A 72,089-nucleotide genomic window follows, 5' to 3' on the forward strand; every position below is an offset into this window, starting at 1 on the left:
CATGAATTGGGGACCGAATTCAACCAAACAAAAAAATTGACCTTTGAGGCCAAATCTCCTAGGCAGCTGCCTAGGGCTCCGAAGCGATTTCGTAATTCCCTCATATTTCTCTCAAACAAGCTCTAATTTTTTTGAACCTTTTCCCATCTCAATAATACTATATAGGGCGATTATTGACCATGAATAGGGGTCCTAATTTAACCAAACAAAAAAATTGACATTTCAGGCCAAATCTCCTAGGCAGCAGCTGCCTAGGGCTTCGAAGCGATCTCGTAATTCACTCATATTTCTCTCTAACAAGCTCTAATTTATTTGATCCTTTTCCCATCTCAATAATATTATATAGGGCTATTATTGACCATGAATTGGGGTCCGAATTCAACCAAACAAAAAAATTGACCTTTCAGGCCAAATCTCCTAGGCAGCTGCCTAGGGCTCCGAAGCGTTCTCGTAATTCACTCGTATTTCTCTCTAACTAGCTCTAATTTTTTCGAACCATTTCCAATCTCAATAATATTATATAGGGCTATTATTGACCATGAATTGGGGTCCTAATTCAACCAAACAAAAATATTGACCTTTCAGGCCAAATCTCCTTGGCCAGCTCCGAAGCGATTTCGTAATTCCCTCATATTTCCCTCTAACAAGCTCTAATTTTTTTGAACCTTTTCCCATATCTATAATATTATATAGGGCCATTATTGTCCATGTATTGGGGTCCTAATTCAACCAAACAAAAAAATTGACCTTTCAGTCCAAATCCCCTAGGCAGCTGCCTAGGGCTCCGAAGCGATCTCGTAATTCACTCGTATTTCTCTCTAACTAGCTCTAATTTTTTTGAACCTTTTCCAATCTCAATAATATTATATAGGGCTATTATAGACCATGAATTGGGGTCCTAATTCAACCAAACAAAAAAATTGACCTTTCAGGCCAAATCTCTTAGGCAGCTGCCTAGGGCTACGAAGCGATCTCGTAATTCACTCATCTTTCCCTCTAACAAGCACTAATTTTTTTGAACCTTTTCCCATATCAATAATATTATATAGGGCTATTATTGTCCATGAATTGGGGACCGAATTGAACCAAACAAAAAAATTGACCTTTGAGGCCAAATCTCCTAGGCTGCTGCCTAGGGCTCTGAATCGATTTCGTAATTCCCTCATATTTCCCTCTAACAAGCTCTAATTTTTTTGAACCTTTTCCCATATCTACAATATTATATAGGGTGATTATTGTCCATGAATTGGGGTCCTAATTCAACCAAACAAAAAAATTGACCTTTCAGGCCAAATCTCCTAGGCAGCTGCCTAGGGCTCCGTAGCGATTTCGTAATTCACTCAAATTTCTCTCTAACAAGCTCTAATTTTTTTGATCCTTTTCCGATCTCAATAATATTATATAGGGCGATTATTGACAATGAATAGGGGTCCTAATTCAACCAAACAAAAAAATTGCCCTTTCAGGCCAAATTCCTAGGCAGTTTCCTAGGGCTCCGTAGCGATCTCGTAATTCACTCATCTTTCCCTCTAACAAGCACTAATTTTTTTGAACCTTTTCCCATATAAATAATATTATATAGGGCTATTATTGTCCATGAATTGGGGCCCGAATTCAACCAAACAAAAAAATTGACCTTTAAGGCCAAATCTCCTAGGCAGCTGCCTAGGGCTCTGAATCGATTTCGTAATTCACTCATATTTCTCTCAAACAAGCTCTAATTTTTTTGAACCTTTTCCCATATCAATAATATAATATAAGGGTATTATTGACCATGAATTGGGGTCCTAATTCAACCAAAAAAAAAATTGACCTTTCAGGCCAAATCTCCTAGGCAGCTGCCAAGGGCTCCGAACCGTTCTAGTAATTCCCTCGTATTTCTCTCTAACTAGCTCTAATTTTTTTGAACCATTTCCAATATCAATAATATTATATAGGGCTATTATTGACCATGAATTGGGGTCCTAATTCAACAAAACAAAAAAATTGACCTTTCAGGCCAAATCTCCTAGGCAGCTGCCTAGGGCTCCGAAGCGATTTCGTAATTCCATCATATTTCCCTCTAACAAGCTCTAATTTTTTTGAACCTTTTCCCATATCTATAATATTATATAGGGCTATTATTGTCCATGAATTGGGGTCCTAATTCAACCAAACAAAAAAATTGACCTTTCAGGCCAAATCTCTTAGGCAGCTGCCTAGGGCTACGAAGCGATCTCGTAATTCACTCATCTTTCCCTCTAACTAGCACTAATTTTTTTGAACCTTTTCCCATATCAATAATATTATATAGGGCTATTATTGTCCATGAATTGGGGACCGAATTCAACCAAACAAAAAAATTGACCTTTGAGGCCAAATCTCCTAGGCAGCTGCCTAGGGCTCTGAATCGATTTCGTAATTCCCTCATATTTCCCTCTAACAAGCTCTAATTTTTTTGAACCTTTTCCCATATCTACAATTTTATATAGGGCGATTATTGTCCGTGAATTGGGGTCCTAATTCAACCAAACAAAAAAATTGACCTTTCAGGCCAAATCTCCTAGGCAGCTGCCTAGGGCTCCGTAGCGATTTCGTAATTCACTCAAATTTCTCTTTAACAAGCTCTAATTTTTTTGAACCTTTTCCCATCTCAATAATATTATATAGGGCGATTATTGACCATGAATAGGGGTCCTAATTCAACCAAACAAAAAAATTGACCCTTCAGGCCAAATCTCCTAGGCAGTTTCCTAGGGCTCCGTAGCGATCTCGTAATTCACTCATATTTCTCTCTAACAAGCTCTAATTTTTTTGAACCTTTTCCCATCTCAATAATATTATATAGGGCTATTATTGACCATTAATTGGTGTCCAAATTCAACCAAACAAAAAAATTGACCTTTCAGGCCAAATCTCCTAGGCAGTTTCCTAGGGCTCCGAAGCGTTCTTGTAATTCACTCGTATTTCTCTCTAACTAGCTCTAATTTTTTTGAACCATTTCCAATCTCAATAATATTATATATGGCTATTATAGACCATGAATTGGGGTCCTAATTCAACCAAACAAAAAAATTGACCTTTCAGGCCAAATCTCCTAGGCAGCTGCCTAGGGCTCCGAAGCGTTCTTGTAATTCACTCGTATTTCTCTCTAACTAGCTCTAATTTTTTTGAACCATTTCCAATCTCAATAATATTATATATGGCTATTATAGACCATGAATTGGGGTCCTAATTCAACCAAACAAAAAAATTGACCTTTCAGGCCAAATCTCCTAGGCAGTTGCCTAGGGCTCCGAAGCGATTTCGTAATTCCCTCATATTTCTCTCTAACAAGGTCTAATTTTTTTGAACCATTTCCAATATCAATAATATTATATAGGGCTATTATTGACCATGAATTGGGGTCCTAATTCAACCAAACAAAAAAATTGACCTTTCAGGCCAAATCTCCTAGGCAGCTGCCTAGGGCTCCGAAGCGATTTCGTAATTCCCTCATATTTCTCTCTAACAAGGTCTAATTTTTTTGAACCATTTCCAATATCAATATTATTATATAGGGCTATTATTGACCATGAATTGGGGTCCTAATTCAACCAAACAAAAAAATTGACCTTTCAGGCCAAATCTCCTAGGCAGCTGCCTAGGGCAACGAAGCGATCTCGTAATTCACTCATCTTTCCCTCTAACAAGCACTAATTTTTTTGAACCTTTTCCCATATAAATAATATTATATAGGGCTATTATTGTCCATGAATTGGGGCCCGAATTCAACCAAACAAAAAAATTGACCTTTAAGGCCAAATCTCCTAGGCAGCTGCCTAGGGCTCTGAATCGATTTCGTAATTCACTCATATTTCTCTCTAACAAGCTCTAATTTTTTTGAACCATTTCCAATCTCAATAATATTATATAGGGCTATTATTGACCATGAATTGGGGTCCTAATTCAACCAAACAAAAAAATTGACCTTTCAGGCCAAATCTCCTAGGCAGCTGCCTAGGGCTCCGAAGCGATTTCGTAATTCCCTCATATTTCTCTCAAACAATCTCTAATTTTTTTGAACCTTTTCCCATATCAATAATATTATATAGGGGTATTATTGACCATGAATTGGGGTCCTAATTCAACCAAAAAAAAAAATTTACCTTTCAGGCCAAATGTCCTAGGCAGCTGCCAAGGGCTCCAAAGCGTTCTAGTAATTCCCTCGTATTTCTCTCTAACTAGCTCTAATTTTTTTGAACCATTTCCAATATCAATAATATTTTATAGGGCTATTATTGACCATGAATTGGGGTCCTAATTCAACCAAACAAAAAAATTGACCTTTCAGGCCAAATCTCCTAGGCAGCTGCCTAGGGCTCCGAAGCGATTTCGTAATTCCCTCATATATCCCTCTAACAAGCTCTAATTTTTTTGAACCTTTTCCCATATCTATAATATTATATAGGGCTATTATTGTCCATGAATTGGGGTCCTAATTCAACCAAACAAAAAAATTGACCTTTCAGTCCAAATCCCCTAGGCAGCTGCCTAGGGCTCCGAAGCGATCTCGTAATTCACTCGTATTTCTCCCTAACTAGCTCTAATTTTTTTGAACCTTTTCCAATCAAAATAATATTATATAGGGCTATTATTGACCATGAATTGGGGTCCTAATTCAACCAAACAAAAAAAATTGACCTTTCAGGCCAAATCTCCTAGGAAGCTGCCTAGGGCTCCGAAGCGATCACGTAAGTCACTCGTGTTTCTCTCTAACTAGCTCTAATTTTTTTGAACCATTTCCAATCTCAATAATATTATATAGGGCTATTATTGACCATGAATTGGGGTCCAAATTCAACCAAACAAAAAAATTGACCTTTCAGGCCAAATCTCCTAGGCCGCTGCCTAGGGCAACGAAGCGATCTCGTAATTCACTCATCTTTCCCTCTAACAAGCTCTAATTTTTTTGAACCTTTTCCCATGTCAATAATATAATATAAGGGTATTATTGACCATGAATTGGGGTCCTAATTCAACCAAAAAAAAAAATTGACCTTTCAGGCCAAATCTCCTAGGCAGCTGCCAAGGGCTCCGAAGCGTTCTAGTAATTCCCTCGTATTTCTCTCTAACTAGCTCTAATTTTTTTGAACCATTTCCAATATCAATAATATTATATAGGGCTATTATTGACCATGAATTGGGGTCCTAATTCAACCAAACAAAAAAATTGACCTTTCAGGCCAAATCTCCTAGGCAGCTGCCTAGGGCTCCGAAGCGATTTCGTAATTCCTTCATATTTCCCTCTAACCAGCTCTAATTTTTTTGAACCTTTTCCCATATCAATAATATTATATAGGGCTATTATTGTCCATGAATTGGGGACCGAATTCAACCAAACAAAAAAATTGACCTTTGAGGCCAAATCTCCTAGGCAGCTGCCTAGGGCTCTGAATCGATTTCGTAATTCCCTCATATTTCCCTATAACAAGCTCTAATTTTTTTGAACCTTTTCCCATATCTACAATATTATATAGGGCGATTATTGTCCGTGAATTGGGGTCCTAATTCAACCAAACAAAAAAATTGACCTTTCAGGCCAAATCTCCTAGGCAGCTGCCTAGGGCTCCGTAGCGATTTCGTAATTCACTCAAATTTCTCTTTAACAAGCTCTAATTTTTTTGAACCTATTCCCATCTCAATAATATTATATAGGGCGATTATTGACCATGAATAGGGGTCCTAATTCAACCAAACAAAAAAATTGACCCTTCAGGCCAAATCTCCTAGGCAGTTTCCTAGGGCTCCGTAGCGATCTCGTAATTCACTCATATTTCTCTCTAACAAGCTCTAATTTTTTTGAACCTTTTCCCATCTCAATAATATTATATAGGGCTATTATTGACCATGAATTGGTGTCCTAATTCAACCAAACAAAAAAATTGACCTTTCAGGCCAAATCTCCTAGGCAGTTTCCTAGGGCTCCGAAGCGTTCTTGTAATTCACTCGTATTTCTCTCTAACTAGCTCTAATTTTTTTGAACCATTTCCAATCTCAATAATATTATATATGGCTATTATAGACCATGAATTGGGGTCCTAATTCAACCAAACAAAAAAATTGGCCTTTCAGGCCAAATCTCCTAGGCAGCTGCCTAGGGCTCCGAAGCGTTCTTGTAATTCACTCGTATTTCTCTCTAACTAGCTCTAATTTTTTTGAACCATTTCCAATCTCAATAATATTATATATGGCTATTATAGACCATGAATTGGGGTCCTAATTCAACCAAACAAAAAAATTGACCTTTCAGGCCAAATCTCCTAGGCAGTTGCCTAGGGCTCCGAAGCGATTTCGTAATTCCCTCATATTTCTCTCTAACAAGGTCTAATTTTTTTGAACCATTTCCAATATCAATAATATTATATAGGGCTATTATTGACCATGAATTGGGGTCCTAATTCAACCAAACAAAAAAATTGATCTTTCAGGCCAAATCTCCTAGGCAGCTGCCTAGGGCTCCGAAGCGATTTCGTAATTCCCTCATATTTCTCTCTAACAAGGTCTAATTTTTTTGAACCATTTCCAATATCAATATTATAATATAGGGCTATTATTGACCATGAATTGGGGTCCTAATTCAACCAAACAAAAAAATTGACCTTTCAGGCCAAATCTCCTAGGCAGCTGCCAAGGGCTCCGAAGCGTTCTAGTAATTCCCTCGTATTTCTCTCTAACTAGCTCTAATTTTTTTGAACCATTTCCAATATCAATAATATTATATAGGGCTATTATTGACCATGAATTGGGGTCCTAATTCAACCAAACAAAAAAATTGACCTTTCAGGCCAAATCTCCTAGGCAGCAGCCTAGGGCTCCGAAGCGATTTCGTAATTCCCTCATATTTCCCTCTAACAAGCTCTAATTTTTTTGAACCTTTTCCCATATCTATAATATTATATAGGGCTATTATTGTCCATGAATTGGGGTCCTAATTCAAACAAACAAAAAAAATTGACCTTTCAGGCCAAATCACCTAGGCAGCTGCCTAGGGCTCCGAAGCGATCACGTAATTCACTCGTATTTCTCTCTAACTAGCTCTAAATTTTTTGAACCATTTCCAATCTCAATAATATTATATAGGGCTATTATTGACCATGAATTGGGGTCCACATTCAACCAAACAAAAAAATTGACCTTTCAGGCCAAATCTCCTAGGCAGCTGCCTAGGGCAACGAAGCGATCTCGTAATTCACTCATCTTTCCCTCTAACAAGCACTAATTTTTTTGAACCTTTTCCCATATAAATAATATTATATAGGGCTATTATTGTCCATGAATTGGGGACCGAATTCAACCAAACAAAAAAATTGACCTTTGAGGCCAAATCTCCTAGGCAGCTGCCTAGGGCTCTGAATCGATTTCGTAATTCCCTCATATTTCCCTATAACAAGCTCTAATTTTTTTGAACCTTTTCCCATATCTACAATATTATATAGGGCGATTATTGTCCGTGAATTGGGGTCCTAATTCAACCAAACAAAAAAATTGACCTTTCAGGCCAAATCTCCTAGGCAGCTGCCTAGGGCTCCGTAACGATTTCGTAATTCACTCAAATTTCTCTTTAACAAGCTCTAATTTTTTTGAACCTTTTCCCATCTCAATAATATTATATAGGGCGATTATTGACCATGAATAGGGGTCCTAATTCAACCAAACAAAAAAATTGACCCTTCAGGCCAAATCTCCTAGGCAGTTTCCTAGGGCTCCGTAGCGATCTCGTAATTCACTCATATTTCTCTCTAACAAGCTCTAATTTTTTTGAACCTTTTCCCATCTCAATAATATTATATAGGGCTATTATTGACCATGAATTGGTGTCCTAATTCAACCAAACAAAAAAATTGACCTTTCAGGCCAAATCTCCTAGGCAGTTTCCTAGGGCTCCGAAGCGTTCTTGTAATTCACTCGTATTTCTCTCTAACTAGCTCTAATTTTTTTGAACCATTTCCAATCTCAATAATATTATATATGGCTATTATAGACCATGAATTGGGGTCCTAATTCAACCAAACAAAAAAATTGGCCTTTCAGGCCAAATCTCCTAGGCAGCTGCCTAGGGCTCCGAAGCGTTCTTGTAATTCACTCGTATTTCTCTCTAACTAGCTCTAATTTTTTTGAACCATTTCCAATCTCAATAATATTATATATGGCTATTATAGACCATGAATTTGGGTCCTAATTCAACCAAACAAAAAAATTGACCTTTCAGGCCAAATCTCCTAGGCAGTTGCCTAGGGCTCCGAAGCGATTTCGTAATTCCCTCATATTTCTCTCTAACAAGGTCTAATTTTTTTGAACCATTTCCAATATCAATAATATTATATAGGGCTATTATTGACCATGAATTGGGGTCCTAATTCAACCAAAAAAAAAAATTGATCTTTCAGGCCAAATCTCCTAGGCAGCTGCCTAGGGCTCCGAAGCGATTTCGTAATTCCCTCATATTTCTCTCTAACAAGGTCTAATTTTTTTGAACCATTTCCAATATCAATATTATAATATAGGGCTATTATTGACCATGAATTGGGGTCCTAATTCAACCAAACAAAAAAATTGACCTTTCAGGCCAAATCTCCTAGGCAGCTGCCAAGGGCTCCGAAGCGTTCTAGTAATTCCCTCGTATTTCTCTCTAACTAGCTCTAATTTTTTTGAACCATTTCCAATATCAATAATATTATATAGGGCTATTATTGACCATGAATTGGGGTCCTAATTCAACCAAACAAAAAAATTGACCTTTCAGGCCAAATCTCCTAGGCAGCAGCCTAGGGCTCCGAAGCGATTTCGTAATTCCCTCATATTTCCCTCTAACAAGCTCTAATTTTTTTGAACCTTTTCCCATATCTATAATATTATATAGGGCTATTATTGTCCATGAATTGGGGTCCTAATTCAAACAAACAAAAAAAATTGACCTTTCAGGCCAAATCACCTAGGCAGCTGCCTAGGGCTCCGAAGCGATCACGTAATTCACTCGTATTTCTCTCTAACTAGCTCTAAATTTTTTGAACCATTTCCAATCTCAATAATATTATATAGGGCTATTATTGACCATGAATTGGGGTCCACATTCAACCAAACAAAAAAATTGACCTTTCAGGCCAAATCTCCTAGGCAGCTGCCTAGGGCAACGAAGCGATCTCGTAATTCACTCATCTTTCCCTCTAACAAGCACTAATTTTTTTGAACCTTTTCCCATATAAATAATATTATATAGGGCTATTATTGTCCATGAATTGGGGCCCGAATTCAACCAAACAAAAAAATTGACCTTTAAGGCCAAATCTCCTAGGCAGCTGCCTAGGGCTATGAATCGATTTCGTAATTCACTCATATTTCTCTCTAACAAGCTCTAATTTTTTTGAACCATTTCCAATCTCAATAATATTATATAGGGCTATTATTGACCATGAATTGGGGTCCTAATTCAACCAAACAAAAAAATTGACCTTTCAGGCCAAATCTCCTAGGCAGCTGCCTAGGGCTCCGAAGCGATTTCGTAATTCCCTCATATTTCTCTCAAACAATCTCTAATTTTTTTGAACCTTTTCCCATATCAATAATATTATATAGGGGTATTATTGACCATGAATTGGGGTCCTAATTCAACCAAAAAAAAAAATTTACCTTTCAGGCCAAATCTCCTAGGCAGCTGCCAAGGGCTCCGAAGCGTTCTAGTAATTCCCTCGTATTTCTCTCTAACTAGCTCTAATTTTTTTGAACCATTTCCAATATCAATAATATTTTATAGGGCTATTATTGACCATGAATTGGGGTCCTAATTCAACCAAACAAAAAAATTGACCTTTCAGGCCAAATCTCCTAGGCAGCTACCTAGGGCTCCGAAGCGATTTCGTAATTCCCTCATATTTCCCTCTAACAAGCTCTAATTTTTTTGAACCTTTTCCCATATCTATAATATTATATAGGGCTATTATTGTCCATGAATTGGGGTCCTAATTCAACCAAACAAAAAAATTGACCTTTCAGGCCAAATCTCTTAGGCAGCTGCCTTGGGCTACGTAGCGATTTCGTAATTCACTCAAATTTCTCTTTAACAAGCTCTAATTTTTTTGAACCTTTTCCCATCTCAATAATATTATATAGGGCGATTATTGACCATGAATAGGGGTCCTAATTCAACCAAACAAAAAAATTGACCTTTCAGGCCAAATCTCCTAGGCAGTTTCCTAGGGCTCCGTAGCGATCTCGTAATTCACTCATATTTCTCTCTAACAAGCTCTAATTTTTTTTTAACCTTTTCCCATCTCAATAATATTATATAGGGCTATTATTGACCATTAATTGGTGTCCAAATTCAACCAAACAAAAAAATTGACCTTTCAGGCCAAATCTCCTAGGCAGTTTCCTAGGGCTCCGAAGCGTTCTTGTAATTCACTCGTATTTCTCTCTAACTAGCTCTAATTTTTTTGAACCATTTCCAATCTCAATAATATTATATATGGCTATTATAGACCATGAATTGGGGTCCTAATTCAACCAAACAAAAAAATTGACCTTTCAGGCCAAATCTCCTAGGCAGCTGCCTAGGGCTCCGAAGCGTTCTTGTAATTCACTCGTATTTCTCTCTAACTAGCTCTAATTTTTTTGAACCATTTCCAATCTCAATAATATTATATATGGCTATTATAGACCATGAATTGGGGTCCTAATTCAACCAAACAAAAAAATTGACCTTTCAGGCCAAATCTCCTAGGCAGTTGCCTAGGGCTCCGAAGCGATTTCGTAATTCCCTCATATTTCTCTCTAACAAGGTCTAATTTTTTTGAACCATTTCCAATATCAATAATATTATATAGGGCTATTATTGACCATGAATTGGGGTCCTAATTCAACCAAACAAAAAAATTGACCTTTCAGGCCAAATCTCCTAGGCAGCTGCCTAGGGCTCCGAAGCGATTTCGTAATTCCCTCATATTTCTCTCTAACAAGGTCTAATTTTTTTGAACCATTTCCAATATCAATATTATTATATAGGGCTATTATTGACCATGAATTGGGGTCCTAATTCAACCAAACAAAAAAATTGACCTTTCAGGCCAAATCTCCTAGGCAGCTGCCTAGGGCAACGAAGCGATCTCGTAATTCACTCATCTTTCCCTCTAACAAGCACTAATTTTTTTGAACCTTTTCCCATATAAATAATATTATATAGGGCTATTATTGTCCATGAATTGGGGCCCGAATTCAACCAAACAAAAAAATTGACCTTTAAGGCCAAATCTCCTAGGCAGCTGCCTAGGGCTCTGAATCGATTTCGAAATTCACTCATATTTCTCTCTAACAAGCTCTAATTTTTTTGAACCATTTCCAATCTCAATAATATTATATAGGGCTATTATTGACCATGAATTGGGGTCCTAATTCAACCAAACAAAAAAATTGACCTTTCAGGCCAAATCTCCTAGGCAGCTGCCTAGGGCTCCGAAGCGATTTCGTAATTCCCTCATATTTCTCTCAAACAATCTCTAATTTTTTTGAACCTTTTCCCATATCAATAATATTATATAGGGGTATTATTGACCATGAATTGGGGTCCTAATTCAACCAAAAAAAAAAATTTACCTTTCAGGCCAAATCTCCTAGGCAGCTGCCAAGGGCTCCAAAGCGTTCTAGTAATTCCCTCGTATTTCTCTCTAACTAGCTCTAATTTTTTTGAACCATTTCCAATATCAATAATATTTTATAGGGCTATTATTGACCATGAATTGGGGTCCTAATTCAACCAAACAAAAAAATTGACCTTTCAGGCCAAATCTCCTAGGCAGCTGCCTAGGGCTCCGAAGCGATTTCGTAATTCCCTCATATATCCCTCTAACAAGCTCTAATTTTTTTGAACCTTTTCCCATATCTATAATATTATATAGGGCTATTATTGTCCATGAATTGGGGTCCTAATTCAACCAAACAAAAAAATTGACCTTTCAGTCCAAATCCCCTAGGCAGCTGCCTAGGGCTCCGAAGCGATCTCGTAATTCACTCGTATTTCTCCCTAACTAGCTCTAATTTTTTTGAACCTTTTCCAATCAAAATAATATTATATAGGGCTATTATTGACCATGAATTGGGGTCCTAATTCAACCAAACAAAAAAATTGACCTTTCAGGCCAAATCTCTTAGGCAGCTGCCTAGGGCTACGAAGCGATCTCGTAATTCACTCATCTTTCCCTCTAACAAGCACTAATTTTTTTGAACCTTTTCCCATATCAATAATATTATATAGGGCTATTATTGTCCATGAATTGGGGACCGAATTGAACCAAACAAAAAAATTGACCTTTGAGGCCAAATCTCCTAGGCAGCTGCCTAGGGCTCTGAATCGATTTCGTAATTCCCTCATATTTCCCTCTAACAAGCTCTAATTTTTTTGAACCTTTTCCCATATCTACAATATTATATAGGGTGATTATTGTCCATGAATTGGGGTCCTAATTCAACCAAATAAAAAAATTGACCTTTCAGGCCAAATCTCCTAGGCAGCTGCCTAGGGCTCCGTAGCGATTTCGTAATTCACTCAAATTTCTCTCTAACAAGCTCTAATTTTTTTGATCCTTTTCCCATCTCAATAATATTATATAGGGCGATTATTGACAATGAATAGGGGTCCTAATTCAACCAATCAAAAAAATTGCCCTTTCAGGCCAAATTCCTAGGCAGTTTCCTAGGGCTCCGTAGCGATCTCGTAATTCACTTATATTTCTCTCTAACAAGCTCTAATTTTTTTGAACCTTTTCCCATCTCTATAATATTATATAGGGCTATTATTGTCCATGAATTGGGGTCCTAATTCAACCAAACAAAAAAAATTGACCTTTCAGGCCAAATCTCCTAGGAAGCTGCCTAGGGCTCCGAAGCGATCACGTAAGTCACTCGTATTTCTCTCTAACTAGCTCTAATTTTTTTGAACCATTTCCAATCTCAATAATATTATATAGGGCTATTATTGACCATGAATTGGGGTCCAAATTCAACCAAACAAAAAAATTGACCTTTCAGGCCAAATCTCCTAGGCCGCTGCCTAGGGCAACGAAGCGATCTCGTAATTCACTCATCTTTCCCTCTAACAAGCTCTAATTTTTTTGAACCTTTTCCCATATCAATAATATAATATAAGGGTATTATTGACCATGAATTGGGGTCCTAATTCAACCAAAAAAAAAAATTGACCTTTCAGGCCAAATCTCCTAGGCAGCTGCCAAGGGCTCCGAAGCGTTCTAGTAATTCCCTCGTATTTCTCTCTAACTAGCTCTAATTTTTTTGAACCATTTCCAATATCAATAATATTATATAGGGCTATTATTGACCATGAATTGGGGTCCTAATTCAACCAAACAAAAAAATTGACCTTTCAGGCCAAATCTCCTAGGCAGCTGCCTAGGGCTCCGAAGCGATTTCGTAATTCCTTCATATTTCCCTCTAACCAGCTCTAATTTTTTTGAACCTTTTCCCATATCTATAATATTATATAGGGCTATTATTGTCCATGAATTGGGGTCCTAATTAAACCAAACAAAAAAATTGACCTTTCAGGCCAAATCTCTTAGGCAGCTGCCTAGGGCTACGAAGCGATCTCGTAATTCACTCATCTTTCCCTCTAACAAGCAGTAATTTTTTTGAACCTTTTCCCATATCAATAATATTATATAGGGCTATTATTGTCCATGAATTGGGGACCGAATTCAACCAAACAAAAAAATTGACCTTTGAGGCCAAATCTCCTAGGCAGCTGCCTAGGGCTCTGAATCGATTTCGTAATTCCCTCATATTTCCCTATAACAAGCTCTAATTTTTTTGAACCTTTTCCCATATCTACAATATTATATAGGGCGATTATTGTCCGTGAATTGGGGTCCTAATTCAACCAAACAAAAAAATTGACCTTTCAGGCCAAATCTCCTAGGCAGCTGCCTAGGGCTCCGTAGCGATTTCGTAATTCACTCAAATTTCTCTTTAACAAGCTCTAATTTTTTTGAACCTATTCCCATCTCAATAATATTATATAGGGCGATTATTGACCATGAATAGGGGTCCTAATTCAACCAAACAAAAAAATTGACCCTTCAGGCCAAATCTCCTAGGCAGTTTCCTAGGGCTCCGTAGCGATCTCGTAATTCACTCATATTTCTCTCTAACAAGCTCTAATTTTTTTGAACCTTTTCCCATCTCAATAATATTATATAGGGCTATTATTGACCATGAATTGGTGTCCTAATTCAACCAAACAAAAAAATTGACCTTTCAGGCCAAATCTCCTAGGCAGTTTCCTAGGGCTCCGAAGCGTTCTTGTAATTCACTCGTATTTCTCTCTAACTAGCTCTAATTTTTTTGAACCATTTCCAATCTCAATAATATTATATATGGCTATTATAGACCATGAATTGGGGTCCTAATTCAACCAAACAAAAAAATTGGCCTTTCAGGCCAAATCTCCTAGGCAGCTGCCTAGGGCTCCGAAGCGTTCTTGTAATTCACTCGTATTTCTCTCTAACTAGCTCTAATTTTTTTGAACCATTTCCAATCTCAATAATATTATATATGGCTATTATAGACCATGAATTGGGGTCCTAATTCAACCAAACAAAAAAATTGACCTTTCAGGCCAAATCTCCTAGGCAGTTGCCTAGGGCTCCGAAGCGATTTCGTAATTCCCTCATATTTCTCTCTAACAAGGTCTAATTTTTTTGAACCATTTCCAATATCAATAATATTATATAGGGCTATTATTGACCATGAATTGGGGTCCTAATTCAACCAAACAAAAAAATTGATCTTTCAGGCCAAATCTCCTAGGCAGCTGCCTAGGGCTCCGAAGCGATTTCGTAATTCCCTCATATTTCTCTCTAACAAGGTCTAATTTTTTTGAACCATTTCCAATATCAATATTATAATATAGGGCTATTATTGACCATGAATTGGGGTCCTAATTCAACCAAACAAAAAAATTGACCTTTCAGGCCAAATCTCCTAGGCAGCTGCCAAGGGCTCCGAAGCGTTCTAGTAATTCCCTCGTATTTCTCTCTAACTAGCTCTAATTTTTTTGAACCATTTCCAATATCAATAATATTATATAGGGCTATTATTGACCATGAATTGGGGTCCTAATTCAACCAAACAAAAAAATTGACCTTTCAGGCCAAATCTCCTAGGCAGCAGCCTAGGGCTCCGAAGCGATTTCGTAATTCCCTCATATTTCCCTCTAACAAGCTCTAATTTTTTTGAACCTTTTCCCATATCTATAATATTATATAGGGCTATTATTGTCCATGAATTGGGGTCCTAATTCAAACAAACAAAAAAAATTGACCTTTCAGGCCAAATCACCTAGGCAGCTGCCTAGGGCTCCGAAGCGATCACGTAATTCACTCGTATTTCTCTCTAACTAGCTCTAAATTTTTTGAACCATTTCCAATCTCAATAATATTATATAGGGCTATTATTGACCATGAATTGGGGTCCACATTCAACCAAACAAAAAAATTGACCTTTCAGGCCAAATCTCCTAGGCAGCTGCCTAGGGCAACGAAGCGATCTCGTAATTCACTCATCTTTCCCTCTAACAAGCACTAATTTTTTTGAACCTTTTCCCATATAAATAATATTATATAGGGCTATTATTGTCCATGAATTGGGGACCGAATTCAACCAAACAAAAAAATTGACCTTTGAGGCCAAATCTCCTAGGCAGCTGCCTAGGGCTCTGAATCGATTTCGTAATTCCCTCATATTTCCCTATAACAAGCTCTAATTTTTTTGAACCTTTTCCCATATCTACAATATTATATAGGGCGATTATTGTCCGTGAATTGGGGTCCTAATTCAACCAAACAAAAAAATTGACCTTTCAGGCCAAATCTCCTAGGCAGCTGCCTAGGGCTCCGTAACGATTTCGTAATTCACTCAAATTTCTCTTTAACAAGCTCTAATTTTTTTGAACCTTTTCCCATCTCAATAATATTATATAGGGCGATTATTGACCATGAATAGGGGTCCTAATTCAACCAAACAAAAAAATTGACCCTTCAGGCCAAATCTCCTAGGCAGTTTCCTAGGGCTCCGTAGCGATCTCGTAATTCACTCATATTTCTCTCTAACAAGCTCTAATTTTTTTGAACCTTTTCCCATCTCAATAATATTATATAGGGCTATTATTGACCATGAATTGGTGTCCTAATTCAACCAAACAAAAAAATTGACCTTTCAGGCCAAATCTCCTAGGCAGTTTCCTAGGGCTCCGAAGCGTTCTTGTAATTCACTCGTATTTCTCTCTAACTAGCTCTAATTTTTTTGAACCATTTCCAATCTCAATAATATTATATATGGCTATTATAGACCATGAATTGGGGTCCTAATTCAACCAAACAAAAAAATTGGCCTTTCAGGCCAAATCTCCTAGGCAGCTGCCTAGGGCTCCGAAGCGTTCTTGTAATTCACTCGTATTTCTCTCTAACTAGCTCTAATTTTTTTGAACCATTTCCAATCTCAATAATATTATATATGGCTATTATAGACCATGAATTTGGGTCCTAATTCAACCAAACAAAAAAATTGACCTTTCAGGCCAAATCTCCTAGGCAGTTGCCTAGGGCTCCGAAGCGATTTCGTAATTCCCTCATATTTCTCTCTAACAAGGTCTAATTTTTTTGAACCATTTCCAATATCAATAATATTATATAGGGCTATTATTGACCATGAATTGGGGTCCTAATTCAACCAAAAAAAAAAATTGATCTTTCAGGCCAAATCTCCTAGGCAGCTGCCTAGGGCTCCGAAGCGATTTCGTAATTCCCTCATATTTCTCTCTAACAAGGTCTAATTTTTTTGAACCATTTCCAATATCAATATTATAATATAGGGCTATTATTGACCATGAATTGGGGTCCTAATTCAACCAAACAAAAAAATTGACCTTTCAGGCCAAATCTCCTAGGCAGCTGCCAAGGGCTCCGAAGCGTTCTAGTAATTCCCTCGTATTTCTCTCTAACTAGCTCTAATTTTTTTGAACCATTTCCAATATCAATAATATTATATAGGGCTATTATTGACCATGAATTGGGGTCCTAATTCAACCAAACAAAAAAATTGACCTTTCAGGCCAAATCTCCTAGGCAGCAGCCTAGGGCTCCGAAGCGATTTCGTAATTCCCTCATATTTCCCTCTAACAAGCTCTAATTTTTTTGAACCTTTTCCCATATCTATAATATTATATAGGGCTATTATTGTCCATGAATTGGGGTCCTAATTCAAACAAACAAAAAAAATTGACCTTTCAGGCCAAATCACCTAGGCAGCTGCCTAGGGCTCCGAAGCGATCACGTAATTCACTCGTATTTCTCTCTAACTAGCTCTAAATTTTTTGAACCATTTCCAATCTCAATAATATTATATAGGGCTATTATTGACCATGAATTGGGGTCCACATTCAACCAAACAAAAAAATTGACCTTTCAGGCCAAATCTCCTAGGCAGCTGCCTAGGGCAACGAAGCGATCTCGTAATTCACTCATCTTTCCCTCTAACAAGCACTAATTTTTTTGAACCTTTTCCCATATAAATAATATTATATAGGGCTATTATTGTCCATGAATTGGGGCCCGAATTCAACCAAACAAAAAAATTGACCTTTAAGGCCAAATCTCCTAGGCAGCTGCCTAGGGCTATGAATCGATTTCGTAATTCACTCATATTTCTCTCTAACAAGCTCTAATTTTTTTGAACCATTTCCAATCTCAATAATATTATATAGGGCTATTATTGACCATGAATTGGGGTCCTAATTCAACCAAACAAAAAAATTGACCTTTCAGGCCAAATCTCCTAGGCAGCTGCCTAGGGCTCCGAAGCGATTTCGTAATTCCCTCATATTTCTCTCAAACAATCTCTAATTTTTTTGAACCTTTTCCCATATCAATAATATTATATAGGGGTATTATTGACCATGAATTGGGGTCCTAATTCAACCAAAAAAAAAAATTTACCTTTCAGGCCAAATCTCCTAGGCAGCTGCCAAGGGCTCCGAAGCGTTCTAGTAATTCCCTCGTATTTCTCTCTAACTAGCTCTAATTTTTTTGAACCATTTCCAATATCAATAATATTTTATAGGGCTATTATTGACCATGAATTGGGGTCCTAATTCAACCAAACAAAAAAATTGACCTTTCAGGCCAAATCTCCTAGGCAGCTACCTAGGGCTCCGAAGCGATTTCGTAATTCCCTCATATTTCCCTCTAACAAGCTCTAATTTTTTTGAACCTTTTCCCATATCTATAATATTATATAGGGCTATTATTGTCCATGAATTGGGGTCCTAATTCAACCAAACAAAAAAATTGACCTTTCAGGCCAAATCTCTTAGGCAGCTGCCTTGGGCTACGTAGCGATTTCGTAATTCACTCAAATTTCTCTTTAACAAGCTCTAATTTTTTTGAACCTTTTCCCATCTCAATAATATTATATAGGGCGATTATTGACCATGAATAGGGGTCCTAATTCAACCAAACAAAAAAATTGACCTTTCAGGCCAAATCTCCTAGGCAGTTTCCTAGGGCTCCGTAGCGATCTCGTAATTCACTCATATTTCTCTCTAACAAGCTCTAATTTTTTTTTAACCTTTTCCCATCTCAATAATATTATATAGGGCTATTATTGACCATGAATTGGGGTCCTAATTCAACCAAATAAAAAAATTGACCTTTCAGGCCAAATCTCCTAGGCAGCTGCCTAGGGCAACGAAGGGATCTCGTAATTCACTCATCTTTCCCTCTAACAAGCACTAATTTTTTTGAACCTTTTCCCATATAAATAATATTATATAGGGCGATTATTGGCCATGAATTGGGGCCCGAATTCAACCAAACAAAAAAATTGACCTTTAAGGCCAAATCTCCTAGGCAGCTGCCTAGGGCTCTGAATCGATTTCGTAATTCACTCATATTTCTTTCTAACAAGCTCTAATTTTTTTGAACCATTTCCAATCTCAATAATAATATATAGGGCTATTATTGACCATGAATTGGGGTCCTAATTCAACCAAACAAAAAAATTGACCTTTCAGGCCAAATCTCCTAAGCAGCCGCCAAGGGCTCCGAAGCGATCACGTAATTCACTCGTATTTCTCTCTAACTAGCTCTAATTTTTTTGAACCATTTCCAATCTCAATAATATTATATAGGGCTATTATTGACCATGAATTGGGGTCCAAATTCAACCAAAGAAAAAAATTGACCTTTCAGGCCAAATCTCCTAGGCAGCTGCCTAGGGCAACGAAGCGATCTCGTAATTCACTCATCTTTCCCTCTAACAAGCACTAATTTTTTTGAACCTTTTCCCATATAAATAATATTATATAGGGCGATTATTGTCCATGAATTGGGGTCCGAATTCAACCAAACAAAAAAATTGACCTTTAAGGCCAAATCTCCTAGGCAGCTGCCTAGGGCTCTGAATCGATTTCGTAATTCACTCATATTTCTCTCTAACAAGCTCTAATTTTTTTGAACCATTTCCAATCTCAATAATATTATATAGGGCTATTATTGACCATGAATTGGGGTCCTAATTCAACCAAACAAAAAAATTGACCTTTCAGGCCAAATCTCCTAGGCAGCTGCCTAGGGCTCCGAAGCGATTTCGTAATTCCCTCATATTTCTCTCAAACAAGCTCTAATTTTTTTGAACCTTTTCCCATCTCAATAATATTATATAGGGCGATTATTGACCATGAATAGGGGTCCTAATTCAACCAAACAAAAAAATTGACATTTCAGGCCAAATCTCCTAGGCAGCAGCTGCCTAGGGCTACGAAGCGATCTCGTAATTCACTCATATTTCTCTCTAACAAGCTCTAATTTATTTGATCCTTTTCCCAACTCAATAATATTATATAGGGCTATTATTGACCATGAATTGGGGTCCGAATTCAACCAAACAAAAAAATTGACCTTTCAGGCCAAATCTCCTAGGCAGCTGCCTAGGGCTCCGAAGCGTTCTCGTAATTCACTCGTATTTCTCTCTAACTAGCTCTAATTTTTTTGAACCATTTCCAATCTCAATAATATTATATAGGGCTATTATTGACCATGAATTGGGGTCCTAATTCAACCAAACAAAAAAATTGACCTTTCAGGCCAAATCTCCTTGGCCAGCTCCGAAGCGATTTCGTAATTCCCTCATATTTCCCTCTAACAAGCTCTAATTTTTTTGAACCTTTTCCCATATCTATAATATTATATAGGGCCATTATTGTCCATGAATTGGGGTCCTAATTCAACCAAACAAAAAAATTGACCTTTCAGTCCAAATCCCCTACGCAGCTGCCTCGGGCTCCGAAGCGATCTCGTAATTCACTCGTATTTCTCCCTAACTAGCTCTAATTTTTTTGAACCTTTTCCAATCTCAATAATATTATATAGGGCTATTATTGACCATGAATTGGGGTCCTAATTCAACCAAACAAAAAAATTGACCTTTCAGGCCAAATCTCTTTGGCAGCTGCCTAGGGCTACGAAGCGATCTCGTAATTCACTCATCTTTCCCTCTAACAAGCACTAATTTTTTTGAACCTTTTCCCATATCAATAATATTATATAGGGCTATTATTGTCCATGAATTGGGGACCGAATTGAACCAAACAAAAAAATTGACCTTTGAGGCCAAATCTCCTAGGCAGCTGCCTAGGGCTCTGAATCGATTTCGTAATTCCCTCATATTTCCCTCTAACAAGCTCTAATTTTTTTGAACCTTTTCCCATATCTACAATATTATATAGGGTGATTATTGTCCATGAATTGCGGTCCTAATTCAACCAAACAAAAAAATTGACCTTTCAGGCCAAATCTCCTAGGCAGCTGCCTAGGGCTCCGTAGCGATTTCGTAATTCACTCAAATTTCTCTCTAACAAGCTCTAATTTTTTTGATCCTTTTCCCATCTCAATAATATTATATAGGGCGATTATTGACAATGAATAGGGGTCCTAATTCAACCAAACAAAAAAATTGACCTTTCAGGCCAAATTCCTAGGCAGTTTCTTAGGGCTCCGTAGCGATCTCGTAATTCACTTATATTTCTCTCTAACAAGCTCTAATTTTTTTGAACCTTTTCCCATCTCTATAATATTATATAGGGCTATTATTGTCCATGAATTGGGGTCCTAATTCAACCAAACAAAAAAAATTGACCTTTAAGGCCAAATCTCCTAGGCAGCTGCCTAGGGCTCCGAAGCGATCACGTAAGTCACTCGTATTTCTCTCTAACTAGCTCTAATTTTTTTGAACCATTTCCAATCTCAATAATATTATATAGGGCTATTATTGACCATGAATTGGGGTCCAAATTCAACCAAACCAAAAAATTGACCTTTCAGGCCAAATCTCCTAGGCAGCTGCCTAGGGCTCCGAAGCGATTTCGTAATTCCCTCATATTTCTCTCAAACAAGCTCTAATTTTTTTGAACCTTTTCCCATATCAATAATATTATATAGGGCTATTATTGTCCATGAATTGGGGTCCTAATTCAACCAAACAAAAAAAATTGACCTTTCAGGCCAAATCTCCTAGGCAGCTGCCTAGGGCTCCGAAGCGATCACGTAATTCACTCGTATTTCTCTCTAACTAGCTCTAATTTTTTTGAACCATTTCCAATCTCAATAATATTATATAGGGCTATTATTGACCATGAATTGGGGTCCAAATTCAACCAAAGAAAAAAATTGACCTTTCAGGCCAAATCTCCTAGGCAGCTGCCTAGGGCAACGAAGCGATCTCGTATTTCACTCATCTTTCCCTCTAACAAGCACTAATTTTTTTCAACCTTTTCACATATAAATAATATTATATAGGGCGATTATTGTCCATGAATTGGGGCCCGAATTCATACAAACAAAAAAATTGACCTTTAAGGCCAAATCTCCTAGGCAGCTGCCTAGGGCTCTGAATCGATTTCGTAATTCACTCATATTTCTCTCTAACAAGCTCTAATTTTTTTGAACCATTTCCAATCTCAATAATATTATATAGGGCTATTATTGACCATGAATTGGGGTCCTAATTCAACCAAACAAAAAAATTGACCTTTCAGGCCAAATCTCCTAGGCAGCTGCCTAGGGCTCTGAATCGATTTCGTAATTCACTCATATTTCTCTCTAACAAGCTCTAATTTTTTTGAACAATTTCCAATCTCCATAATATTATATAGGGCTATTATTGACCATGAATTGGGGTCCTAATTCAACCAAACAAAAAAATTGACCTTTCAGGCCAAATCTCCTAGGCAGCTGCCTAGGGCTCCGAAGCGATCACGTAATTCACTCGTATTTCTCTCTAACTAGCTCTAATTTTTTTGAACCATTTCCAATCTCAATAATATTATATAGGGCTATTATTGACCATGAATTGGGGTCCAAATTCAACCAAAGAAAAAAATTGACCTTTCAGGCCAAATCTCCTAGGCAGCTGCCTAGGGCAACGAAGCGATCTCGTAATTCACTCATCTTTCCCTCTAACAAGCACTAATTTTTTTGAACCTTTTCCCATATAAATAATATTATATAGGGCGATTATTGTCCATGAATTGGGGCCCGAATTCAACCAAACAAAAAAATTGACCTTTAAGGCCAAATCTCCTAGGCAGCTGCCTAGGGCTCTGAATCGATTTCGTAATTCACTCATATTTCTCTCTAACATGCTCTAATTTTTTTGAACAATTTCCAATCTCCATAATATTATATAGGGCTATTATTGACCATGAATTGGGGTCCTAATTCAACCAAACAAAAAAATTGACCTTTCAGGCCAAATCTCCTAGGCAGCTGCCTAGGGCTCCGAAGCGATCACGTAATTCACTCGTATTTCTCTCTAACTAGCTCTAATTTTTTTGAACCATTTCCAATCTCAATAATATTATATAGGGCTATTATTGACCATGAATTGGGGTCCAAATTCAACCAAAGAAAAAAATTGACCTTTCAGGCCAAATCTCCTAGGCAGCTGCCTAGGGCAACGAAGCGATCTCGTAATTCACTCATCTTTCCCTCTAACAAGCACTAATTTTTTTGAACCTTTTCCCATATAAATAATATTATATAGGGCGATTATTGTCCATGAATTGGGGCCCGAATTCAACCAAACAAAAAAATTGACCTTTAAGGCCAAATCTCCTAGGCAGCTGCCTAGGGCTCTGAATCGATTTCGTAATTCACTCATATTTCTCTCTAACAAGCTCTAATTTTTTTGAACCATTTCCAATCTCAATAATATTATATAGGGCTATTATTGACCATGAATTGGGGTCCTAATTCAACCAAACAAAAAAATTGACCTTTCAGGCCAAATCTCCTAGGCAGCTGCCTAGGGCTCCGAAGCGATCACGTAATTCACTCGTATTTCTCTCTAACTAGCTCTAATTTTTTTGAACCATTTCCAATCTCAATAATATTATATAGGGCTATTATTGACCATGAATTGGGGTCCAAATTCAACCAAACCAAAAAATTGACCTTTCAGGCCAAATCTCCTAGGCAGCTGCCTAGGGCTCCGAAGCGATTTCGTAATTCCCTCATATTTCTCTCAAACAAGCTCTAATTTTTTTGAACCTTTTCCCATATCAATAATATTATATAGGGCTATTATTGTCCATGAATTGGGGTCCTAATTCAACCAAACAAAAAAAATTGACCTTTCAGGCCAAATCTCCTAGGCAGCTGCCTAGGGCTCCGAAGCGATCACGTAATTCACTCGTATTTCTCTCTAACTAGCTCTAATTTTTTTGAACCATTTCCAATCTCAATAATATTATATAGGGCTATTATTGACCATGAATTGGGGTCCAAATTCAACCAAAGAAAAAAATTGACCTTTCAGGCCAAATCTCCTAGGCAGCTGCCTAGGGCAACGAAGCGATCTCGTAATTCACTCCTCTTTCCCTCTAACAAGCACTAATTTTTTTCAACCTTTTCACATATAAATAATATTATATAGGGCGATTATTGTCCATGAATTGGGGCCCGAATTCATACAAACAAAAAAATTGACCTTTAAGGCCAAATCTCCTAGGCAGCTGCCTAGGGCTCTGAATCGATTTCGTAATTCACTCATATTTCTCTCTAACAAGCTCTAATTTTTTTGAACCATTTCCAATCTCAATAATATTATATAGGGCTATTATTGACCATGAATTGGGGTCCTAATTCAACCAAACAAAAAAATTGACCTTTCAGGCCAAATCTCCTAGGCAGCTGCCTAGGGCTCTGAATCGATTTCGTAATTCACTCATATTTCTCTCTAACAAGCTCTAATTTTTTTGAACCATTTCCAATCTCAATAATATTATATAGGGCTATTATTGACCATGAATTGGGGTCCTAATTCAACCAAACAAAAAAATTGACCTTTCAGGCCAAATCTCCTAGGCAGCTGCCTAGGGCTCCGAAGCGATCACGTAATTCACTCGTATTTCTCTCTAACTAGCTCTAATTTTTTTGAACCATTTCCAATCTCAATAATATTATATAGGGCTATTATTGACCATGAATTGGGGTCCAAATTCAACCAAAGAAAAAAATTGACCTTTCAGGCCAAATCTCCTAGGCAGCTGCCTAGGGCAACGAAGCGATCTCGTAATTCACTCATCTTTCCCTCTAACAAGCACTAATTTTTTTGAACCTTTTCCCATATAAATAATATTATATAGGGCGATTATTGTCCATGAATTGGGGCCCGAATTCAACCAAACAAAAAAATTGACCTTTAAGGCCAAATCTCCTAGGCAGCTGCCTAGGGCTCTGAATCGATTTCGTAATTCACTCATATTTCTCTCTAACAAGCTCTAATTTTTTTGAACCATTTCCAATCTCAATAATATTATATAGGGCTATTATTGACCATGAATTGGGGTCCTAATTCAACCAAACAAAAAAATTGACCTTTCAGGCCAAATCTCCTAGGCAGCTGCCTAGGGCTCCGAAGCGATCAGGTAATTCACTCGTATTTCTCTCTAACTATCTCTAATTTTTTTGAACCATTTCCAATCTCAATAATATTATATAGGGCTATTATTGACCATGAATTGGGGTCCAAATTCAACCAAAGAAAAAAATTGACCTTTCAGGCCAAATCTCCTAGGCAGCTGCCTAGGGCAACGAAGCGATCTCGTAATTCACTCATCTTTCCCTCTAACAAGCACTAATTTTTTTGAACCTTTTCCCATATAAATAATATTATATAGGGCGATTATTGTCCATGAATTGGGGCCCGAATTCAACCAAACAAAAAAAATTGACCTTTAAGGCCAAATCTCCTAGGCAGCTGCCTAGGTCTCTGAATCGATTTCGTAATTCACTCATATTTCTCTCTAACAAGCTCTAATTTTTTTGAACCATTTCCAATCTCAATAATATTATATAGGGCTATTATTGACCATGAATTGGCGTCCTAATTGAACCAAACAAAAAAATTGACATTTCAGGCCAAATCTCCTAGGCAGCAGCTGCCTAGGGCTACGAAGCGATCTCGTAATTCACTCATATTTCTCTCTAACAAGCTCTAATTTATTTGATCCTTTTCCCAACTCAATAATATTATATAGGGCTATTATTGACCATGAATTGGGGTCCGAATTCAACCAAACAAAAAAATTGACCTTTCAGGCCAAATCTCCTAGGCAGCTGCCTAGGGCTCCGAAGCGTTCTCGTAATTCACTCGTATTTCTCTCTAACTAGCACTAATTTTTTTGAACCATTTCCAATCTCAATAATATTATATAGGGCTATTATTGACCATGAATTGGGGTCCTAATTCAACCAAACAAAAAAATTGACCTTTCAGGCCAAATCTCCTTGGCCAGCTCCGAAGCGATTTCGTAATTCCCTCATATTTCCCTCTAACAAGCTCTAATTTTTTTGAACCTTTTCCCATATCTATAATATTATATAGGGCCATTATTGTCCATGAATTGGGGTCCTAATTCAACCAAACAAAAAAATTGACCTTTCAGTCCAAATCCCCTAGGCAGCTGCCTCGGGCTCCGAAGCGATCTCGTAATTCACTCGTATTTCTCCCTAACTAGCTCTAATTTTTTTGAACCTTTTCCAATCTCAATAATATTATATAGGGCTATTATTGACCATGAATTGGGGTCCTAATTCAACCAAACAAAAAAATTGACCTTTCAGGCCAAATCTCTTTGGCAGCTGCCTAGGGCTACGAAGCGATCTCGTAATTCACTCATCTTTCCCTCTAACAAGCACTAATTTTTTTGAACCTTTTCCCATATCAATAATATTATATAGGGCTATTATTGTCCATGAATTGGGGACCGAATTGAACCAAACAAAAAAATTGACCTTTGAGGCCAAATCTCCTAGGCAGCTGCCTAGGGCTCTGAATCGATTTCGTAATTCCCTCATATTTCCCTCTAACAAGCTCTAATTTTTTTGAACCTTTTCCCATATCTACAATATTATATAGGGTGATTATTGTCCATGAATTGGGGTCCTAATTCAACCAAACAAAAAAATTGACCTTTCAGGCCAAATCTCCTAGGCAGCTGCCTAGGGCTCCGTAGCGATTTCGTAATTCACTCAAATTTCTCTCTAACAAGCTCTAATTTTTTTGATCCTTTTCCCATCTCAATAATATTATATAGGGCGATTATTGACAATGAATAGGGGTCCTAATTCAACCAAACAAAAAAATTGACCTTTCAGGCCAAATTCCTAGGCAGTTTCTTAGGGCTCCGTAGCGATCTCGTAATTCACTTATATTTCTCTCTAACAAGCTCTAATTTTTTTGAACCTTTTCCCATCTCTATAATATTATATAGGGCTATTATTGTCCATGAATTGGGGTCCTAATTCAACCAAACAAAAAAAATTGTCCTTTAAGGCCAAATCTCCTAGGCAGCTGCCTAGGGCTCCGAAGCGATCACGTAAGTCACTCGTATTTCTCTCTAACTAGCTCTAATTTTTTTGAACCATTTCCAATCTCAATAATATTATACAGGGCTATTATTGACCATGAATTGGGGTCCAAATTCAACCAAACCAAAAAATTGACCTTTCAGGCCAAATCTCCTAGGCAGCTGCCTAGGGCTCCGAAGCGATTTCGTAATTCCCTCATATTTCTCTCAAACAAGCTCTAATTTTTTTGAACCTTTTCCCATATCAATAATATTATATAGGGCTATTATTGTCCATGAATTGGGGTCCTAATTCAACCAAACAAAAAAAATTGACCTTTCAGGCCAAATCTCCTAGGCAGCTGCCTAGGGCTCCGAAGCGATCACGTAATTCACTCGTATTTCTCTCTAACTAGCTCTAATTTTTTTGAACCATTTCCAATCTCAATAATATTATATAGGGCTATTATTGACCATGAATTGGGGTCCAAATTCAACCAAAGAAAAAAATTGACCTTTCAGGCCAAATCTCCTAGGCAGCTGCCTAGGGCAACGAAGCGATCTCGTAATTCACTCATCTTTCCCTCTAACAAGCACTAATTTTTTTCAACCTTTTCACATATAAATAATATTATATAGGGCGATTATTGTCCATGAATTGGGGCCCGAATTCATACAAACAAAAAAATTGACCTTTAAGGCCAAATCTCCTAGGCAGCTGCCTAGGGCTCTGAATCGATTTCGTAATTCACTCATATTTCTCTCTAACAAGCTCTAATTTTTTTGAACCATTTCCAATCTCAATAATATTATATAGGGCTATTATTGACCATGAATTGGGGTCCTAATTCAACCAAACAAAAAAATTGACCTTTCAGGCCAAATCTCCTAGGCAGCTGCCTAGGGCTCTGAATCGATTTCGTAATTCACTCATATTTCTCTCTAACAAGCTCTAATTTTTTTGAACAATTTCCAATCTCAATAATATTATATAGGGCTATTATTGACCATGAATTGGGGTCCTAATTCAACCAAACAAAAAAATTGACCTTTCAGGCCAAATCTCCTAGGCAGCTGCCTAGGGCTCCGAAGCGATCACGTAATTCACTCGTATTTCTCTCTAACTAGCTCTAATTTTTTTGAACCATTTCCAATCTCAATAATATTATATAGGGCTATTATTGACCATGAATTGGGGTCCAAATTCAACCAAAGAAAAAAATTGACCTTTCAGGCCAAATCTCCTAGGCAGCTGCCTAGGGCAACGAAGCGATCTCGTAATTCACTCATCTTTCCCTCTAACAAGCACTAATTTTTTTGAACCTTTTCCCATATAAATAATATTATATAGGGCGATTATTGTCCATGAATTGGGTCCCGAATTCAACCAAACAAAAAAATTGACCTTTAAGGCCAAATCTCCTAGGCAGCTGCCTAGGGCTCTGAATCGATTTCGTAATTCACTCATATTTCTCTCTAACAAGCTCTAATTTTTTTGAACCATTTCCAATCTCAATAATATTATATAGGGCTATTATTGACCATGAATTGGGGTCCTAATTCAACCAAACAAAAAAATTGACCTTTCAGGCCAAATCTCCTAGGCAGCTGCCTAGGGCTCCGAAGCGATCACGTAATTCACTCGTATTTCTCTCTAACTAGCTCTAATTTTTTTGAACCATTTCCAATCTCAATAATATTATATAGGGCTATTATTGACCATGAATTGGGGTCCAAATTCAACCAAACCAAAAAATTGACCTTTCAGGCCAAATCTCCTAGGCAACTCCCTAGGGCTCCGAAGCGATTTCGTAATTCCCTCATATTTCTCTCAAACAAGCTCTAATTTTTTTGAACCTTTTCCCATATCAATAATATTATATAGGGCTATTATTGTCCATGAATTGGGGTCCTAATTCAACCAAACAAAAAAAATTGACCTTTCAGGCCAAATCTCCTAGGCAGCTGCCTAGGGCTCCGAAGCGATCATGTAATTCACTCGTATTTCTCTCTAACTAGCTCTAATTTTTTTGAACCATTTCCAATCTCAATAATATTATATAGGGCTATTATTGACCATGAATTGGGGTCCAAATTCAACCAAAGAAAAAAATTGACCTTTCAGGCCAAATCTCCTAGGCAGCTGCCTAGGGCAACGAAGCGATCTCGTAATTCACTCATCTTTCCCTCTAACAAGCACTAATTTTTTTCAACCTTTTCACATATAAATAATATTATATAGGGCGATTATTGTCCATGAATTGGGGCCCGAATTCATACAAACAAAAAAATTGACCTTTAAGGCCAAATCTCCTAGGCAGCTGCCTAGGGCTCTGAATCGATTTCGTAATTCACTCATATTTCTCTCTAACAAGCTCTAATTTTTTTGAACCATTTCCAATCTCAATAATATTATATAGGGCTATTATTGACCATGAATTGGGGTCCTAATTCAACCAAACAAAAAAATTGACCTTTCAGGCCAAATCTCCTAGGCAGCTGCCTAGGGCTCTGAATCGATTTCGTAATTCACTCATATTTCTCTCTAACAAGCTCTAATTTTTTTGAACCATTTCCAATCTCAATAATATTATATAGGGCTATTATTGACCATGAATTGGGGTCCTAATTCAACCAAACAAAAAAATTGACCTTTCAGGCCAAATCTCCTAGGCAGCTGCCTAGGGCTCCGAAGCGATCACGTAATTCACTCGTATTTCTCTCTAACTAGCTCTAATTTTTTTGAACCATTTCCAATCTCAATAATATTATATAGGGCTATTATTGACCATGAATTGGGGTCCAAATTCAACCAAAGAAAAAAATTGACCTTTCAGGCCAAATCTCCTAGGCAGCTGCCTAGGGCAACGAAGCGATCTCGTAATTAACTCATCTTTCCCTCTAACAAGCACTAATTTTTTTGATCCTTTTCCCATATAAATAATATTATATAGGGCGATTATTGTCCATGAATTGGGGCCCGAATTCAACCAAACAAAAAAATTGACCTTTAAGGCCAAATCTCCTAGGCAGCTGCCTAGGGCTCTGAATCGATTTCGTAATTCACTCATATTTCTCTCTAACAAGCTCTAATTTTTTTGAACCATTTCCAATCTCAATAATATTATATAGGGCTATTATTGACCATGAATTGGGGTCCTAATTCAACCAAACAAAAAAATTGACCTTTCAGGCCAAATCTCCTAGGCAGCTGCCTAGGGCTCCGAAGCGATCACGTAATTCACTCGTATTTCTCTCTAACTAGCTCTAATTTTTTTGAACCATTTCCAATCTCAATAATATTATATAGGGCTATTATTGACCATGAATTGGGGTCCAAATTCAACCAAACCAAAAAATTGACCTTTCAGGCCAAATCTCCTAGGCAGCTGCCTAGGGCTCCGAAGCGATTTCGTAATTCCCTCATATTTCTCTCAAACAAGCTCTAATTTTTTTGAACCTTTTCCCATATCAATAATATTATATAGGGCTATTATTGTCCATGAATTGGGGTCCTAATTCAACCAAACAAAAAAAATTGACCTTTCAGGCCAAATCTCCTAGGCAGCTGCCTAGGGCTCCGAAGCGATCACGTAATTCACTCGTATTTCTCTCTAACTAGCTCTAATTTTTTTGAACCATTTCCAATCTCAATAATATTATATAGGGCTATTATTGACCATGAATTGGGGTCCAAATTCAACCAAAGAAAAAAATTGACCTTTCAGGCCAAATCTCCTAGGCAGCTGCCTAGGGCAACGAAGCGATCTCGTAATTCACTCATCTTTCCCTCTAACAAGCACTAATTTTTTTCAACCTTTTCACATATAAATAATATTATATAGGGCGATTATTGTCCATGAATTGGGGCCCGAATTCATACAAACAAAAAAATTGACCTTTAAGGCCAAATCTCCTAGGCAGCTGCCTAGGGCACTGAATCGATTTCGTAATTCACTCATATTTCTCTCTAACAAGCTCTAATTTTTTTGAACCATTTCCAATCTCAATAATATTATATAGGGCTATTATTGACCATGAATTGGGGTCCTAATTCAACCAAACAAAAAAATTGACCTTTCAGGCCAAATCTCCTAGGCAGCTGCCTAGGGCTCTGAATCGATTTCGTAATTCACTCGTATTTCTCTCTAACAAGCTCTAATTTTTTTGAACCATTTCCAATCTCAATAATATTATATAGGGCTATTATTGACCATGAATTGGGGTCCTAATTCAACCAAACAAAAAAATTGACCTTTCAGGCCAAATCTCCTAGGCAGCTGCCTAGGGCTCCGAAGCGATCACGTAATTCACTCGTATTTCTCTCTAACTAGCTCTAATTTTTTTGAACCATTTCCAATCTCAATAATATTATATAGGGCTATTATTGACCATGAATTGGGGTCCAAATTCAACCAAAGAAAAAAATTGACCTTTCAGGCCAAATCTCCTAGGCAGCTGCCTAGGGCAACGAAGCGATCTCGTAATTCACTCATCTTTCCCTCTAACAAGCACTAATTTTTTTGAACCTTTTCCCATATAAATAATATTATATAGGGCGATTATTGTCCATGAATTGGGGCCCGAATTCAACCAAACAAAAAAATTGACCTTTAAGGCCAAATCTCCTAGGCAGCTGCCTAGGGCTCTGAATCGATTTCGTAATTCACTCATATTTCTCTCTAACAAGCTCTAATTTTTTTGAACCATTTCCAATCTCAATAATATTATATAGGGCTATTATTGACCATGAATTGGGGTCCTAATTCAACCAAACAAAAAAATTGACCTTTCAGGCCAAATCTCCTAGGCAGCAGCCTAGGGCTCCGAAGCGATCACGTAATTCACTCGTATTTCTCTCTAACTATCTCTAATTTTTTTGAACCATTTCCAATCTCAATAATATTATATAGGGCTATTATTGACCATGAATTGGGGTCCAAATTCAACCAAAGAAAAAAATTGACCTTTCAGGCCAAATCTCCTAGGCAGCTGCCTAGGGCAACGAAGCGATCTCGTAATTCACTCATCTTTCCCTCTAACAAGCACTAATTTTTTTGAACCTTTTCCCATATAAATAATATTATATAGGGCGATTATTGTCCATGAATTGGGGCCCGAATTCAACCAAACAAAAAAAATTGACCTTTAAGGCCAAATCTCCTAGGCAGCTGCCTAGGTCTCTGAATCGATTTCGTAATTCACTCATATTTCTCTCTAACAAGCTCTAATTTTTTTGAACCATTTCCAATCTCAATAATATTATATAGGGCTATTATTGACCATGAATTGGCGTCCTAATTGAACCAAACAAAAAAATTGACATTTCAGGCCAAATCTCCTAGGCAGCAGCTGCCTAGGGCTACGAAGCGATCTCGTAATTCACTCATATTTCTCTCTAACAAGCTCTAATTTATTTGATCCTTTTCCCAACTCAATAATATTATATAGGGCTATTATTGACCATGAATTGGGGTCCGAATTCAACCAAACAAAAAAATTGACCTTTCAGGCCAAATCTCCTAGGCAGCTGCCTAGGGCTCCGAAGCGTTCTCGTAATTCACTCGTATTTCTCTCTAACTAGCTCTAATTTTTTTGAACCATTTCCAATCTCAATAATATTATATAGGGCTATTATTGACCATGAATTGGGGTCCTAATTCAACCAAACAAAAAAATAGACCTTTCAGGCCAAATCTCCTTGGCCAGCTCCGAAGCGATTTCGTAATTCCCTCATATTTCCCTCTAACAAGCTCTAATTTTTTTGAACCTTTTCCCATATCTATAATATTATATAGGGCCATTATTGTCCATGAATTGGGGTCCTAATTCAACCAAACAAAAAAATTGACCTTTCAGTCCAAATCCCCTAGGCAGCTGCCTAGGGCTCCGAAGCGATCTCGTAATTCACTCGTATTTCTCTCTAACTAGCTCTAATTTTTTTGAACCTTTTCCAATCTCAATAATATTATATAGGGCTATTATTGACCATGAATTGGGGTCCTAATTCAACCAAACAAAAAAATTGCCCTTTCAGGCCAAATCTCTTTGGCAGCTGCCTAGGGCTACGAAGCGATCTCGTAATTCACTCATCTTTCCCTCTAACAATCACTAATTTTTTTGAACCTTTTCCCATATCAATAATATTATATAGGGCTATTATTGTCCATGAATTGGGGACCGAATTGATCCAAACAAAAAAATTGACCTTTGAGGCCAAATCTCCTAGGCAGCTGCCTAGGGCTCTGAATCGATTTCGTAATTCCCTCATATTTCCCTCTAACAAGCTCTAATTTTTTTGAACCTTTTCCCATATCTACAATATTATATAGGGTGATTATTGTCCATGAATTGGGGTCCTAATTCAACCAAACAAAAAAATTGACCTTTCAGGCCAAATCTCCTAGGCAGCTGCCTAGGGCTCCGTAGCGATTTCGTAATTCACTCAAATTTCTCTCTAACAAGCTCTAATTTTTTTGATCCTTTTCCCATCTCAATAATATTATATAGGGCGATTATTGACAATGAATAGGGGTCCTAATTCAACCAAACAAAAAAATTGACCTTTCAGGCCAAATTCCTAGGCAGTTTCCTAGGGCTCCGTAGCGATCTCGTAATTCACTTATATTTCTCTCTAACAAGCTCTAATTTTTTTGAACCTTTTCCCATCTCTATAATATTATATAGGGCTATTATTGTCCATGAATTGGGGTCCTAATTCAACCAAACAAAAAAAATTGACCTTTAAGGCAAAATCTCCTAGGCAGCTGCCTAGGGCTCCGAAGCGATCACGTAAGTCACTCGTATTTCTCTCTAACTAGCTCTAATTTTTTTGAACCATTTCCAATCTCAATAATATTATATAGGGCTATTATTGACCATGAATTGGGGTCCAAATTCAACCAAACAAAAAAATTGACCTTTCAGGCCAAATCTCCTAGGCAGCTGCCTAGGGCTCCGAAGCGATTTCGTAATTCCCTCATATTTCTCTCAAACAAGCTCTAATTTTTTTGAACCTTTTCCCATATCAATAATATTATATAGGGCTATTATTTTCCATGAATTGGGGTCCTAATTCAACCAAACAAAAAAAATTGACCTTTCAGGCCAAATCTCCTAGGCAGCTGCCTAGGGCTCCGAAGCGATCACGTAATTCACTCGTATTTCTCTCTAACTAGCTCTAATTTTTTTGAACCATTTCCAATCTCAATAATATTATATAGGGCTATTATTGACCATGAATTGGGGTCCAAATTCAACCAAAGAAAAAAATTGACCTTTCAGGCCAAATCTCCTAGGCAGCTGCCTAGGGCAACGAAGCGATCTCGTAATTCACTCATCTTTCCCTCTAACAAGCACTAATTTTTTTCAACCTTTTCACATATAAATAATATTATATAGGGCGATTATTGTCCATGAATTGGGGCCCGAATTCATACAAACAAAAAAATTGACCTTTAAGGCCAAATCTCCTAGGCAGCTGCCTAGGGCTCTGAATCGATTTCGTAATTCACTCATATTTCTCTCTAACAAGCTCTAATTTTTTTGAACCATTTCCAATCTCAATAATATTATATAGGGCTATTATTGACCATGAATTGGGGTCCTAATTCAACCAAACAAAAAAATTGACCTTTCAGGCCAAATCTCCTAGGCAGCTGCCTAGGGCTCTGAATCGATTTCGTAATTCACTCATATTTCTCTCTAACAAGCTCTAATTTTTTTGAACCATTTCCAATCTCAATAATATTATATAGGGCTATTATTGACCATGAATTGGGGTCCTAATTCAACCAAACAAAAAAAATTGACCTTTCAGGCCAAATCTCCTAGGCAGCTGCCTAGGGCTCCGAAGCGATCACGTAATTCACTCGTATTTCTCTCTAACTAGCTCTAATTTTTTTGAACCATTTCCAATCTCAATAATATTATATAGGGCTATTATTGACCATGAATTGGGGTCCAAATTCAACCAAAGAAAAAAATTGACCTTTCAGGCCAAATCTCCTAGGCAGCTGCCTAGGGCAACGAAGCGATCTCGTAATTCACTCATCTTTCCCTCTAACAAGCACTAATTTTTTTCAACCTTTTCACATATAAATAATATTATATAGGGCGATTATTGTCCATGAATTGGGGCCCGAATTCATACAAACAAAAAAATTGACCTTTAAGGCCAAATCTCCTAGGCACTTGCCTAGGGCTCTGAATCGATTTCGTAATTCACTCATATTTCTCTCTAACAAGCTCTAATTTTTTTGAACCATTTCCAATCTCAATAATATTATATAGGGCTATTATTGACCATGAATTGGGGTCCTAATTCAACCAAACAAAAAAATTGACCTTTCAGGCCAAATCTCCTAGGCAGCTGCCTAGGGCTCTGAATCGATTTCGTAATTCACTCATATTTCTCTCTAACAAGCTCTAATTTTTTTGAACCATTTCCAATCTCAATAATATTATATAGGGCTATTATTTACCATGAATTGGGGTCCTAATTCAACCAAACAAAAAAATTGACCTTTCAGGCCAAATCTTCTAGGCAGCTGCCTAGGGCTCCGAAGCGATCACGTAATTCACTCGTATTTCTCTCTAACTAGCTCTAATTTTTTTGAACCATTTCCAATCTCAATAATATTATATAGGGCTATTATTGACCATGAATTGGGGTCCAAATTCAACCAAAGAAAAAAATTGACCTTTCAGGCCAAATCTCCTAGGCAGCTGCCTAGGGCAACGAAGCGATCTCGTAATTCACTCATCTTTCCCTCTAACAAGCACTAATTTTTTTGAACCTTTTCCCATATAAATAATATTATATAGGGCGATTATTGTCCATGAATTGGGGCCCGAATTCAACCAAACAAAAAAATTGACCTTTAAGGCCAAATCTCCTAGGCAGCTGCCTAGGGCTCCGAAGCGATTTCGTAATTCCCTCATATTTCTCTCTAACAAGCTCTAATTTATTTGATCCTTTTCCCAACTCAATAATATTATATAGGGCTATTATTGACCATGAATTGGGGTCCGAATTCAACCAAACAAAAAAATTGACCTTTCAGGCCAAATCTCCTAGGCAGCTGCCTAGGGCTCCGAAGCGTTCTCGTAATTCACTCGTATTTCTCTCTAACTAGCTCTAATTTTTTTGAACCATTTCCAATCTCAATAATATTATATAGGGCTATTATTGACCATGAATTGGGGTCCTAATTCAACCAAACAAAAAAATTGACCTTTCAGGCCAAATCTCCTTGGCCAGCTCCGAAGCGATTTCGTAATTCCCTCATATTTCCCTCTAACAAGCTCTAATTTTTTTGAACCTTTTCCCATATCTATAATATTATATAGGGCCATTATTGTCCATGAATTGGGGTCCTAATTCAACCAAACAAAAAAATTGACCTTTCAGTCCAAATCCCCTAGGCAGCTGCCTAGGGCTCCGAAGCGATCTCGTAATTCACTCGTATTTCTCTCTAACTAGCTCTAATTTTTTTGAACCTTTTCCAATCTCAATAATATTATATAGGGCTATTATTGACCATGAATTGGGGTCCTAATTCAACCAAACAAAAAAATTGCCCTTTCAGGCCAAATCTCTTTGGCAGCTGCCTAGGGCTACGAAGCGATCTCGTAATTCACTCATCTTTCCCTCTAACAAGCACTAATTTTTTTGAACCTTTTCCCATATCAATAATATTATATAGGGCTATTATTGTCCATGAATTGGGGACCGAATTGATCCAAACAAAAAAATTGACCTTTGAGGCCAAATCTCCTAGGCAGCTGCCTAGGGCTCTGAATCGATTTCGTAATTCCCTCATATTTCCCTCTAACAAGCTCTAATTTTTTTGAACATTTTCCCATATCTACAATATTATATAGGGTGATTATTGTCCATGAATTGGGGTCCTAATTCAACCAAACAAAAAAATTGACCTTTCAGGCCAAATCTCCTAGGCAGCTGCCTAGGGCTCCGTAGCGATTTCGTAATTCACTCAAATTTCTCTCTAACAAGCTCTAATTTTTTTGATCCTTTTCCCATCTCAATAATATTATATAGGGCGATTATTGACAATGAATAGGGGTCCTAATTCAACCAAACAAAAAAATTGACCTTTCAGGCCAAATTCCTAGGCAGTTTCCTAGGGCTCCGTAGCGATCTCGTAATTCACTTATATTTCTCTCTAACAAGCTCCAATTTTTTTGAACCTTTTCCCATCTCTATAATATTATATAGGGCTATTATTGTCCATGAATTGGGGTCCTAATTCAACCAAACAAAAAAAATTGACCTTTAAGGCAAAATCTCCTAGGCAGCTGCCTAGGGCTCCGAAGCGATCACGTAAGTCACTCGTATTTCTCTCTAACTAGCTCTAATTTTTTTGAACCATTTCCAATCTCAATAATATTATATAGGGCTATTATTGACCATGAATTGGGGTCCAAATTCAACCAAACAAAAAAATTGACCTTTCAGGCCAAATCTCCTAGGCAGCTGCCTAGGGCTCCGAAGCGATTTCGTAATTCCCTCATATTTCTCTCAAACAAGCTCTAATTTTTTTGAACCTTTTCCCATATCAATAATATTATATAGGGCTATTATTTTCCATGAATTGGGGTCCTAATTCAACCAAACAAAAAAAATTGACCTTTCAGGCCAAATCTCCTAGGCAGCTGCCTAGGGCTCCGAAGCGATCACGTAAGTCACTCGTATTTCTCTCTAACTAGCTCTAATTTTTTTGAACCATTTCCAATCTCAATAATATTATATAGGGCTATTATTGACCATGAATTGGGGTCCAAATTCAACCAAAGAAAAAAATTGACCTTTCAGGCCAAATCTCCTAGGCAGCTGCCTAGGGCAACGAAGCGATCTCGTAATTCACTCATCTTTCCCTCTAACAAGCACTAATTTTTTTGAACCTTTTCACATATAAATAATATTATATAGGGCGATTATTGTCCATGAATTGGGGCCCGAATTCATACAAACAAAAAAATTGACCTTTAAGGCCAAATCTCCTAGGCAGCTGCCTAGGGCTCTGAATCGATTTCGTAATTCACTCATATTTCTCTCTAACAAGCTCTAATTTTTTTGAACCATTTCCAATCTCAATAATATTATATAGGGCTATTATTGACCATGAATTGGGGTCCTAATTCAACCAAACAAAAAAATTGACCTTTCAGGCCAAATCTCCTAGGCAGCTGCCTAGGGCTCTGAATCGATTTCGTAATTCACTCATATTTCTCTCTAACAAGCTCTAATTTTTTTGACCCATTTCCAATCTCAATAATATTATATAGGGCTATTTTTGACCATGAATTGGGGTCCTAATTCAACCAAACAAAAAAATTGACCTTTCAGGCCAAATCTCCTAGGCAGCTGCCTAGGGCTCCGAAGCGATCACGTAATTCACTCGTATTTCTCTCTAACTAGCTCTAATTTTTTTGAACCATTTCCAATCTCAATAATATTATATAGGGCTATTATTGACCATGAATTGGGGTCCAAATTCAACCAAAGAAAAAAATTGACCTTTCAGGCCAAATCTCCTACGCAGCTGCCTAGGGCAACGAAGCGATCTCGTAATTCACTCATCTTTCCCTCTAACAAGCACTAATTTTTTTGAACCTTTTCCCATATAAATAATATTATATAGGGCGATTATTGTCCATGAATTGAGGCCCGAATTCAACCAAACAAAAAAATTGACCTTTAAGGCCAAATCTCCTAGGCATCTGCCTAGGGCTCTGAATCGATTTCGTAATTCACTCATATTTCTCTCTAAGAAGCTCTAATTTTTTTGAACCATTTCCAATCTCAATAATATTATATAGGGCTATTATTGACCATGAATTGGGGTCCTAATTCAACCAAACAAAAAAATTGACCTTTCAGGCCAAATCTCCTAGGCAGCTGCCTAGGGCTCCGAAGCGATTTCGTAATTCCCTCATATTTCTCTCAAACAAGCTCTAATTTTTTTGAACCTTTTCCCATCTCAATAATATTATATAGGGCGATTATTGACCATGAATAGGGGTCCTAATTTAACCAAACAAAAAAATTGACATTTCAGGCCAAATCTCCTAGGCAGCAGCAGCCTAGGGCTTCGAAGCGATCTCGTAATTCACTCATATTTCTCTCTAACAAGCTCTAATTTATTTGATCCTTTTCCCATCTCAATAATATTATATAGGGCTATTATTGACCATGAATTGGGGTCCGAATTCAACCAAACAAAAAAATTGACCTTTCAGGCCAAATCTCCTAGGCAGCTGCCTAGGGCTCCGAAGCGTTCTCGTAATTCACTCGTATTTCTCTCTAACTAGCTCTAATTTTTTCGAACCATTTCCAATCTCAATAATATTATATAGGGCTAGTATTGACCATGAATTGGGGTCCTAATTCAACCAAACAAAAAAATTGACCTTTCAGGCCAAATCTCCTTGGCCAGCTCCGAAGCGATTTCGTAATTCCCTCATATTTCCCTCTAACAAGCTCTAATTTTTTTGAACCTTTTCCCATATCTATAATATTATATAGGGCCATTATTGTCCATGAATTGGGGTCCTAATTCAACCAAACAAAAAAATTGACCTTTCAGTCCAAATCCCCTAGGCAGCTGCCTAGGGCTCCGAAGCGATCTCGTAATTCACTCGTATTTCTCTCTAACTAGCTCTAATCTTTTTGAACCTTTTCCAATCTCAATAATATTATATAGGGCTATTATTGACCATGAATTGGGGTCCTAATTCAACCAAACAAAAAAATTGACCTTTCAGGCCAAATCTCTTAGGCAGCTGCCTAGGGCTACGAAGCGATCTCGTAATTCACTCATCTTTCCCTCTAACACGCACTAATTTTTTTGAACCTTTTCCCATATCAATAATATTATATAGGGCTATTATTGTCCATGAATTGGGGACCGAATTGAACCAAACAAAAAAATTGACCTTTGAGGCCAAATCTCCTAGGCAGCTGCCTAGGGCTCTGAATCGATTTCGTAATTCCCTCATATTTCCCTCTAACAAGCTCTAATTTTTTTGAACCTTTTCCCATATCTACAATATTATATAGGGTGATTATTGTCCATGAATTGGGGTCCTAATTCAACCAAACAAAAAAATTGACCTTTCAGGCCAAATCTCCTAGGCAGCTGCCTAGGGCTCCGTAGCGATTTCGTAATTCACTCAAATTTCTCTCTAACAAGCTCTAATTTTTTTGATCCTTTTCCCATCTCAATAATATTATATAGGGCGATTATTGACAATGAATAGGGGTCCTAATTCAACCAAACAAAAAAATTGACCTTTCAGGCCAAATTCCTAGGCAGTTTCCTAGGGCTCCGTAGCGATCTCGTAATTCACTTATATTTCTCTCTAACAAGCTCTAATTTTTTTGAACCTTTTCCCATCTCTATAATATTATATAGGGCTATTATTGTCCATGAATTGGGGTCCTAATTCAACCAAACAAAAAAAATTGACCTTTCAGGCCAAATCTCCTAGGCAGCTGCCTAGGGCTCCGAAGCGATCACGTAAGTCACTCGTATTTCTCTCTAACTAGCTCTAATTTTTTTGAACCATTTCCAATCTCAATAATATTATATAGGGCTATTATTGACCATGAATTGGGGTCCAAATTCAACCAAAGAAAAAAATTGACCTTTCAGGCCAAATCTCCTAGGCAGCTGCCTAGGGCAACGAAGCGATCTCGTAATTCACTCATCTTTCCCTCTAACAAGCACTAATTTTTTTGAACCTTTTCACATATAAATAATATTATATAGGGCGATTATTGTCCATGAATTGGGGCCCGAATTCATACAAACAAAAAAATTGACCTTTAAGGCCAAATCTCCTAGGCAGCTGCCTAGGGCTCTGAATCGATTTCGTAATTCACTCATATTTCTCTCTAACAAGCTCTAATTTTTTTGAACCATTTCCAATCTCAATAATATTATATAGGGCTATTATTGACCATGAATTGGGGTCCTAATTCAACCAAACAAAAAAATTGACCTTTCAGGCCAAATCTCCTAGGCAGCTGCCTAGGGCTCTGAATCGATTTCGTAATTCACTCATATTTCTCTCTAACAAGCTCTAATTTTTTTGACCCATTTCCAATCTCAATAATATTATATAGGGCTATTTTTGACCATGAATTGGGGTCCTAATTCAACCAAACAAAAAAATTGACCTTTCAGGCCAAATCTCCTAGGCAGCTGCCTAGGGCTCCGAAGCGATCACGTAATTCACTCGTATTTCTCTCTAACTAGCTCTAATTTTTTTGAACCATTTCCAATCTCAATAATATTATATAGGGCTATTATTGACCATGAATTGGGGTCCAAATTCAACCAAAGAAAAAAATTGACCTTTCAGGCCAAATCTCCTAGGCAGCTGCCTAGGGCAACGAAGCGATCTCGTAATTCACTCATCTTTCCCTCTAACAAGCACTAATTTTTTTGAACCTTTTCCCATATAAATAATATTATATAGGGCGATTATTGTCCATGAATTGAGGCCCGAATTCAACCAAACAAAAAAATTGACCTTTAAGGCCAAATCTCCTAGGCATCTGCCTAGGGCTCTGAATCGATTTCGTAATTCACTCATATTTCTCTCTAAGAAGCTCTAATTTTTTTGAACCATTTCCAATCTCAATAATATTATATAGGGCTATTATTGACCATGAATTGGGGTCCTAATTCAACCAAACAAAAAAATTGACCTTTCAGGCCAAATCTCCTAGGCAGCTGCCTAGGGCTCCGAAGCGATTTCGTAATTCCCTCATATTTCTCTCAAACAAGCTCTAATTTTTTTGAACCTTTTCCCATCTCAATAATATTATATAGGGCGATTATTGACCATGAATAGGGGTCCTAATTTAACCAAACAAAAAAATTGACATTTCAGGCCAAATCTCCTAGGCAGCAGCAGCCTAGGGCTTCGAAGCGATCTCGTAATTCACTCATATTTCTCTCTAACAAGCTCTAATTTATTTGATCCTTTTCCCATCTCAATAATATTATATAGGGCTATTATTGACCATGAATTGGGGTCCGAATTCAACCAAACAAAAAAATTGACCTTTCAGGCCAAATCTCCTAGGCAGCTGCCTAGGGCTCCGAAGCGTTCTCGTAATTCACTCGTATTTCTCTCTAACTAGCTCTAATTTTTTCGAACCATTTCCAATCTCAATAATATTATATAGGGCTAGTATTGACCATGAATTGGGGTCCTAATTCAACCAAACAAAAAAATTGACCTTTCAGGCCAAATCTCCTTGGCCAGCTCCGAAGCGATTTCGTAATTCCCTCATATTTCCCTCTAACAAGCTCTAATTTTTTTGAACCTTTTCCCATATCTATAATATTATATAGGGCCATTATTGTCCATGAATTGGGGTCCTAATTCAACCAAACAAAAAAATTGACCTTTCAGTCCAAATCCCCTAGGCAGCTGCCTAGGGCTCCGAAGCGATCTCGTAATTCACTCGTATTTCTCTCTAACTAGCTCTAATCTTTTTGAACCTTTTCCAATCTCAATAATATTATATAGGGCTATTATTGACCATGAATTGGGGTCCTAATTCAACCAAACAAAAAAATTGACCTTTCAGGCCAAATCTCTTAGGCAGCTGCCTAGGGCTACGAAGCGATCTCGTAATTCACTCATCTTTCCCTCTAACACGCACTAATTTTTTTGAACCTTTTCCCATATCAATAATATTATATAGGGATATTATTGTCCATGAATTGGGGACCGAATTGAACCAAACAAAAAAATTGACCTTTGAGGCCAAATCTCCTAGGCAGCTGCCTAGGGCTCTGAATCGATTTCGTAATTCCCTCATATTTCCCTCTAACAAGCTCTAATTTTTTTGAACCTTTTCCCATATCTACAATATTATATAGGGTGATTATTGTCCATGAATTGGGGTCCTAATTCAACCAAACAAAAAAATTGACCTTTCAGGCCAAATCTCCTAGGCAGCTGCCTAGGGCTCCGTAGCGATTTCGTAATTCACTCAAATTTCTCTCTAACAAGCTCTAATTTTTTTGATCCTTTTCCCATCTCAATAATATTATATAGGGCGATTATTGACAATGAATAGGGGTCCTAATTCAACCAAACAAAAAAATTGACCTTTCAGGCCAAATTCCTAGGCAGTTTCCTAGGGCTCCGTAGCGATCTCGTAATTCACTTATATTTCTCTCTAACAAGCTCTAATTTTTTTGAACCTTTTCCCATCTCTATAATATTATATAGGGCTATTATTGTCCATGAATTGGGGTCCTAATTCAACCAAACAAAAAAAATTGACCTTTCAGGCCAAATCTCCTAGGCAGCTGCCTAGGGCTCCGAAGCGATCACGTAAGTCACTCGTATTTCTCTCTAACTAGCTCTAATTTTTTTGAACCATTTCCAATCTCAATAATATTATATAGGGCTATTATTGACAATGAATTGGGGTCCAAATTCAACCAAAGAAAAAAATTGACCTTTCAGGCCAAATCTCCTAGGCAGCTGCCTAGGGCAACGAAGCGATCTCGTAATTCACTCATCTTTCCCTCTAACAAGCACTAATTTTTTTGAACCTTTTCACATATAAATAATATTATATAGGGCGATTATTGTCCATGAATTGGGGCCCGAATTCATACAAACAAAAAAATTGACCTTTAAGGCCAAATCTCCTAGGCAGCTGCCTAGGGCTCTGAATCGATTTCGTAATTCACTCATATTTCTCTCTAACAAGCTCTAATTTTTTTGAACCATTTCCAATCTCAATAATATTATATAGGGCTATTATTGACCATGAATTGGGGTCCTAATTCAACCAAACAAAAAAATTGACCTTTCAGGCCAAATCTCCTAGGCAGCTGCCTAGGGCTCTGAATCGATTTCGTAATTCACTCATATTTCTCTCTAACAAGCTCTAATTTTTTTGACCCATTTCCAATCTCAATAATATTATATAGGGCTATTTTTGACCATGAATTGGGGTCCTAATTCAACCAAACAAAAAAATTGACCTTTCAGGCCAAATCTCCTAGGCAGCTGCCTAGGGCTCCGAAGCGATCACGTAATTCACTCGTATTTCTCTCTAACTAGCTCTAATTTTTTTGAACCATTTCCAATCTCAATAATATTATATAGGGCTATTATTGACCATGAATTGGGGTCCAAATTCAACCAAAGAAAAAAATTGACCTTTCAGGCCAAATCTCCTAGGCAGCTGCCTAGGGCAACGAAGCGATCTCGTAATTCACTCATCTTTCCCTCTAACAAGCACTAATTTTTTTGAACCTTTTCCCATATAAATAATATTATATAGGGCGATTATTGTCCATGAATTGAGGCCCGAATTCAACCAAACAAAAAAATTGACCTTTAAGGCCAAATCTCCTAGGCATCTGCCTAGGGCTCTGAATCGATTTCGTAATTCACTCATATTTCTCTCTAAGAAGCTCTAATTTTTTTGAACCATTTCCAATCTCAATAATATTATATAGGGCTATTATTGACCATGAATTGGGGTCCTAATTCAACCAAACAAAAAAATTGACCTTTCAGGCCAAATCTCCTAGGCAGCTGCCTAGGGCTCCGAAGCGATTTCGTAATTCCCTCATATTTCTCTCAAACAAGCTCTAATTTTTTTGAACCTTTTCCCATCTCAATAATATTATATAGGGCGATTATTGACCATGAATAGGGGTCCTAATTTAACCAAACAAAAAAATTGACATTTCAGGCCAAATCTCCTAGGCAGCAGCAGCCTAGGGCTTCGAAGCGATCTCGTAATTCACTCATATTTCTCTCTAACAAGCTCTAATTTATTTGATCCTTTTCCCATCTCAATAATATTATATAGGGCTATTATTGACCATGAATTGGGGTCCGAATTCAACCAAACAAAAAAATTGACCTTTCAGGCCAAATCTCCTAGGCAGCTGCCTAGGGCTCCGAAGCGTTCTCGTAATTCACTCGTATTTCTCTCTAACTAGCTCTAATTTTTTCGAACCATTTCCAATCTCAATAATATTATATAGGGCTAGTATTGACCATGAATTGGGGTCCTAATTCAACCAAACAAAAAAATTGACCTTTCAGGCCAAATCTCCTTGGCCAGCTCCGAAGCGATTTCGTAATTCCCTCATATTTCCCTCTAACAAGCTCTAATTTTTTTGAACCTTTTCCCATATCTATAATATTATATAGGGCCATTATTGTCCATGAATTGGGGTCCTAATTCAACCAAACAAAAAAATTGACCTTTCAGTCCAAATCCCCTAGGCAGCTGCCTAGGGCTCCGAAGCGATCTCGTAATTCACTCGTATTTCTCTCTAACTAGCTCTAATCTTTTTGAACCTTTTCCAATCTCAATAATATTATATAGGGCTATTATTGACCATGAATTGGGGTCCTAATTCAACCAAACAAAAAAATTGACCTTTCAGGCCAAATCTCTTAGGCAGCTGCCTAGGGCTACGAAGCGATCTCGTAATTCACTCATCTTTCCCTCTAACACGCACTAATTTTTTTGAACCTTTTCCCATATCAATAATATTATATAGGGCTATTATTGTCCATGAATTGGGGACCGAATTGAACCAAACAAAAAAATTGACCTTTGAGGCCAAATCTCCTAGGCAGCTGCCTAGGGCTCTGAATCGATTTCGTAATTCCCTCATATTTCCCTCTAACAAGCTCTAATTTTTTTGAACCTTTTCCCATATCTACAATATTATATAGGGTGATTATTGTCCATGAATTGGGGTCCTAATTCAACCAAACAAAAAAATTGACCTTTCAGGCCAAATCTCCTAGGCAGCTGCCTAGGGCTCCGTAGCGATTTCGTAATTCACTCAAATTTCTCTCTAACAAGCTCTAATTTTTTTGATCCTTTTCCCATCTCAATAATATTATATAGGGCGATTATTGACAATGAATAGGGGTCCTAATTCAACCAAACAAAAAAATTGACCTTTCAGGCCAAATTCCTAGGCAGTTTCCTAGGGCTCCGTAGCGATCTCGTAATTCACTTATATTTCTCTCTAACAAGCTCTAATTTTTTTGAACCTTTTCCCATCTCTATAATATTATATAGGGCTATTATTGTCCATGAATTGGGGTCCTAATTCAACCAAACAAAAAAAATTGACCTTTCAGGCCAAATCTCCTAGGCAGCTGCCTAGGGCTCCGAAGCGATCACGTAAGTCACTCGTATTTCTCTCTAACTAGCTCTAATTTTTTTGAACCATTTCCAATCTCAATAATATTATATAGGGCTATTATTGACCATGAATTGGGGTCCGAATTCAACCAAACAAAAAAATTGACCTTTCAGGCCAAATCTCCTAGGCCGCTGCCTAGGGCAACGAAGCGATCTCGTTATTCACTCATCTTTCTATCTAACAAGCACTAATTTTTTTGAACCTTTTCCCATATAAATAATATTATATAGGGCTATTATTGTCCATGAATTGGGGCCCGAATTCAACCAAACAAAAAAATTGACCTTTAAGGCCAAATCTCCTAGGCCGCTGCCGAGGGCTCTGAATCGATTTCGTAATTCACTCATATTTCTCTCTAACAAGCTCTAATTTTTTTGAACCATTTCCAATCTCAATAATATTATATAGGGCTATTATTGACCATGAATTGGGGTCCTAATTCAACCAAACAAAAAAATTGACCTTTCAGGCCAAATCTCCTAGGCAGCTGCCTAGGGCTCCGAAGCGATTTCGTAATTCCCTCATATTTCTCTCAAACAAGCTCTAATATTTTTGAACCTTTTCCCATATCAATAATATAATATAAGGGTATTATTGACCATGAATTGGGGTCTTAATTCAACCAAAAAAAAAAAATTGACCTTTCAGGCCAAATCTCCTAGGCAGCTGCCAAGGGCTCCGAAGCGTTCTAGTAATTCCCTCGTATTTCTCTCTAACTAGCTCTAATTTTTTTGAACCATTTCCAATATCAATAATATTATATAGGGCTATTATTGACCATGAATTGGGGTCCTAATTCAACCAAACAAAAAAATTGACCTTTCAGGCCAAATCTCCTAGGCAGCTGCCTAGGGCTCCGAAGCGATCTCGTAATTCACTCGTATTTCTCTCTAACTAGCTCTAATTTTTTTGAACCTTTTCCAATCTCAATAATATTATATAGGGCTATTATTGACCATGAATTGGGGTCCTAATTCAACCAAACAAAAAAATTGCCCTTTCAGGCCAAATCTCTTTGGCAGCTGCCTAGGGCTACGAAGCGATCTCGTAATTCACTCATCTTTCCCTCTAACAAGCACTAATTTTTTTGAACCTTTTCCCATATCAATAATATTATATAGGGCTATTATTGTCCATGAATTGGGGACCGAATTGATCCAAACAAAAAAATTGACCTTTGAGGCCAAATCTCCTAGGCAGCTGCCTAGGGCTCTGAATCGATTTCGTAATTCCCTCATATTTCCCTCTAACAAGCTCTAATTTTTTTGAACATTTTCCCATATCTACAATATTATATAGGGTGATTATTGTCCATGAATTGGGGTCCTAATTCAACCAAACAAAAAAATTGACCTTTCAGGCCAAATCTCCTAGGCAGCTGCCTAGGGCTCCGTAGCGATTTCGTAATTCACTCAAATTTCTCTCTAACAAGCTCTAATTTTTTTGATCCTTTTCCCATCTCAATAATATTATATAGGGCGATTATTGACAATGAATAGGGGTCCTAATTCAACCAAACAAAAAAATTGACCTTTCAGGCCAAATTCCTAGGCAGTTTCCTAGGGCTCCGTAGCGATCTCGTAATTCACTTATATTTCTCTCTAACAAGCTCCAATTTTTTTGAACCTTTTCCCATCTCTATAATATTATATAGGGCTATTATTGTCCATGAATTGGGGTCCTAATTCAACCAAACAAAAAAAATTGACCTTTAAGGCAAAATCTCCTAGGCAGCTGCCTAGGGCTCCGAAGCGATCACGTAAGTCACTCGTATTTCTCTCTAACTAGCTCTAATTTTTTTGAACCATTTCCAATCTCAATAATATTATATAGGGCTATTATTGACCATGAATTGGGGTCCAAATTCAACCAAACAAAAAAATTGACCTTTCAGGCCAAATCTCCTAGGCAGCTGCCTAGGGCTCCGAAGCGATTTCGTAATTCCCTCATATTTCTCTCAAACAAGCTCTAATTTTTTTGAACCTTTTCCCATATCAATAATATTATATAGGGCTATTATTTTCCATGAATTGGGGTCCTAATTCAACCAAACAAAAAAAATTGACCTTTCAGGCCAAATCTCCTAGGCAGCTGCCTAGGGCTCCGAAGCGATCACGTAATTCACTCGTATTTCTCTCTAACTAGCTCTAATTTTTTTGAACCATTTCCAATCTCAATAATATTATATAGGGCTATTATTGACCATGAATTGGGGTCCAAATTCAACCAAAGAAAAAAATTGACCTTTCAGGCCAAATCTCCTAGGCAGCTGCCTAGGGCAACGAAGCGATCTCGTAATTCACTCATCTTTCCCTCTAACAAGCACTAATTTTTTTGAACCTTTTCACATATAAATAATATTATATAGGGCGATTATTGTCCATGAATTGGGGCCCGAATTCATACAAACAAAAAAATTGACCTTTAAGGCCAAATCTCCTAGGCAGCTGCCTAGGGCTCTGAATCGATTTCGTAATTCACTCATATTTCTCTCTAACAAGCTCTAATTTTTTTGAACCATTTCCAATCTCAATAATATTATATAGGGCTATTATTGACCATGAATTGGAGTCCTAATTCAACCAAACAAAAAAATTGACCTTTCAGGCCAAATCTCCTAGGCAGCTGCCTAGGGCTCTGAATCGATTTCGTAATTCACTCATATTTCTCTCTAACAAGCTCTAATTTTTTTGACCCATTTCCAATCTCAATAATATTATATAGGGCTATTTTTGACCATGAATTGGGGTCCTAATTCAACCAAACAAAAAAATTGACCTTTCAGGCCAAATCTCCTAGGCAGCTGCCTAGGGCTCCGAAGCGATCACGTAATTCACTCGTATTTCTCTCTAACTAGCTCTAATTTTTTTGAACCATTTCCAATCTCAATAATATTATATAGGGCTATTATTGACCATGAATTGGGGTCCAAATTCAACCAAAGAAAAAAATTGACCTTTCAGGCCAAATCTCCTAGGCAGCTGCCTAGGGCAACGAAGCGATCTCGTAATTCACTCATCTTTCCCTCTAACAAGCACTAATTTTTTTGAACCTTTTCCCATATAAATAATATTATATAGGGCGATTATTGTCCATGAATTGAGGCCCGAATTCAACCAAACAAAAAAATTGACCTTTAAGGCCAAATCTCCTAGGCATCTGCCTAGGGCTCTGAATCGATTTCGTAATTCACTCATATTTCTCTCTAACAAGCTCTAATTTTTTTGAACCATTTCCAATCTCAATAATATTATATAGGGCTATTATTGACCATGAATTGGGGTCCTAATTCAACCAAACAAAAAAATTGACCTTTCAGGCCAAATCTCCTAGGCAGCTGCCTAGGGCTCCGAAGCGATTTCGTAATTCCCTCATATTTCTCTCAAACAAGCTCTAATTTTTTTGAACCTTTTCCCATCTCAATAATATTATATAGGGCGATTATTGACCATGAATAGGGGTCCTAATTTAACCAAACAAAAAAATTGACATTTCAGGCCAAATCTCCTAGGCAGCAGCAGCCTAGGGCTTCGAAGCGATCTCGTAATTCACTCATATTTCTCTCTAACAAGCTCTAATTTATTTGATCCTTTTCCCATCTCAATAATATTATATAGGGCTATTATTGACCATGAATTGGGGTCCGAATTCAACCAAACAAAAAAATTGACCTTTCATGCCAAATCTCCTAGGCAGCTGCCTAGGGCTCCGAAGCGTTCTCGTAATTCACTCGTATTTCTCTCTAACTAGCTCTAATTTTTTCGAACCATTTCCAATCTCAATAATATTATATAGGGCTATTATTGACCATGAATTGGGGTCCTAATTCAACCAAACAAAAAAATTGACCTTTCAGGCCAAATCTCCTTGGCCAGCTCCGAAGCGATTTCGTAATTCCCTCATATTTCCCTCTAACAAGCTCTAATTTTTTTGAACCTTTTCCCATATCTATAATATTATATAGGGCCATTATTGTCCATGAATTGGGGTCCTAATTCAACCAAACAAAAAAATTGACCTTTCAGTCCAAATCCCCTAGGCAGCTGCCTAGGGCTCCGAAGCGATCTCGTAATTCACTCGTATTTCTCTCTAACTAGCTCTAATCTTTTTGAACCTTTTCCAATCTCAATAATATTATATAGGGCTATTATTGACCATGAATTGGGGTCCTAATTCAACCAAACAAAAAAATTGACCTTTCAGGCCAAATCTCTTAGGCAGCTGCCTAGGGCTACGAAGCGATCTCGTAATTCACTCATCTTTCCCTCTAACACGCACTAATTTTTTTGAACCTTTTCCCATATCAATAATATTATATAGGGCTATTATTGTCCATGAATTGGGGACCGAATTGAACCAAACAAAAAAATTGACCTTTGAGGCCAAATCTCCTAGGCAGCTGCCTAGGGCTCTGAATCGATTTCGTAATTCCCTCATATTTCCCTCTAACAAGCTCTAATTTTTTTGAACCTTTTCCCATATCTACAATATTATATAGGGTGATTATTGTCCATGAATTGGGGTCCTAATTCAACCAAACAAAAAAATTGACCTTTCAGGCCAAATCTCCTAGGCAGCTGCCTAGGGCTCCGTAGCGATTTCGTAATTCACTCAAATTTCTCTCTAACAAGCTCTAATTTTTTTGATCCTTTTCCCATCTCAATAATATTATATAGGGCGATTATTGACAATGAATAGGGGTCCTAATTCAACCAAACAAAAAAATTGACCTTTCAGGCCAAATTCCTAGGCAGTTTCCTAGGGCTCCGTAGCGATCTCGTAATTCACTTATATTTCTCTCTAACAAGCTCTAATTTTTTTGAACCTTTTCCCATCTCTATAATATTATATAGGGCTATTATTGTCCATGAATTGGGGTCCTAATTCAACCAAACAAAAAAAATTGACCTTTCAGGCCAAATCTCCTAGGCAGCTGCCTAGGGCTCCGAAGCGATCACGTAAGTCACTCGTATTTCTCTCTAACTAGCTCTAATTTTTTTGAACCATTTCCAATCTCAATAATATTATATAGGGCTATTATTGACCATGAATTGGGGTCCGAATTCAACCAAACAAAAAAATTGACCTTTCAGGCCAAATCTCCTAGGCCGCTGCCTAGGGCAACGAAGCGATCTCGTTATTCACTCATCTTTCTATCTAACAAGCACTAATTTTTTTGAACCTTTTCCCATATAAATAATATTATATAGGGCTATTATTGTCCATGAATTGGGGCCCGAATTCAACCAAACAAAAAAATTGACCTTTAAGGCCAAATCTCCTAGGCCGCTGCCTAGGGCTCTGAATCGATTTCGTAATTCACTCATATTTCTCTCTAACAAGCTCTAATTTTTTTGAACTATTTCCAATCTCAATAATATTATATAGGGCTATTATTGACCATGAATTGGGGTCCTAATTCAACCAAACAAAAAAATTGACCTTTCAGGCCAAATCTCCTAGGCAGCTGCCTAGGGCTCCGAAGCGATTTCGTAATTCCCTCATATTTCTCTCAAACAAGCTCTAATATTTTTGAACCTTTTCCCATATCAATAATATAATATAAGGGTATTATTGACCATGAATTGGGGTCCTAATTCAACCAAAAAAAAAAAATTGAACTTTCAGGCCAAATCTCCTAGGCAGCTGCCAAGGGCTCCGAAGCGTTCTAGTAATTCCCTCGTATTTCTCTCTAACTAGCTCTAATTTTTTTGAACCATTTCCAATATCAATAATATTATATAGGGCTATTATTGACCATGAATTGGGGTCCTAATTCTACCAAACAAAAAAATTGACCTTTCAGGCCAAATCTCCTAGGCAGCTGCCTAGGGCTCCGAAGCGATTTCGTAATTCCCTCATATTTCCCTCTAACAAGCTCTAATTTTTTTAAACCTTTTCCCATATCTATAATATTATATAGGGCCATTATTGTCCATGAATTGGGGTCCTAATTCAACCAAACAAAAAAATTGACCTTTCAGTCCAAATCCCCTAGGCCGCTGCCTAGGGCTCCGAAGCAATCTCGTAATTCACTCGTATTTCTCTCTAACTAGCTCTAATCTTTTTGAACCTTTTCCAATCTCAATAATATTATATAGGGCTATTATTGACCATGAATTGGGGTCCTAATTCAACCAAACAAAAAAATTGACCTTTCATGCCAAATCTCTTAGGCAGCTGCCTAGGGCTACGAAGCGATCTCGTAATTCACTCATCTTTCCCACTAACAAGCACTAATTTTTTTTAACCTTTTCCCATATCAATAATGTTATATAGGGCTATTATTGTCCATGAATTGGGGACCGAATTGAACCAAACAAAAAAATTGACCTTTGAGGCCAAATCTCCTAGGCAGCTGCCTAGGGCTCTGAATCGATTTCGTAATTCCCTCATATTTCCCTCTAACAAGCTCTAATTTTTTTGAACCTTTTCCCATATCTACAATATTATATAGGGTGATTATTGTCCATGAATTGGGGTCCTAATTCAACCAAACAAAAAAATTGACCTTTCAGGCCAAATCTCCTAGGCAGCTGCCTAGGGCTCCGTAGCGATTTCGTAATTCACTCAAATTTCTCTCTAACAAGCTCTAATTTTTTTGATCCTTTTCCCATCTCAATAATATTATATAGGGCGATTATTGACAATGAATAGGGGTCCTAATTCAACCAAACAAAAAAATTGACCTTTCAGGCCAAATTCCTGGGCAGTTTCCTAGGGCTCCGTAGCGATCTCGTAATTCACTTATATTTCTCTCTAACAAGCTCTAATTTTTTTGAACCTTTTCCCATCTCTATAATATTATATAGGGCTATTATTGTCCATGAAATGGGGTCCTAATTCAACCAAACAAAAAAAATTGACTTTTCAGGCCAAATCTCCTAGGCAGCTGCCTAGGGCTCCGAAGCGATCACGTAAGTCACTCGTATTTCTCTCTAACTAGCTCTAATTTTTTTGAACCATTTCCAATCTCAATAATATTATATAGGGCTATTATTGACCATGAATTGGGGTCCAAATTCATCCAAAAAAAAAATTGACCTTTCAGGCCAAATCTCCTAGGCCGCTGCCTAGGGCAACGAACCGATCTCGTAATTCACTCATCTTTCCCTCTAACAAGCACTAATTTTTTTGAACCTTTTCCCATATAAATAATATTATATAGGGCTATTATTGTCCATGAATTGGGGCCCGAATTCAACCAAACAAAAAAATTGACCTTTAAGGCCAAATCTCCTAGGCAGCTGCCTAGGGCTCTGAATCGATTTCGTAATTCACTCATATTTCTCTCTAACAAGCTCTAATTTTTTTGAACCATTTCCAATCTCAATAATATTATATAGGACTATTATTGACCATGAATTGGGGTCCTAATTCAACCAAACAAAAAAATTGACCTTTCAGGCCAAATCTCCTAGGCAGCTGCCAAGGGCTCCGAAGCGTTCTAGTAATTCCCTCGTATTTCTCTCAAACAAGCTCTAATTTTTTTGAACCTTTTCCCATATCAATAATATAATATAAGGGTATTATTGACCATGAATTGGGGTCCTAATTCAACCAAAAAAAAAAATTGACCTTTCAGGCCAAATCTCCTAGGCAGCTGCCAAGGGCTCCGAAGCGTTCTAGTAATTCCCTCGTATTTCTCTCTAACTAGCTCTAATTTTTTTGAACCATTTCCAATATTAATAATATTATATAGGGCTATTATTGACCATGAATTGGGGTCCTAATTCAACCAAACAAAAAAATTGACCTTTCAGGCCAAATCTCCTAGGCAGCTGCCTAGGGCTCCGAAGCGATTTCGTAATTCCCTCATATTTCCCTCTAACAAGCTCTAATTTTTTTGAACCTTTTCCCATATCTATAATATTATATAGGGCCATTATTGTCCATGAATTGGGGTCCTAATTCAACCAAACAAAAAAATTGACCTTTCAGTCCAAATCCCCTAGGCAGCTGCCTAGGGCTCCGAAGCGATCTCGTAATTCACTCGTATTTCTCTCTAACTAGCTCTAATCTTTTTGAACCTTTTCCAATCTCAATAATATTATATAGGGCTATTATTGACCATGAATTGGGGTCCTAATTCAACCAAACAAAAAAATTGACCTTTCATGCCAAATCTCTTAGGCAGCTGCCTAGGGCTACGAAGCGATCTCGTAATTCACTCATCTTTCCCTCTAACAAGCACTAATTTTTTTTAACCTTTTCCCATATCAATAATGTTATATAGGGCTATTATTGTCCATGAATTGGGGACCGAATTGAACCAAACAAAAAAATTGACCTTTGAGGCCAAATCTCCTAGGCAGCTGCCTAGGGCTCTGAATCGATTTCGTAATTCCCTCATATTTCCCTCTAACAAGCTCTAATTTTTTTGAACCTTTTCCCATATCTACAATATTATATAGGGTGATTATTGTCCATGAATTGGGGTCCTAATTCAACCAAACAAAAAAATTGACCTTTCAGGCCAAATCTCCTAGGCAGCTGCCTAGGGCTCCGTAGCGATTTCGTAATTCACTCAAATTTCTCTCTAACAAGCTCTAATTTTTTTGATCCTTTTCCCATCTCAATAATATTATATAGGGCGATTATTGACAATGAATAGGGGTCCTAATTCAACCAAACAAAAAAATTGACCTTTCAGGCCAAATTCCTAGGCAGTTTCCTAGGGCTCCGTAGCGATCTCGTAATTCACTTATATTTCTCTCTAACAAGCTCTAATTTTTTTGAACCTTTTCCCATCTCTATAATATTATATAGGGCTATTATTGTCCATGAATTGGGGTCCTAATTCAACCAAACAAAAAAAATTGACTTTTCAGGCCAAATCTCCTAGGCAGCTGCCTAGGGCTCCGAAGCGATCACGTAAGTCACTCGTATTTCTCTCTAACTAGCTCTAATTTTTTTGAACCATTTCCAATCTCAATAATATTATATAGGGCTATTATTGACCATGAATTGGGGTCCAAATTCAACAAAAAAAAAAATTGACCTTTCAGGCCAAATCTCCTAGGCCGCTGCCTAGGGCAACGAACCGATCTCGTAATTCACTCATCTTTCCCTCTAACAAGCACTAATTTTTTTGAACCTTTTCCCATATAAATAATATTATATAGGGCTATTATTGTCCATGAATTGGGGCCCGAATTCAACCAAACAAAAAAATTGACCTTTAAGGCCAAATCTCCTAGGCAGCTGCCTAGGGCTCTGAATCGATTTCGTAATTCACTCATATTTCTCTCTAACAAGCTCTAATTTTTTTGAACCATTTCCAATCTCAATAATATTATATAGGGCTATTATTGACCATGAATTGGGGTCCTAATTCAACCAAACAAAAAAATTGACCTTTCAGGCCAAATCTCCTAGGCAGCTGCCTAGGGCTCCGAAGCGATTTCGTAATTCCCTCATATTTCTCTCAAACAAGCTCTAATTTTTTTGAACCTTTTCCCATATCAATAATATAATATAAGGGTATTATTGACCATGAATTGGGGTCCTAATTCAACCAAACAAAAAAATTGACCTTTCAGGCCAAATCTCTTAGGCAGCTGCCTAGGGCTCCGTAGCAATTTCGTAATTCACTCAAATTTCTCTTTAACAAGCTCTAATTTTTTTGAACCTTTTCCCATCTCAATAATATTATATAGGGCTATTATTGACCATGAATTGGTGTCCTAATTCAACCAAACAAAAAAATTGACCTTTCAGGCCAAATCTCCTAGGCAGTTTCCTAGGGCTCCGAAGCGATCTCGTAATTCACTCATCTTTCCCTCTAACAAGCACTAATTTTTTTGAACCTTTTCCCATATCAATAATATTATATAGGGCTATTATTGTCCATGAATTGGGGACCGAATTCAACCAAACAAAAAAATTGACCTTTGAGGCCAAATCTCCTAGGGAGCTGCCTAGGGCTCTGAATCGATTTCGTAATTCCCTCATATTTCCCTCTAACAAGCTCTAATTTTTTTGAACCTTTTCCCATATCTACAATATTATATAGGGCGATTATTGTCCATGAATTGGGGTCCTAATTCAACCAAACAAAAAAATTGACCTTTCAGGCCAAATCTCCTAGGCAGCTGCCTAGGGCTCCGTAGCGATTTCGTAATTCACTCAAATTTCTCTTTAACAAGCTCTAATTATTTTGAACCTTTTCCCATCTCAATAATATTATATAGGGCGATTATTGACCATGAATAGGGGTCCTAATTCAACCAAACAAAAAAATTGACCCTTCAGGCCAAATCTCCTAGGCAGTTTCCTAGGGCTCCGTAGCGATCTCGTAATTCACTCATATTTCTCTCTAACAAGCTCTAATTTTTTTGAACCTTTTCCCATCTCAATAATATTATATAGGGCTATTATTGACCATGAATTGGTGTCCTAATTCAACCAAACAAAAAAATTGACCTTTCAGGCCAAATCTCCTAGGCAGTTTCCTAGGGCTCCGAAGCGTTCTTGTAATTCACTCGTATTTCTCTCTAACTAGCTCTAATTTTTTTGAACCATTTCCAATCTCAATAATATTATATATGGCTATTATCGACCATGAATTGGGGTCCAAATTCAACCAAACAAAAAAATTGACCTTTCAGGCCAAATCTCCTAGGCAGCTGCCTAGGGCTCCGAAACGTTCTTGTAATTCACTCGTATTTCTCTCTAACTAGCTCTAATTTTTTTGAACCATTTCCAATCTCAATAATATTATATATGGCTATTATAGACCATGAATTGGGGTCCTAATTCAACCAAACAAAAAAATTGACCTTTCAGGCCAAATCTCCTAGGCAGCTGCCTAGGGCTCCGAAGCGATTTCGTAATTCCCTCATATTTCACTCTAACAAGGTCTAATTTTTTTGAACCATTTCCAATATCAATAATATTATATAGGGCTATTATTGACCATGAATTGGGGTCCTAATTCAACCAAACAAAAAAATTGACCTTTCAGGCCAAATCTCCTAGGCAGCTGCCTAGGGCTCCGAAGCGATTTCGTAATTCCCTCATATTTCTCTCTAACAAGGTCTAATTTTTTTGAACCATTTCCAATATCAATATTATTATATAGGGCTATTATTGACCATGAATTGGGGTCCTAATTCAACCAAACAAAAAAATTGACCTTTCAGGCCAAATCTCCTAGGCAGCTGCCAAGGGCTCCGAAGCGTTCTAGTAATTCCCTCGTATTTCTCTCTAACTAGCTCTAATTTTTTTGAACCATTTCCAATATCAATAATATTATATAGGGCTATTATTGACCATGAATTGGGGTCCTAATTCTACCAAACAAAAAAATTGACCTTTCAGGCCAAATCTCCTAGGCAGCAGCCTAGGGCTCCGAAGCGATTTCGTAATTCCCTCATATTTCCCTCTAACAAGCTCTAATTTTTTTGAACCTTTTCCCATATCTATAATATTATATAGGGCTATTATTGTCCATGAATTGGGGTCCTAATTCAAACAAACAAAAAAAATTGACCTTTCAGGCCAAATCTCCTAGGCAGCTGTCTAGGGCTCCGAAGCGATCACGTAATTCACTCGTATTTCTCTCTAACTAGCTCTAAATTTTTTGAACCATTTCCAATCTCAATAATATTATATAGGGCTATTTTTGACCATGAATTGGGGTCCAAATTCAACCAAACAAAAAAATTGACCTTTCAGGCCAAATCTCCTAGGCAGCTGCCTAGGGCAACGAAGCGATCTCGTAATTCACTCATCTTTCCCTCTAACAAGCACTAATTTTTTTGAACCTTTTCCCATATAAATAATATTATATAGGGCTATTATTGTCCATGAATTGGGGCCCGAATTCAACCAAACAAAAAAATTGAACTTTAAGGCCAAATCTCCTAGGCAGCTGCCTAGGGCTCTGAATCGATTTCGTAATTCACTCATATTTCTCTCTAACAAGCTCTAATTTTTTTGAACCATTTCCAATCTCAATAATATTATATAGGGCTATTATTGACCATGAATTGGGGTCCTAATTCAACCAAACAAAAAAATTGACCTTTCATGCCAAATCTCCTAGGCAGCTGCCTAGGGCTCCGAAGCGATTTCGTAATTCCCTCATATTTCTCTCAAACAATCTCTAATTTTTTTGAACCTTTTCCCATATCAATAATATTATATAGGGGTATTATTGACCATGAATTGGGGTCCTAATTCAACCAAAAAAAAAATTGACCTTTCAGGCCAAATCTCCTAGGCAGCTGCCAAGGGCTCCGAAGCGTTCTAATAATTCCCTCGTATTTCTCTAACTAGCTCTAATTTTTTTGAACCATTTCCAATATCAATAATATTATATAGGGCTATTATTGACCATGAATTGGGGTCCTAATTCAACCAAACAAAAAAATTGACCTTTCAGGCCAAATCTCCTAGGCAGCTGCCTAGGGCTCCGAACCGATTTCGTAATTCCCTCATATTTCCCTCTAACAAGCTCTAATTTTTTTGAACCTTTTCCCATATCTATAATATTATATAGGGCTATTATTGTCCATGAATTGGGGTCCTAATTCAACCAAACAAAAAAATTGACCTTTCAGGCCAAATCTCCTAGGCAGCTGCCTAGGGCTCCGTAGCGATTTCGTAATTCACTCAAATTTCTCTTTAACAAGCTCTAATTTTTTTGAACCTTTTCCCATCTCAATAATATTATATAGGGCGATTATTGACCATGAATAGGGGTCCTAATTCAACCAAACAAAAAAATTGACCTTTCAGGCCAAATCTCCTAGGCAGTTTCCTAGGGCTCCGTAGCGATCTCGTAATTCACTCATATTTCTCTCTAACAAGCTCTAATTTTTTTGAACCTTTTCCCATCTCAATAATATTATATAGGGCTATTATTGACCATGAATTGGGGTCCTAATTCAACCAAACAAAAAAATTGACCTTTCAGGCCAAATCTCCTAGGCAGTTTCCTAGGGCTCCGAAGCGTTATTGTAATTGACTCGTATTTCTCTCTAACTAGCTCTAATTTTTTTGAACCATTTCCAATCTCAATAATATTATATATGGCTATTATTGACCATGAATTGGGGTCCTAATTCAACCAAACAATAAAATTGACCTTTCAGGCCAAATCTCCTAGGCAGCTGCCTAGGGCTCCGAAGCGTTCTTGTAATTCACTCGTATTTCTCTCTAACTAGCTCTAATTTTTTTGAACCATTTCCAATCTCAATAATATTATATATGGCTATTATTGACCATGAATTGGGGTCCTAATTCAACCAAACAAAAAAATTGACCTTTCATGCCAAATCTCCTAGGCAGCTGCCTAGGGCTCCGAAGCGATTTCGTAATTCCCTCATATTTCTCTCAAACAATCTCTAATTTTTTTGAACCTTTTCCCATATCAATAATATTATATAGGGGTATTATTGACCATGAATTGGGGTCCTAATTCAACCAAAAAAAAAATTGACCTTTCAGGCCAAATCTCCTAGGCAGCTGCCAAGGGCTCCGAAGCGTTCTAATAATTCCCTCGTATTTCTCTAACTAGCTCTAATTTTTTTGAACCATTTCCAATATCAATAATATTATATAGGGCTATTATTGACCATGAATTGGGGTCCTAATTCAACCAAACAAAAAAATTGACCTTTCAGGCCAAATCTCCTAGGCAGCTGCCTAGGGCTCCGAACCGATTTCGTAATTCCCTCATATTTCCCTCTAACAAGCTCTAATTTTTTTGAACCTTTTCCCATATCTATAATATTATATAGGGCTATTATTGTCCATGAATTGGGGTCCTAATTCAACCAAACAAAAAAATTGACCTTTCAGGCCAAATCTCCTAGGCAGCTGCCTAGGGCTCCGTAGCGATTTCGTAATTCACTCAAATTTCTCTTTAACAAGCTCTAATTTTTTTGAACCTTTTCCCATCTCAATAATATTATATAGGGCGATTATTGACCATGAATAGGGGTCCTAATTCAACCAAACAAAAAAATTGACCTTTCAGGCCAAATCTCCTAGGCAGTTTCCTAGGGCTCCGTAGCGATCTCGTAATTCACTCATATTTCTCTCTAACAAGCTCTAATTTTTTTGAACCTTTTCCCATCTCAATAATATTATATAGGGCTATTATTGACCATGAATTGGGGTCCTAATTCAACCAAACAAAAAAATTGACCTTTCAGGCCAAATCTCCTAGGCAGTTTCCTAGGGCTCCGAAGCGTTATTGTAATTGACTCGTATTTCTCTCTAACTAGCTCTAATTTTTTTGAACCATTTCCAATCTCAATAATATTATATATGGCTATTATTGACCATGAATTGGGGTCCTAATTCAACCAAACAATAAAATTGACCTTTCAGGCCAAATCTCCTAGGCAGCTGCCTAGGGCTCCGAAGCGTTCTTGTAATTCACTCGTATTTCTCTCTAACTAGCTCTAATTTTTTTGAACCATTTCCAATCTCAATAATATTATATATGGCTATTATTGACCATGAATTGGGGTCCTAATTCAACCAAACAAAAAAATTGACCTTTCAGGCCAAATCTCCTAGGCAGCTGCCTAGGGCTCCGAAGCGATTTCGTAATTCCCTCATATTTCTCTCTAACAAGGTCTAATTTTTTTGAACCATTTCCAATATCAATAATATTATATAGGGCTATTATTGACCATGAATTGGGGTCCTAATTCAACCAAACAAAAAAATTGACCTTTCAGGCCAAATCTCCTAGGCAGCTGCCTAGGGCTCCGAAGCGATTTCGTAATTCCCTCATATTTCCCTCTAACAAGCTCTAATTTTTTTGAACCTTTTCCCATATCTATAATATTATATAGGGCAATTATTGTCCATGAATTGGGGTCCTAATTCAACCAAACAAAAAAATTGACCTTTCAGGCCAAATCTCCTAGGCAGCTGCCTAGGGCTCCGAAGCGATCACGTAATTCACTCGTATTTCTCTCTAACTAGCTCTAATTTTTTTGAACCATTTCCAATCTCAATAATATTATATAGGGCTATTATTGACCATGAATTGGGGTCCAAATTCAACCAAACAAAAAAATTGACCTTTCAGGCCAAATCTCCTAGGCAGCTGCCTAGGGCAACGAAGCGATCTCGTAATTCACTCATCTTTCCCTCTAACAAGCACTAATTTTTTTGAACCTTTTCCCATATAAATAATATTATATAGGGCTATTTTTGTCCATGAATTGGGGTCCGAATTCAACCAAACAAAGAAATTGACCTTTAATGCCAAATCTCCTAGGCAGCTGCCTAGGGCTCTGAATCGATTTCGTAATTCACTCATATTTCTCTCTAACAAGCTCTAATTTTTTTGAACCATTTCCAATCTCAATAATATTATATAGGGCTATTATTGACCATGAATTGGGGTCCTAATTCAACCAAACAAAGAAATTGACCTTTCAGGCCAAATCTCCTAGGCAGCTGCCTAGGGCACCGAAGCGATTTCGTAATTCCCTCATATTTCTCTCAAACAAGCTCTAATTTTTTTGAACCTTTTCCCATATCAATAATATTATATAGGGCTATTATTGACCATGAATTGGGGTCCTAATTCAACCAAACAAAAAAATTGACCTTTCAGGCCAAATCTCCTAGGCAGCTGCCAAGGGCTCCGAAGCGTTCAAGTAATTCCCTCGTATTTCTCTCTAACTAGCTCTAATTTTTTTGAACCATTTCCAATATCAATAATATTATATAGGGCTATTATTGACCATGAATTGGGGTCCTAATTCAACCAAACAAAAAAATTGACCTTTCAGGCCAAATCTCCTAGGCAGCTGCCTAGGGCTCCGAAGCGATTTCGTAATTCCCTCATATTTCTCTCTAACAAGGTCTAATTTTTTTGAACCATTTCCAATATCAATATTATTATATAGGGCTATTATTGACCATGAATTGGGGTCCTAATTCAACCAAACAAAAAAATTGACCTTTCAGGCCAAATCTCCTAGGCAGCTGCCAAGGGCTCCGAAGCGTTCTAGTAATTCCCTCGTATTTCTCTCTAACTAGCTCTAATTTTTTTGAACCATTTCCAATATCAATAATATTATATAGGGCTATTATTGACCATGAATTGGGGTCCTAATTCAACCAAACAAAAAAATTGACCTTTCAGGCCAAATCTCCTAGGCAGCAGCCTAGGGCTCCGAAGCGATTTCGTAATTCCCTCATATTTCCCTCTAACAAGCTCTAATTTTTTTGAACCTTTTCCCATATCTATAATATTATATAGGGCTATTATTGTCCATGAATTGGGGTCCTAATTCAAACAAACAAAAAAAATTGACCTTTCAGGCCAAATCTCCTAGGCAGCTGTCTAGGGCTCCGAAGCGATCACGTAATTCACTCGTATTTCTCTCTAACTAGCTCTAAATTTTTTGAACCATTTCCAATCTCAATAATATTATATAGGGCTATTATTGACCATGAATTGGGGTCCAAATTCAACCAAACAAAAAAATTGACCTTTCAGGCCAAATCTCCTAGGCAGCTGCCTAGGGCAACGAAGCGATCTCGTAATTCACTCATCTTTCCCTCTAACAAGCACTAATTTTTTTGAACCTTTTCCCATATAAATAATATTATATAGGGCTATTTTTGTCCATGAATTGGGGTCCGAATTCAACCAAACAAAGAAATTGACCTTTAATGCCAAATCTCCTAGGCAGCTGCCTAGGGCTCTGAATCGATTTCGTAATTCACTCATATTTCTCTCTAACAAGCTCTAATTTTTTTGAACCATTTCCAATCTCAATAATATTATATAGGGCTATTATTGACCATGAATTGGGGTCCTAATTCAACCAAACAAAGAAATTGACCTTTCAGGCCAAATCTCCTAGGCAGCTGCCTAGGGCACCGAAGCGATTTCGTAATTCCCTCATATTTCTCTCAAACAAGCTCTAATTTTTTTGAACCTTTTCCCATATCAATAATATTATATAGGGCTATTATTGACCATGAATTGGGGTCCTAATTCAACCAAACAAAAAAATTGACCTTTCAGGCCAAATCTCCTAGGCAGCTGCCAAGGGCTCCGAAGCGTTCAAGTAATTCCCTCGTATTTCTCTCTAACTAGCTCTAATTTTTTTGAACCATTTCCAATATCAATAATATTATATAGGGCTATTATTGACCATGAATTGGGGTCCTAATTCAACCAAACAAAAAAATTGACCTTTCAGGCCAAATCTCCTAGGCAGCTGCCTAGGGCTCCGAAGCGATTTCGTAATTCCCTCATATTTCTCTCTAACAAGGTCTAATTTTTTTGAACCATTTCCAATATCAATATTATTATATAGGGCTATTATTGACCATGAATTGGGGTCCTAATTCAACCAAACAAAAAAATTGACCTTTCAGGCCAAATCTCCTAGGCAGCTGCCAAGGGCTCCGAAGCGTTCTAGTAATTCCCTCGTATTTCTCTCTAACTAGCTCTAATTTTTTTGAACCATTTCCAATATCAATAATATTATATAGGGCGTTTATTGACCATGAATAGGGGTCCTAATTCAACCAAACAAAAAAATTGACCTTTCAGGCCAAATCTCCTAGGCAGCTGCCAAGGGCTCCGAACCGATTTCGTAATTCCCTCATATTTCCCTCTAACAAGCTCTAATTTTTTTGAACCATTTCCAATCTCAATAATATTATATAGGGCTATTATTGTCCATGAATTGGGGTCCTAATTCAACCAAACAAAAAAATTGACCTTTCAGGCCAAATCTCTTAGGCAGCTGCCTAGGGCTACGAAGCGATCTCGTAATTCACTCATCTTTCCCTCTAACAAGCACTAATTTTTTTGAACCTTTTCCCATATAAATAATATTATATAGGGCTATTTTTGTCCATGAATTGGGGTCCGAATTCAACCAAACAAAGAAATTGACCTTTAATGCCAAATCTCCTAGGCAGCAGCCAAGGGCTCTGAATCGATTTCGTAATTCACTCATATTTCTCTCTAACAAGCTCTAATTTTTTTGAACCATTTCCAATCTCAATAATATTATATAGGGCTATTATTGACCATGAATTGGGGTCCTAATTCAACCAAACAAAGAAATTGACCTTTCAGGTCAAATCTCCTAGGCAGCTGCCTAGGGCACCGAAGCGATTTCGTAATTCCCTCATATTTCTCTCAAACAAGCTCTAATTTTTTTGAACCTTTTCCCATATCAATAATATTATATAGGGCTATTATTGACCATGAATTGGGGTCCTAATTCAACCAAACAAAAAAATTGACCTTTCAGGCCAAATCTCCTAGGCAGCTGCCTAGGGCTCCGAAGCGATTTCGTAATTCCCTCATATTTCCCTCTAACAAGCTCTAATTTTTTTGAACCTTTTCCCATATCTATAATATTATATAGGGCAATTATTGTCCATGAATTGGGGTCCTAATTCAACCAAACAAAAAAATTGACCTTTCAGGCCAAATCTCCTAGGCAGCTGCCTAGGGCTCCGAAGCGATCACGTAATTCACTCGTATTTCTCTCTAACTAGCTCTAATTTTTTTGAACCATTTCCAATCTCAATAATATTATATAGGGCTATTATTGACCATGAATTGGGGTCCAAATTCAACCAAACAAAAAAATTGACCTTTCAGGCCAAATCTCCTAGGCAGCTGCCTAGGGCAACGAAGCGATCTCGTAATTCACTCATCTTTCCCTCTAACAAGCACTAATTTTTTTGAACCTTTTCCCATATAAATAATATTATATAGGGCTATTTTTGTCCATGAATTGGGGTCCGAATTCAACCAAACAAAGAAATTGACCTTTAATGCCAAATCTCCTAGGCAGCTGCCTAGGGCTCTGAATCGATTTCGTAATTCACTCATATTTCTCTCTAACAAGCTCTAATTTTTTTGAACCATTTCCAATCTCAATAATATTATATAGGGCTATTATTGACCATGAATTGGGGTCCTAATTCAACCAAACAAAGAAATTGACCTTTCAGGCCAAATCTCCTAGGCAGCTGCCTAGGGCACCGAAGCGATTTCGTAATTCCCTCATATTTCTCTCAAACAAGCTCTAATTTTTTTGAACCTTTTCCCATATCAATAATATTATATAGGGCTATTATTGACCATGAATTGGGGTCCTAATTCAACCAAACAAAAAAATTGACCTTTCAGGCCAAATCTCCTAGGCAGCTGCCAAGGGCTCCGAAGCGTTCAAGTAATTCCCTCGTATTTCTCTCTAACTAGCTCTAATTTTTTTGAACCATTTCCAATATCAATAATATTATATAGGGCTATTATTGACCATGAATTGGGGTCCTAATTCAACCAAACAAAAAAATTGACCTTTCAGGCCAAATCTCCTAGGCAGCTGCCTAGGGCTCCGAAGCGATTTCGTAATTCCCTCATATTTCTCTCTAACAAGGTCTAATTTTTTTGAACCATTTCCAATATCAATATTATTATATAGGGCTATTATTGACCATGAATTGGGGTCCTAATTCAACCAAACAAAAAAATTGACCTTTCAGGCCAAATCTCCTAGGCAGCTGCCAAGGGCTCCGAAGCGTTCTAGTAATTCCCTCGTATTTCTCTCTAACTAGCTCTAATTTTTTTGAACCATTTCCAATATCAATAATATTATATAGGGCTATTATTGACCATGAATTGGGGTCCTAATTCAACCAAACAAAAAAATTGACCTTTCTGGCCAAATCTCCTAGGCAGCAGCCTAGGGCTCCGAAGCGATTTCGTAATTCCCTCATATTTCCCTCTAACAAGCTCTAATTTTTTTGAACCTTTTCCCATATCTATAATATTATATAGGGCTATTATTGTCCATGAATTGGGGTCCTAATTCAAACAAACAAAAAAAATTGACCTTTCAGGCCAAATCTCCTAGGCAGCTGTCTAGGGCTCCGAAGCGATCACGTAATTCACTCGTATTTCTCTCTAACTAGCTCTAAATTTTTTGAACCATTTCCAATCTCAATAATATTATATAGGGCTATTATTGACCATGAATTGGGGTCCAAATTCAACCAAACAAAAAAATTGACCTTTCAGGCCAAATCTCCTAGGCAGCTGCCTAGGGCAACGAAGCGATCTCGTAATTCACTCATCTTTCCCTCTAACAAGCACTAATTTTTTTGAACCTTTTCCCATATAAATAATATTATATAGGGCTATTTTTGTCCATGAATTGGGGTCCGAATTCAACCAAACAAAGAAATTGACCTTTAATGCCAAATCTCCTAGGCAGCTGCCTAGGGCTCTGAATCGATTTCGTAATTCACTCATATTTCTCTCTAACAAGCTCTAATTTTTTTGAACCATTTCCAATCTCAATAATATTATATAGGGCTATTATTGACCATGAATTGGGGTCCTAATTCAACCAAACAAAGAAATTGACCTTTCAGGCCAAATCTCCTAGGCAGCTGCCTAGGGCACCGAAGCGATTTCGTAATTCCCTCATATTTCTCTCAAACAAGCTCTAATTTTTTTGAACCTTTTCCCATATCAATAATATTATATAGGGCTATTATTGACCATGAATTGGGGTCCTAATTCAACCAAACAAAAAAATTGACCTTTCAGGCCAAATCTCCTAGGCAGCTGCCAAGGGCTCCGAAGCGTTCAAGTAATTCCCTAGTATTTCTCTCTAACTAGCTCTAATTTTTTTGAACCATTTCCAATATCAATAATATTATATAGGGCTATTATTGACCATGAATTGGGGTCCTAATTCAACCAAACAAAAAAATTGACCTTTCAGGCCAAATCTCCTAGGCAGCTGCCTAGGGCTCCGAAGCGATTTCGTAATTCCCTCATATTTCTCTCTAACAAGGTCTAATTTTTTTGAACCATTTCCAATATCAATATTATTATATAGGGCTATTATTGACCATGAATTGGGGTCCTAATTCAACCAAACAAAAAAATTGACCTTTCAGGCCAAATCTCCTAGGCAGCTGCCAAGGGCTCCGAAGCGTTCTAGTAATTCCCTCGTATTTCTCTCTAACTAGCTCTAATTTTTTTGAACCATTTCCAATATCAATAATATTATATAGGGCGTTTATTGACCATGAATAGGGGTCCTAATTCAACCAAACAAAAAAATTGACCTTTCAGGCCAAATCTCCTAGGCAGCTGCCAAGGGCTCCGAACCGATTTCGTAATTCCCTCATATTTCCCTCTAACAAGCTCTAATTTTTTTGAACCATTTCCAATCTCAATAATATTATATAGGGCTATTATTGTCCATGAATTGGGGTCCTAATTCAACCAAACAAAAAAATTGACCTTTCAGGCCAAATCTCTTAGGCAGCTGCCTAGGGCTACGAAGCGATCTCGTAATTCACTCATCTTTCCCTCTAACAAGCACTAATTTTTTTGAACCTTTTCCCATATAAATAATATTATATAGGGCTATTTTTGTCCATGAATTGGGGTCCGAATTCAACCAAACAAAGAAATTGACCTTTAATGCCAAATCTCCTAGGCAGCTGCCTAGGGCTCTGAATCGATTTCGTAATTCACTCATATTTCTCTCTAACAAGCTCTAATTTTTTTGAACCATTTCCAATCTCAATAATATTATATAGGGCTATTATTGACCATGAATTGGGGTCCTAATTCAACCAAACAAAGAAATTGACCTTTCAGGTCAAATCTCCTAGGCAGCTGCCTAGGGCACCGAAGCGATTTCGTAATTCCCTCATATTTCTCTCTAACAAGCACTAATTTTTTTGAACCTTTTCCCATATCAATAATATTATATAGGGCTATTATTGTCCATGAATTGGGGACCGAATTCAACCAAACAAAAAAATTTACCTTTGAGGCCAAATCTCCTAGGCAGCTGCCTAAGGCTCTGAATCGATTTCGTAATTCCCTTATATTTCCCTCTAACAAGCTCTAATTTTTTTGAACCTTTTCCCATCTCAATAATATTATATAGGGCGATTATTGACCATGAATAGGGGTCCTAATTCAACCAAACAAAAAAATTGACCTTTCAGGCCAAATCTCCTAGGCAGTTTCCTAGGGCTCCGTAGCGATCTCGTAATTCACTCATATTTCTCTCTAACAAGCTCTAATTTTTTTGAACCTTTTCCCATCTCAATAATATTATATAGGGCTATTATTGACCATGAATTGGGGTCCTAATTCAACCAAACAAAAAAATTGACCTTTCAGGCCAAATCTCCTAGGCAGTTTCCTAGGGCTCCGAAGCGTTATTGTAATTGACTCGTATTTCTCTCTAACTAGCTCTAATTTTTTTGAACCATTTCCAATCTCAATAATATTATATATGGCTATTATTGACCATGAATTGGGGTCCTAATTCAACCAAACAATAAAATTGACCTTTCAGGCCAAATCTCCTAGGCAGCTGCCTAGGGCTCCGAAGCGTTCTTGTAATTCACTCGTATTTCTCTCTAACTAGCTCTAATTTTTTTGAACCATTTCCAATCTCAATAATATTATATATGGCTATTATTGACCATGAATTGGGGTCCTAATTCAACCAAACAAAAAAATTGACCTTTCAGGCCAAATCTCCTAGGCAGCTGCCTAGGGCTCCGAAGCGATTTCGTAATTCCCTCATATTTCTCTCTAACAAGGTCTAATTTTTTTGAACCTTTTCCCATCTCAATAATATTATATAGGGCTATTATTGACCATGAATTGGGGTCCTAATTCAACCAAACAAAAAAATTGACCTTTCAGGCCAAATCTCCTAGGCAGTTTCCTAGGGCTCCGAAGCGTTATTGTAATTGACTCGTATTTCTCTCTAACTAGCTCTAATTTTTTTGAACCATTTCCAATCTCAATAATATTATATATGGCTATTATTGACCATGAATTGGGGTCCTAATTCAACCAAACAAAAAAATTGACCTTTCAGGCCAAATCTCCTAGGCAGCTGCCTAGGGCTCCGAAGCGATTTCGTAATTCCCTCATATTTCTCTCTAACAAGGTCTAATTTTTTTGAACCATTTCCAATATCAATAATATTATATAGGGCTATTATTGACCATGAATTGGGGTCCTAATTCAACCAAACAAAAAAATTGACCTTTCAGGCCAAATCTCCTAGGCAGCTGCCTAGGGCTCCGAAGCGATTTCGTAATTCCCTCATATTTCCCTCTAACAAGCTCTAATTTTTTTGAACCTTTTCCCATATCTATAATATTATATAGGGCTATTATTGTCCATGAATTGGGGTCCTAATTCAACCAAACAAAAAAATTGACCTTTCAGGCCAAATCTCCTAGGCAGCTGCCTAGGGCTCCGAAGCGATCACGTAATTCACTCGTATTTCTCTCTAACAAGGTCTAATTTTTTTGAACCATTTCCAATATCAATATTATTATATAGGGCTATTATTGACCATGAATTGGGGTCCTAATTCAACCAAACAAAAAAATTGACCTTTCAGGCCAAATCTCCTAGGCAGCTGCCAAGGGCTCCGAAGCGTTCTAGTAATTCCCTCGTATTTCTCTCTAACTAGCTCTAATTTTTTTGAACCATTTCCAATATCAATAATATTATATAGGGCGTTTATTGACCATGAATAGGGGTCCTAATTCAACCAAACAAAAAAATTGACCTTTCAGGCCAAATCTCCTAGGCAGCTGCCAAGGGCTCCGAACCGATTTCGTAATTCCCTCATATTTCCCTCTAACAAGCTCTAATTTTTTTGAACCATTTCCAATCTCAATAATATTATATAGGGCTATTATTGTCCATGAATTGGGGTCCTAATTCAACCAAACAAAAAAATTGACCTTTCAGGCCAAATCTCTTAGGCAGCTGCCTAGGGCTACGAAGCGATCTCGTAATTCACTCATCTTTCCCTCTAACAAGCACTAATTTTTTTGAACCTTTTCCCATATAAATAATATTATATAGGGCTATTTTTGTCCATGAATTGGGGTCCGAATTCAACCAAACAAAGAAATTGACCTTTAATGCCAAATCTCCTAGGCAGCTGCCTAGGGCTCTGAATCGATTTCGTAATTCACTCATATTTCTCTCTAACAAGCTCTAATTTTTTTGAACCATTTCCAATCTCAATAATATTATATAGGGCTATTATTGACCATGAATTGGGGTCCTAATTCAACCAAACAAAGAAATTGACCTTTCAGGTCAAATCTCCTAGGCAGCTGCCTAGGGCACCGAAGCGATTTCGTAATTCCCTCATATTTCTCTCTAACAAGCACTAATTTTTTTGAACCTTTTCCCATATCAATAATATTATATAGGGCTATTATTGTCCATGAATTGGGGACCGAATTCAACCAAACAAAAAAATTTACCTTTGAGGCCAAATCTCCTAGGCAGCTGCCTAAGGCTCTGAATCGATTTCGTAATTCCCTTATATTTCCCTCTAACAAGCTCTAATTTTTTTGAACCTTTTCCCATCTCAATAATATTATATAGGGCGATTATTGACCATGAATAGGGGTCCTAATTCAACCAAACAAAAAAATTGACCTTTCAGGCCAAATCTCCTAGGCAGTTTCCTAGGGCTCCGTAGCGATCTCGTAATTCACTCATATTTCTCTCTAACAAGCTCTAATTTTTTTGAACCTTTTCCCATCTCAATAATATTATATAGGGCTATTATTGACCATGAATTGGGGTCCTAATTCAACCAAACAAAAAAATTGACCTTTCAGGCCAAATCTCCTAGGCAGTTTCCTAGGGCTCCGAAGCGTTATTGTAATTGACTCGTATTTCTCTCTAACTAGCTCTAATTTTTTTGAACCATTTCCAATCTCAATAATATTATATATGGCTATTATTGACCATGAATTGGGGTCCTAATTCAACCAAACAATAAAATTGACCTTTCAGGCCAAATCTCCTAGGCAGCTGCCTAGGGCTCCGAAGCGTTCTTGTAATTCACTCGTATTTCTCTCTAACTAGCTCTAATTTTTTTGAACCATTTCCAATCTCAATAATATTATATATGGCTATTATTGACCATGAATTGGGGTCCTAATTCAACCAAACAAAAAAATTGACCTTTCAGGCCAAATCTCCTAGGCAGCTGCCTAGGGCTCCGAAGCGATTTCGTAATTCCCTCATATTTCTCTCTAACAAGGTCTAATTTTTTTGAACCTTTTCCCATCTCAATAATATTATATAGGGCTATTATTGACCATGAATTGGGGTCCTAATTCAACCAAACAAAAAAATTGACCTTTCAGGCCAAATCTCCTAGGCAGTTTCCTAGGGCTCCGAAGCGTTATTGTAATTGGCTCGTATTTCTCTCTAACTAGCTCTAATTTTTTTGAACCATTTCCAATCTCAATAATATTATATATGGCTATTATTGACCATGAATTGGGGTCCTAATTCAACCAAACAAAAAAATTGACCTTTCAGGCCAAATCTCCTAGGCAGCTGCCTAGGGCTCCGAAGCGATTTCGTAATTCCCTCATATTTCTCTCTAACAAGGTCTAATTTTTTTGAACCATTTCCAATATCAATAATATTATATAGGGCTATTATTGACCATGAATTGGGGTCCTAATTCAACCAAACAAAAAAATTGACCTTTCAGGCCAAATCTCCTAGGCAGCTGCCTAGGGCTCCGAAGCGATTTCGTAATTCCCTCATATTTCCCTCTAACAAGCTCTAATTTTTTTGAACCTTTTCCCATATCTATAATATTATATAGGGCTATTATTGTCCATGAATTGGGGTCCTAATTCAACCAAACAAAAAAATTGACCTTTCAGGCCAAATCTCCTAGGCAGCTGCCTAGGGCTCCGAAGCGATCACGTAATTCACTCGTATTTCTCTCTAACTAGCTCTAATTTTTTTGAACCATTTCCAATCTCAATAATATTATATAGGGCTATTATTGACCATGAATTGGCGTCCAAATTCAACCAAACAAAAAAATTGACCT

The sequence above is a fragment of the Humulus lupulus genome, chromosome 6 (genome assembly GCF_963169125.1).
Source record: "Humulus lupulus chromosome 6, drHumLupu1.1, whole genome shotgun sequence".
Lineage (NCBI taxonomy): Eukaryota > Viridiplantae > Streptophyta > Magnoliopsida > Rosales > Cannabaceae > Humulus > Humulus lupulus.